Consider the following 61,355-nt stretch of genomic DNA (forward strand, 5'->3'; position numbering starts at 1 on the left):
ACCCAATTTTCTCGCTAACAAGGTTAACGAGTAGTGTTTTTAATTTGATTCAGGACTTGGATTGAATTGCCAATGTGTATTTTAAAAACAAAGATAATAGATATGAGTAAATTGAATAATCAATCTAGGTGGAAGGGCTTTGTGCAAGCCCGTCTGGTTAGGTACCACCCTCTCATCAGATATTCTACCACCAAACGGTTTAAAATACTTAGTATTGTTGCGTTCCGGTTTGAAGGATGAGTTAGCCAGTGTAACTACAGGCACAAAGGAAGGCGATGTAAGAAATAGTTAATATTTCTTACATCACCAACGTCTATGCGCGGTGGTGACCATTTAACATCAGATGTACGGCCCGTTTGCCCATCCTAAAAAAAACATATAATATAAATAAATTAAATTCAGTATATTTTTTAAAATTATTATTAAAATTTATGTGATGTATAATTTCACTGTATAGTCACATTATATTTATTTTGGGCACTAATTTTTTCCATTGGTTTCTTTGTATTTCACCATTAAAAATATATTACAATATTCAAAACGTGTGTTTATTTTTCATGCAAAAACTGTGGTCACTTTGTTATGTGATTCTTTATTACAGTACACATTAAGTTATTTTTAATAAAACTTAATATTACAGATATTTTGTAAATTTATATTCTTTAAAAAATATATTTTCCAGTAATATTTCTTTGGTAAATCTTACACTCATTTTCCTTGTATTTGCTTTTGTATTTCAAATAAAAGAAGACTCCGTTATGCAAGCTTTGTTTTCACAATAATTTACTGCGAAAATAAAAAAAAAACTTCATCTTTCTTTACCAACAGACTGTTTAATGTTTATTAACCCATTTTACTTTTATATGATTATTTTTTCTTCAACTTGTTACGAAGCGTTACTTTAATAAAAAAATGTAAACGTCTGGTAGATGTGAAACCTCGTAATTGATGATTTTTGAAATAATTAATAACTAAAAACAAACAGTAAATAAATATGTAGTAAAATAAATAAAAACAAGGTTTCGTGAAGAAAATAAATATATATTTTTTATTATCATAATAATATATAGCATCGAAGTTTAAAGTATACACTCTACGCAAACGCATGGAAGTAGAGAACGGCGGCGGAGATGCATGAGGGCATAAACAGAACACAGCCTACCAAAATATTATCTCGCAGTAGAATAACTAAAATTAAACTGGTCGGTTAACTAAATTTGTGGGTGTAATTAATTGTGAAGTTGGTGTAATATCTGCAAGGAGTGGCAATAATATGCAAGCCTTAGGCCCCTCAAATATTTTTATATAACTGAGACAGATATTTATATATTTCTGTTCTACCCATGTTGCCATACGTGTGGAAAAGGCAGTTTACTAGTATATTTACATTTCATTATTTATTATTTAAATCACTCAAGTGGACTTTGTGAACCACTTTTCCTAAAAGCATAAAGCCACTTTGAAGAGTATTTATATGTTCATACAAATATGTATTCATTTTTCACAAAGGTTTGATTATCAAAATATACAATATATGTTGATAGTCAAATTATGATTCAACATTATATACATTTCCGGCGCTACACTTACATTCCCAAGAATTACTTTTTCTACAAACGTTTTAGTAGACATGCTTATCCCAGATAAATTTATTATTTTAAAATAGGTCTAAATTATCTTTTAAGAATAAAACTAATGATCTCGTTGCAATGAAAGTCGTATTGTCATTCAGAGCTTCATCATTATGACATGCACGTTCGGCACCTCCACTGCGTTTTTGTCCCACGGCATCCAAACCTTTAAATCTGGCCCTGATGTGATATTCCAATTAACTCCAACCACATAGCACCCTCCGTTGAATGACTCTTAGTCTCCTGTTACGCCGGTATCATCGGGTTGAATAGCCGCAGACATAACACTGCCACTTTCTAGCTCAACTTATATATGTGAACTTGTATACAGATTTACAAACTAATGCAATGTGCATAAAATAACTTTAACCAATACTAAATAACGTTAAATGAAGTGAAACCTTTTTTTAATACGGTACATTATTTAAAGCATGTATTCCATATAAATAACAGGGTTAGTACTGTATATATACAATACTAACCCTGTTTTTAATATATATATATATATATATTTATTTATCTCATATCCTTGACACCCAAGGGTTATCTGGAAGAGATCGCTCTTTTAGCGATAAGACCGCCCTTTGAATATTAATAGTTTTCTTTTTTTATGTTTGTGTTTATAACTGTATGTTTCTGTAACTCTTTTGGTGTACAATAAAGCATATTATATTTTACTCTATTCTATATATATAACCGCAACATAACAATAGTTTCAAAATAAACATCATCACAAAGAGAATTTCTGCTTTTGCTTATTTACGAGATCGTGTTGTTTTTACCTCTAAATGGAATCACTCAAAACAATTGACATTATGGTAGCTTATTGTTTTAAATGTACGTTCAAACGTATATATGTATTACCGAGAATTCAAAAGTCAAAACAACATATGTTATTACTCCTTATTTATTTAAAGTTGACTATCGCACATTGATACCATCGAGAATATAAAACATGTCCGATCTCTAGATAAAAGTATTCAGCTTGCTTAAAATTTTTACGACGTGTTCACGGAGCTTAGAGAAAATTACAGTTCAAGCGCTAACCCGCGGTTATAGTGTTGAAAGGAAAATGTTAGTTGAACGATAAAAAATCAATTTGCTGCTTGAAAATTTAATGACATAGTTTTATGCTACAATAGAATTTTAGTATTCGCATAGACTTTGATGTAATTTTATGATAAAAAAAATTTGTTACATTTTTAAACATAGGTTTACGGTTATATACGAGTATGTTTTATCAATAAGTAACTATGTACATGTCATAAAATCATATTACATCCACTGCATGATTATCCTTTCATATTGAAAACAAGAGGAGTTTCAATTTACTAATTTAATCGAATTATTTCTACAAGTATTTAGTGCTCTTAGAATTCTACCTGCACGAATATTATAATAATGCTGCAGCATTCTCCTCTTGAGAAAATTGAATTCCTTCTTAAAAGCATTTAAAATACCGACTACTCGTTTGATATTTTTATGAAACCAAATCTATTATTATTTTGCTATAACTGTATAAATTCTGTAATAATGGCTACTAACAGAGCTGTGTTTTGAAATAGGTAGAAAACATTATTAACAATAAGATTTTTTTTAATATTTTTTATATAAAAACTAATTTCATAGCGTCTAAAATATGGGGAAAATCTTTCCATCTGTCAGAAAATTCTCAGTAGCAGCCCGGAGTCTGGAAGTTGGAAGTGTATACACTCCTGTGCCTCGAAAAGCACGTAAAGCCGTTGGTCCTGCGCCTGAACTCTTTCCGGTCGTGTCGGATTGCCGTCCCATCGGATTATGAGAGTTAGGGAATAGAGAGTGCACCTGTGTTTGCTCACACACTTGTGCACTACAATATCTCCTGCATAGTTGGCTAATCTCTCTTGAGATTGGCCGCCGTGGCCGAAATCGGTCTGGAGGACATTATTATTAATTTAATCGTAGTAATTGACTTTGATCTAAATTATTTGGATTTTAAATTTTCTTTTATACCATTTTTAACAGCAATAGCAAAACAAGTTGCTGGTATGCAATAGGTTTTATCAAGTACATCGTTTTTTTATAAGGATAATTATAATAAAAGTATCACGATGTTGAAATTCTACATATCTAGCAATCCTTGTCATTTAATTTAATTTAAAATTTATTAATCAGAAACGGGAAAAAAATGTTATATGAATGTAAGATTTAGATAGTAAACTTAAACATGGTTTTATGTGATATAAACTTTTTAGAAACTTGTCAAAAATATTTTTTAATAGATAGTACATTACAAACTTTCAACCATGTCAAATGACGTATGTTATGCATTGACTTAAAACGTACATTTATTTTTATATAATTGTATTAATAATAATAATGTGCCTATCCTAATTTCAGTCATTGTGATCAAATTCTAAAAATATAACTACGCAGGCATATTACAGCGCAAAAGACAAGGTGCGCAAACACAGGTACTCTTTTATTCCTTCACTCTGTACGGCACAAAACCAACGATTTTACGTTATTTTGGAGCGTCAGTGACAAAGTCCTAACTCCGAACAATTACTTCGAATTTCTTAAATGAAAAATTTGACTTTTTTATTGTATTGTATTTTGCAGCCCTAATAGGTAGCTACTAGAACAACGACACTATTAAAATAAAGCTTTTGCAATTCAACTCAATATTACGTCGATAATGTTTCTCAATAAGTTCCTTTTAAAATAGAATAAATATTAAAAATTAAGTGTAGTATATATTGTGGTATAATTACATTTTATGTTAACAAGTTATAAAGTCGAATGAAATAATCGAGAGCTATAAAGCTTCTGTAAAGCACAATCAAACCTTTCGAGGTTAAGCTATGCTTAAAATTTCAATGTTAGAAATAAAAATATTTCCTTACTTTTTTTTGTCTCCATTATAAAAATAAAGACTAATAAAGTATTCGTTTTTTGTTTCTTATAAGAAAATAAAAAAATATCTGAATTACTATCGGTCCATCACCACTAAATCTAATTACATATAATTAATTGCAAATCGAAACAGACATTGGTAGATCACATATGTCTTAATAACAGACTGTAAGGAGATAAGAGTTTGTGAATCAGCGGCGAATTATTTGGTTTTTCCATTAGAAATTGCGCATTATTATTATCATTATATACGGAACGTAGAATTTATTAGATTAAGAATGAATTTGAATTCAAGTATTCATACTAATTTTACCTAATTTAATTATATCGTAGCTTCAGTTACCACAGCACCAGTACAACCAGTCGGCATTTCCTCGTTTTATTTATTTATTTAACACTTGTTGCACAACATATACATAAGATGAGAGAAGTAGGAAACAAAGAAAAAGAAAATAAAAAATGGTGCGCAAAGGCGGTCTTATCTCATTTTATATAAATATTTTTTAATAATATAAATATAATACCTGCAAAATTATATTTTACATAATGGTATTGCGTTAGTGAGGTATCCTAAAAACTTTTTCGGGTTCAAGCTCCAACTTGCAAATAGAATTACGTGCTTAATAAGTTAGTGCCTACATTACAACATTATATCAAAGTTGTCACATTACACTGATATATAAACTAAAATTTAATACTACTCTTTACATTTTTTTTATAGCATAGGTAGGCGGACGAGCATATGGGCCACCTGATAATAAGTGATCACCAACACCCATAGACATTGGCATTGTAAGAAATGTTAACCATCGCTTACTTCGCCAATGCGATGCCCACCCAGACGAGCTTGCACAAAACCCTACCACCAGTAAAAATTTCAAAGGGAACTTAGCCGGTATAAATACATGCATGAAGAACATAACGACATTGATTAGCAGGCCATTATCAATGACATTATCAATGAGCTTAAATAATATAGAAAGTTGTACAGCCAATAAATATGTGGGAATGAATATGTGGGCCAATGACTTGTGGGATTTGGCATATCGGATATTTTGCTATTATAAAATTAAATCTTGGACGTGTACATTCGTGTATATACCACAAAATAGCTTTAAATATATAGATTTTCATATTATATCTGTACAAATAAATAAAAGTATATATCTTTGATTTCAACACGCATGTTTTTAAATTAATATGGCTATTTGCAAGTTACCAGCCCTTTTAATCATTTACATATTTTATGCGTATATTTCAAAAAAGCATGTAAGTTAAAATGGCTGATTTTGATGGGGTTTCGTTTTGCTAGTTATTAGATATAATTATTATCGTAGACGTATTACAGTCGACATACTTTATTTTTGAAAATATTATCTCTGTCTGAACAGCCGTCGCGCGCAAATCGGCTGGATTAATTATAATGAAATATGGCAGGTTGTTAGCTTATATCCTAAATCAACATAAAAAAGGTTTTAACAACCAAGATGTTTCTTTGTATAAAGATATATATATAGCAGCTGCGAGAATATTTAGTTACATAACACATAGTGATTTACATTAATATATATTATAATCGACAACGTGGCCAAGTGGCCAGAATAAGTGGATCTTAAAAATTCAAACACGGCTGAGCTTCCATGTGCTCAATTTGTGTTTTTAAATCACTACCGCGGTAGTATTTTCTAATAAAAACATCGTGGGGGACACCTGTATGTGTCGGACGAAAATCTTCCACGAGTGAATCCACCGAGCCGCATTAGGGCAGCTTATAGCTCCAAATTTCTCCTCAAAAACGGAGAAGAGACCTTAGTCCAGAAGTGATTCCAATCGACAGGCTGTTCTTGTTACTTTAATAAATTAATGATATTGCTAATTCATTAAAACCTAATTGATTTATGTTTTGCTATGTTAAGTTATTATAATAATTATAAAATGTGCGAAAAACTACAACCTTATAATGGCGACTTATAATAGGAATGACCTCATATTTCACTGGCTGGCCAACCTGCCTAGGATTCCAAAATCCCACACACCAATTATTACAGTAAGAAGACAACTGGCATAAGCAAAAATTGTAAACCTGAACTTTTGATTGATGATTATTGGATGCTGACAACAATACTGTTCAACTGTCAAAAATTTTAAAATAATTGACATTTTTAATTTATATAAAAAAATTTAAGATATTCTTTCAGAAATAAAAATAATGCACATTTACATATATTAAAGTTTGACTTATCGTTGGTCTAGTGGTTTGATGTAAGGCCGCAGACCCGAAAGTTCTGGGTTCAATTCCCAGGTCGGACCAATAAAAAGTTATTGGTTTTTTCTGTCAGAAAATTCTCAGTAGCCGCCCGTAGTCTGGAAGTTAGAAGTGTATACACTCCCGTGCCTCGGAAAGCACGTAAAGTTGTTGCTCCTGCGCCTAAACTCATTTCGGTTGTATCGGATTGCCGTCCCATCGAAGATTATAAGAGTTAGTATATAGAGAGTGCACCTGTGTTTGCGCACACACTTGTGCACTATAATATCTCCTGTGCAGTTGGCTAATCTCTCTTGAGATTGGCCGCCGTGGCCGAAATCGGAGGACATTATTATAATATATATACATTTTTTTTATGGAATAGGAAGACGGACTAGCATATGGGCCACCTGATGGTAAGTGATCACCAACGCTCATAGACATTGGCATCGTAAGAAATGTTAACCCTCGCTTACATCACCAATGCGCCACCAACCTTGAGAACTAAGATGTTATGTCCCTTGTGCCTGTAATTATACTGGCTCACTCACCCTTGAAACCGGAACACAACAATACCAAGTACTGCTGTTTTGCGGTAGATTATCTGATGAGTGGGAGGTACTTACCCTCTAAGGTAAGTAGGTAATTTCGTCTTGCACAAAGGTCTACCACTGGTAAAACCTGCAAAGTGATGAAGCAAAAAAACGTAATTATATAATTTCTAATTATGTTGAAATTATTCAAAAGAAAGTTAAACCAACATTTATCACGAAGTTAGAATGCGTATAACATAAAATCGTTTGCGACAGTTGTAACAGTAATTAACGAGGCAACTACTATGTATTTAATTCGCTTACGTGTCGAACATGTAGTTACGGTCGCTCACTTCAAAGTTGGAGCTTTCATGTTTCAAGTTCCAGAGATGTTAAATGAGACTCAATCAAAGTTTGTTCTCGTATGTAATAAAGAAAACTTTATTGTAAGGAGTTAGACAAACAAGCTTTAAAAATGCTATGTCTAATTTTTGTTGTTTATAAAACTTTACTTTTATGAAAAAGACAAAAAAATCATTTGTTCTTTACTTTTTTTTATAGAATAGGAAGGCGGACGAGCATATGGGCTACTTGATGGTAAGTAGTCACCAACGCCGTTAGACATTGGCAATGTAAGAATGTAAGAATGTGCTTACATAGCCAATGCGCCACCAACCTTGGGACCTAAGATTTTATGTCCCTTGTGCCTGTAATTACACTGGCTCACTCACCCTTCAAAACGAAACACAACAATGCCAAATACTGTTTTGCGGTAGAATATCTGATGAATGGGTGGTACCTACCCAGACGAGCTTGCACAAAGTCCTACCACCAGTTAAACTAGAAACTTTTATATACTTGTACTCTCTAAAAATTATTAATAAAATATTTTTAATTAATATTTCTCTATTAATAATTTTTAATCTAACATTAAAAATACCTATACTCATATATAATTAATAACTATCCAATAAAATATATAGTTAATTTGTAGATAAATTTTCGGAGATTTCCTTGAATATTAGTTTATACCAAAATTACTTCTTTAAAAGAGTCAGTGGTATTTTTGTAAAATTGGCAAATACGTACAAACGTAAATGAAATAATTTCCGACTGAAGAGGTACGAGTTCAGGCAGGATTATTTATATTGAGGGTGTCTTTGTTATATCAACGTAATTATTTTTAATTATTAATCACTTGCGATAAGATAAATTTAATATTGAATTATACAAAAAGGATGATAAACAATTTTTCAAAACATTAAACTTAAAATTTTACTGTGATCTAATGGTAATAATATAAGTAATGTAAATAGGCTATAACTTTTTAATATAGAAAATTCTAATCTTCAATAATCCAAAATCCAAAAAAAAATTATTTTCATTATAATCACCATTATTTACTAGGCTTTATCTGAATCATTTGGATTACATTAATAAAGTTGACTTACTAATAGACCTCTGCGAGCGAAGCTGGATGGCGGTCTACTCATTATTCATTCTAACACTAAACGATAGTAACTTTGAAACATCAACTAAAGTTAACAGTTAATGTAATGCAAGACAACACAACACATGTTATGATCTTGTGAAACAAATTCTCAAAGTTGGTGGCAGATTGGTGGTGTATGATTAAAATTTCTTATACTGTCAAAGTGAAATGAGTGGTGGCGACCACTTAATCAGATCCCAATTGCCAGTCATCTATAAGAAAAGAAGGAGATGATAATTATCAGTAGATAAAATGGTTTTCCTAAAAAATTCATCATATTCATGTGGAAGAGATTTATTTGTATATTATTTCGAAACAATGTTTGTTAATCTACCATGAGATTTGACAGAAAATAAACGTTTGTTTATTGAATTGTATTTGGATTGTTGATTGTAATTTAACCTCACAGATAATATCTGAATAAATAAAATATGCAAATAATATTTTTTGTATATAAATTTATATATTCTTTCTATGTTATTGACAAATATTATAAAGAAAATCAAAACTGACTACTTCACAAATAATTACATATTCATATATTATTTTTAAGTTTTTAGTTTATGTAATCAAATATTTGAATGTACATGCGTTAAGATATTTGAGGTCGGTTTTTTTAATCAGCGGGTTGTTGGCTATATGTTACTTTACTTTACTTTTACTTTGTATATATTATTTTTATTTTATACTAAAAGAACGTCATTGTAAATTAAATGTACATCGATCACGAAAACACACGATTAATCTTTGTTACGAAAGCTTCCGTATTCCAACCAAGAAGTGTCGAACATCCATCACGACAAAGCTATCTGTCCTTATGGTTGTATCTTTTGCCTTGAAAAATTGTCTAAGCTCTATGACCTTATCTCACGAGGACTGCTATAAACATGAGTAATGATGCCATGAAATATTCCTTCACTTTTGACAACCGGAGCAGGTACATTATTCACCTGGACAGTGAGCGATGACAGAATAAATAAGCTTAGGAAAGCATTAACGAGTAAGTTGTATCGAATAAATCTAAGTAATAATGATGCCGTAACAGGTTTCTATATAATATATTTCATGGATAATTTTCTATTATATGTAGCTGATTCCGAATGTAGTTTTTGATATGTTTATTAATATACTGTTTTATGAATTATAACAGTACAAGTCTTGCAAAGTCACTGCAATAGTTCCTTTATTTCTTTACTGTAATACACTCTGACACTCTGTAACAATCTTATTGGTCAAGTTACCTTGAACGGCTACAAATTCCTGAGGTCACGAATTTAAATCCCGTGTCAGACGAAATAATAAATTCTCAATATCAGCCAGAGTTATGAAGTTTATCCCTCCCTGTAAAGCCGGAGCGTGATCTCCCTGTTGTGTCGAATTCTCGTCCTATCGGAATATAAGAATACAGAGTGCACAGTGTTTGCGCATATGACTAGTCTTAAACATTAGCCACCGTGTCGGGAATTGGCTAGGAGAATATTATTTTTGTAATATACTTACTTAAAGTTGATTTTACAATTTATTATATGTTTTAAGACATTGCTTGATTTCTGTTAGAACATTATCAGTGTTGTCTTTTTTATTTTAATTTGCTACTGAACATAAGCTAGTAGTATGTACTAACAACAATAGCATAAAGGACTCAGATTGACCTACAACTATCAATCTACAGACTACCCGTATACAGCTGACCTATTGAAGCTAGTAAGCTAGGCAAACAATGGCATCTAGAATTTCAATCAAGCTATAGGTAAATTATTTATACAAAATTATTTATGTATTAAATTATACAGTTAATTAAAATTCTCACCTAACTAATTTTTTTTAATTGCAACATGTATTTATTTATTATATTTTTAAGGGAAACAAACAGGACATTAAACCTCAATAACCAACTGTATAGCTTAAACTTTAAACTAACTGACCCGTTAACCAATAAAGTTTATAAGGCAATAAAATAAAAAAAACAAACACACAACAGCAATAATCAATCAGCATGAGAATTGTATGCACCGAGTGTTAAGCCGTCTAACACTTTGAAATCTCTTTTGGTAACATAGAAAAATTAAGACACGACACGACAGGTCAAGCAATTTAAAAAGCGCTGTCTTTAACAAGTAAAATATAAAAATAAAAAACAAATGAATTAGTAACTCAGCTCCAACACCACAAATGGAATCATGAAAAGGTACAAACGACATAACCGTTGGCGTTTACGGTAGGAAACCGAGGATTTTGCGAGATTTATTTAAAATGCAAATGCTGAACTCCATTTAAAACAGCATAATTTAAATAACAACATCACAACACTACTGCCAACAAGGATAGATTGTTATTTTTTTAATTAGATGTTTAACTAGTTCAGCTTACATTTTTTGTATAAATTCTTTTATGCTTTATATAATATTGGTTGCTTAATTTAATAATAATAAAACATCCTAATATTGTAAAAAGGCAGGTATTTTTTTTTTGTTTTTGTCTAAATTTGGACAAAAACGACTAAAACTTTATATGAACCTCAATTGAAGATTTAAGAAGAAGATTTTAGAATATTTCTAACAATTTTCACATTGCTGTTATAGTTTATCTGTAGTATTTTAGTAATTTGTATATACTTTGAATCAATTTTGTTCTGAATATGTATTTTCCTGCTGAACGCTGCCAAAAAAGTGTTGCAAATATATCATAACTTCGCATGAAAGGTTTATATAATTAAATCTAGTAACATTGTCACAGACATTTGTTTAAAACTTTTTGAGAAGAATGAATCAGTCTTATATTATTTTTATGTAATTTGATATACTTTATTAGAGAACGTCATTGCAGCTAGTTAAGTATATCGTAATAGTGATAAAAGAGAAACTTTTTCAGTTTTAAATATTATACATAGAAATGTTGTGATCCAATTCAGTGTTGAAATGGTAATGTCATCGTGGAGTGGCACTTTAAATTTCCTCCATTACTCTTGTAATACTTTTGCCCACACCTTTTAAATAAAATGTTACAAGTTCAACTGGTGGTAGAGCTTTGTGCAAGCTCGTCTGGGTAGGTACCACCCACTCATCAGATATTCTACCGCAAAATAGCAGTACTTGTTATTGTTGTGTTCCGGTTTGAAGGGTGAGTGAGCCAGTGTAATTACAGGCACAAGGGATATAACATCTTAGTTCCCAAGGTTGGTGGCGCATTGGTGATGTAAGCGATGGTTAACATTTCTTACAATGCCAATGTCTAAGGGCGTTTGGTGACCACTTAGCATCAGGTGGCCCATATGCTCGTCCGCCTTCCTATTCTATAAAAAAAAAAAAGTGAACGTATGAAACAAACATTCACAAAAACTATACAGTTTGTTTTTATTTAAGGAATATTGAAATACCATCATCAGTCATTATATAAAATTACGTTTTATGAAAGGTAAAGTAAAAACTCTTTAAAATAAGACCGAACAGATATGTCGTCAAGAATGACGACTGACACACAACGTTCCAGGTCAATGAAGACACCGTCTACAGTCCAGTAAAATTTATATAGTCATAATAAAACTTAAAATGTTAATTATGATGTTACCTGGAAATAAGAAAAAATATCAAAAATGATATAAATATAAATAAATAAAAAATATTTTTCTTTTCAAGAAGCAAATAAACTATGCCTGTAACTAATATTGTTCCAAATTTAGCTCAAGTTTCAACACACCTGAACGAGACATAATTAGAGAAAACAAAAAAAAAACAATTAATTATGTTTATTATTACTGTTTGGATATTCGTATCTTTTTGATTAATTATAAAAAGTAATACATGTTATCTATACTAATATTATAAAGACGTAATTTTTGTATGTTGTTTGATGAATTAAAAACTACTAAACCGATTTTAAAAATTCTTAGACCTACATAAAGCTACATCATCAGCGAGTTATATAGGACCTATTTTATTTTTAAAAAATGAGCTTACGAAAATTGCAATAATGTAACCCAAGGTATCAATTTTTCCTCCAAAAGTCATTATTTGATATGCACTCTGATAACTATTGATGATACCTAAGATAATATATAAAATGTTTATAGTCTCTTCATTACCTATAATAGAGTATATATATCTAACTATTATAGTTATATCACAAAACCTGCTTATAGTTCAAATTAGTCAATAAAAACTCGGTGATCGAAAGATGATGACATATGATAGTAATTCTTACGCAATTAAATTGCTTCATAGTTAAGGTTGATTATGTTCATGTAAATTCCTCTTAAAAAAAAAAATTATTCAATTCAAAAATAAAAATTATTCAAATCGGACTTTTCTATTAGAAATTGAAACTGGTATAGTAATGAAAAAAATTTAAAAAATGCAGCGGTTTGAGCGAGCCACTGATATCGGCAGTGAATAGTACTGCGCTTAGTCTATTATTTACTTACACACATTTGGTTGTAAACTATTATTGAAACAGTTATAAAGTACGTTTGTATTTTTTTTATTATTACGAATTCTAATGCCAAACAGTAATAGAGCCAGTGTATAACAACAACAACAACAACAAGCGCATGTACAATGTACGATGAGAAGCTCAGACTAAATTATGGGAGTGTTTGTCGATGACTTTTGTCACCTTCCAGACCTGTCAGACACTTCCTGTACTGAGTTACCTATGCAATATCTCTGTAATCTGTATAATATCTGCCAGGATAGATAATAATTGTTCAACCCAGACAAAATCGGGGCGGGCTGCTATTTCATAATATAATCGACTTTAAATCGACTTTAAATTGTAAAATCCAAGAAGCAAGAAATAAAAGAGGAGAAGGTAAGTAAGTAAGCTCCAAACCTTCTCCTCAAAAAGAGGAGAGGAGGCCTTTAGCCCAGCAGTGGGACATTCACAGGCTGTTACGGTAAGAAATAAAATATTTTTTATAATAGTATCTTTAACTGACTGACTCGTTACTTTAGTGGCTAGTTAAGGCCGCAGACCCAGAGGTCCAATTCCCAGGAATTTAATAAATTTAATAAAATTCCTAATAAAAAGTGATTGGGATTTTCTGACAGAAAATTCTCAGTAGCAGCCCGGAGTCTGGAAGTTAGAAGTGTGTACGCTCCCGTGCCTCGGAAAACATGTTAAGCCGATGGAACTCTTTCCGGTCGAGTCGGATTGCCGTCCAATCGGATATGAGAGTTAGGGAATACAGAGTGCACCTGCGTTTGCGCACACACTTATGCACTATAATATGTCCTGCGCAGTTGGCTAATATCTCTTGAGATGGGCCACCATGGCCGAAATCGATCTGAAGGACGTTATTATTCTTATTATCTATAACTAAATGTTTAGTTACATTAACCGTTTTGTCGATCAAAATTTAATTTTAGGAACCTCATTATTATACTTATTTCAAACTGAAAAAAAAAACATTAAAACAAATAACGTTTATAAGGAGAGTGCCATAAGCATACTTTCTTAATTATTTTGTTAAAACGATAATTAAATAGTGCCAGCGCCCTGGGTACAATGCCACAGGACAATCTTTTAGACGGCGTGTTTTTTCTATAAATTTGTAATGTGTATTTTTTTTATTTTATTTTAGTTTCAGTTTACTCTTATAACATTTTTTATTAATTTAATTATGTTTGTTTAATTTTCTACATTTTTCTATTTATTTAAATAAATTAACATAATTATTTTTTTATAAAATAAAGCGTTTTAAATAAAAAATAAATTCATAAACCCTAACACATTTACAAATTTTTTTAAACTCTTTTATTTTTTAAATTGAAATACAAACAGATTTATGTGCCGTAACAGTATTGTTCATGTAATCCAGCTTGCAGCACCGAAACGAAACTTGATTAAAATTTTACATTGAATCGATAGTAAATAAATTAAATGATTCGCTTTTACACAACTGCGAAACGTGTAAAATTACTCTACCTACCTCTTATAGTGTGATATGTCATTCTTCAGAATCTTACAGATTTTTTTTTTATTTTCTGTGATTCGCCGAGATGGCCTAGTGGTAAGAACGCGTGAATCTTAACCGATGATCGTGGGTTCAAACCCGGGCAAGCACCACTGTATATTCATGTGCTTAATTTGTGTTTATAATTCATCTCGTGCTTGACGGTGAAGGAAAACATCGTAAGGAAACCTGCATGTGTCTAATTTTATTGAAATTCTGCCACATGTGTATTCTACCAACCCGCATTAGAGCAGCGTGGTGGAATAAGCTCCAAACCTTCTCAAAATGGAGAGGAGGCCTAAGCCCAGCAGTGGGACATTAACAGGCTATTACTACTACTGTACTTCTGTGATTTCTCAATAATCATTTTAAATACATGTCAAACCTAACTAATCAACCACTCAAACATTTTTTAGACCAGGCAGCTTGGAGTCTGGAAGTTGGAAGTGTATACATTCCCGTGAAGCACGGGAAAGTACGTAAAGCCATTGGTTCTGCGGCTGAACTCTTTCCGGTCGTTTCGGATTTGCCGAAATTACATAGTCAACTATACACGATTATTCCTAAATAGAAACTGACGAACAGAACTCCATTTTTATGAAATAACAGGTTTTACAATTACCATTTTTAACAGTTTTTTACACAGAAAATGTAAGCTTTTTCTAATATCTTAGAAAACTCTACTAATAAATACTCACCTGACAAAAATTTATATATCGCATTATATGTTTTGTTGTAAATCCTAAAATTGTATTTGTAAATGAAGATCAGACGTACAACAATGTAATGAATGATTGCTTTATACTTTTTAAAGTACTCACACAAATTAATTTAATAAATTAAGTGTTTGTACAATGAAACAGTAACAATAATTTATTATTCTACTATAATAACTGATCTTGGAAAATGTTATTAAATACATTAGATTAACTTTTTATTTATTACACTTATCTATAGTAATTGCCACTTATATTTTTATGATATTAGATACGTTATTTGGAAACACACTGTGCGGAAAATTATTTTCGGATATAATTTCCCATAAGGAGCAAATACGATTAATAAAGATTGCTGTTATTATACGAACGGTTAACGTCGGTATAAGATAACCAGATGAGTTTTGACATATCCAACACCTTTTTTTTACGCTGAAAAACTCATTACGCGTTTCCTCCACAGGAACAGTATGCGGTATGTGGGGCTAGCTGGTGTCCAAGGCACTTGTGCGCCCCGATCGTCGGATTACCCTATAAAAAAACCAGCGGTACCCTTTTCGTCTTAACGAGAAGTGCCACGAGATCGCTTGCGCATGTTACCGTGACACATATCCACACCTTTTTTCTTTTTTTATTGCTGGAAAAACGCGTTATGCGTTTCCCACGCGGGAATGTGAGGCTCGCCGGTTTCCAAGGCGCCGAGTGCTCCCCGAACATTGGAATACCCACTAAAAAACCAGCGGTACCCTTTCCGTCTTAACGAGGAACGCCACGGGATCGCTTTCGCATGCTACTGTGACGCTCTGACGACACATATCCGTTATTAACTAACTGGTTAAGGTGTGGATATGTGTCGTCAGAACATCATCGTCATCGTCGAAGATTTTAGGTTGGTGGCCAACCTAAAATCTTCAGGCTGAAATCGCCAAAGGCGCTACTACTTAATGAAAACACTTCTTTAATTTTCTTTAATAAAATCATGCAAAATGAATTAGTGACACTCCACGTGTATTGTGTATAATATATATTTCTTGGTGCTTAGGATTGTTTAATAGTTGTAATTCCGTCATCATTTGAAATCCTTTTAATTAAAATAACCGTTTGTGCAGATTGTTTTCAGAAACTAGACTAAGTTATAACAGTTATATGATTATTTTACTAAGATTATATAACATACAATATCTGTAGTCATCATTATATCGTATAAAATAAAAACAACTATTTTGTGGACTGATTGTCGAGTCATTTTATTTAAAAAAACACTAATCATTCAAAAATACAAAAATATATTTCTTCTTACTCTAATCTGTTTACAGGTGATCTGGTCGTATTTAAAATATCACTAAATATCATAATCACACAATACAATAACAGCTATCTAATGCAATTTCGTTTTCTTTTTATTATCTCTTATAATTAGACGCAATACTACAATATATTTTATTTCCTATAGTTATATATTTTTACATAATTATAAACATTTAATCCTAAGAAACGGTCTATTACTGTCTATACCTACTAAATATCGACAAAAAAGGCTTTCAAAAAATTTAATGTGGATCCCATTAACGTCCTCTTTGAGTAAAAGAGTCCGCACTGCACAAAAGATTTTCCTTACCCGTTACAAATTTGCCACTTAAGCACAATAATGAATCAGAGAACTGTCCTTTATCCATATCCTGTGCAATTCTTATTCAATTACCTGTTTTATTTTTTATCTATAAGCATTGACACATATAATTAACTGTATAATATTTAGATAAATAGATCTACCGGATTTTGACGAATATTTATCTTACGAGTAGCTTCACTCGACTCTAATAATAATGATCAGTTATAAAAAAATGCGTTGTTTTAGAAACAAGATTTTTCTGAAAAAACGCCTTCAGAAAAAAAATCATAGATCTATAGAATATATACAAGAATAGATCATTTAATATTATTAGATTAATGCTAGTATTCATTATGCGTGATTCCTAAATTTAACGAAAACGAGTATTGTGCATCAGTCCAATAGTTTTTAAGTTACAAATAACAACCTTTTAAAGTCGTTCCATAATTTGTTACAGCACATTCCATCGACCTCGAAACTTACGTTTTTTCTATTGACGCTTTTAAAATACAGGTCATAAATAATTCTACTATCCGTGAGAAATCTGAATCGTTTTTTAAATATATTAACCGGGCTTTACTCAAGTATGAAGTATAGCCGAGATGGCCTAGTGGTTAGAACGCGTGAATCTTAACCGATGATCGTGGGTTCAAACCCGGATAAGCACCACTGAATTTTCATGTGCTTAATTTGTGATTAAAATTCATCTCGTGCTTGACGGTGAAGGAAAACATCGTGAGGAAACCTGCATGTGTCTAATTTCATTGAAATTATGTGACATGTGTATTCTACCAACCCGCATTGGAGCAGCGTGGTGGAATAAGCTCTAAACCTTCTCCTCAAAAAGGGAGAGGAGGCCTTAGCCCAGCAGTGGCACATTAACAGGCTGTTACTGTTACCGTTACTCAAGTATGAATTCTCATTCATAGCAATGAGATCAAAAGTAAATTATACATAGGTACACGTCAAAAACTCATTACTTTCAAACGCTATTAACTACTAAATTGAACCGATAAATTTTAGTACCACATTTATTCGACATTAAATAAATTGAAATTCATCGATTTAACATCGACTCTGACCACCTACAATATTCAAGATTGCCTTGCAACGATTTATTGCCTTTCAACTAAACTTTGGCATAGAGACATACCAATTTCAAATGTTATATAAGTTATCTGTTGTGTTAAAAGTTTTTAGATATTCGATTTACTAAAAGAACACATATGTTCTGTATTATATAAGTAACAGCCTGACTACTGAGTCATGTCAGCACCTTATTATATACCTTGTTTGTGTTGTAGACAAGGTATTGTTTCGAAGTATTTATCCCTATTTCTAGACATATCCTTAATTCCTAAACCTAACCTTTAACCTTTATAACCTTCCTTGTCTTATTCCTAGCATTTTTCGGATTTTTTACAATTTTATTATATTAGTAGTATCATCAAATTCATTTACTTGGATCATTATAATAACCTATACATATATGTTATTTATACATTTAGACATAAACTCCCAGTTTTCGTCCGCAGCTTCGGCACGACGTGACAGGTAAATTACGTATCCTATGTCCTTCTCTTTACCCCAAGAAACTTGTATGCATAATTTCATGATGTTCGGTTAAATAGTTTAGACATCAAAACGCAACAAACAAACTAAGAAACTCACTTTCGTATTTACAATAATAATAAAGATAATGTCTACATAGTCGGAGATAAAATGGAAGTGGCAAGTATATTTCAAGCAAACTTTCATTATATGTTCTTGATAGCATCCCAAAAATGTTATATTGACTGTGGTTTTGGAACCTGGTCTTGGGAGTTACGGCCAGTCATACGACGCAGTTAAAATTCGTCCTGTAAGTATTGTAGTAATCAAAAATATCTACAGAAAAAAATAACTGATAATGATCTATCTGTCTTAAATACATCATAGTATCAAATAATATGTTTGAAAAAAGGGTAAGAAATAATTTTATTGGGCTTTGGTTCATGTTTCAAGCATTATTTACTTCGCACTTCATAACAGTCATATTATTTTTACAATGATCCATTAATAAAAAAAACCATTGAGAGAAATCTGCCTAAAAAAGAAATAGTACATAGTTTGCTTATCAGGTTTCGAATTTTTTGTGGTATTATTATTGTTCTATAATTTTACCGTTACAGGATACCGGAATGTACTTGAAAGCCGATTATGTTTATAGCATTCCGGGAGGGTGTGAGCGGAACCAATAACAATCTCGCAAATGTAATAATGCTATCATATTATTAAATTGCTTTGTTTCTACGAAAATATTTGTCAATATGTTCTCAATTACAGTGATTAAAACAATGTTTCACGATTTGTTTAGTAACGTAAAAGTAATGGTGGCTATATATTAAATGCAGCATCATTTAATATATAGCCACCATTACTTTATGTTTAAATAAAAGAAGCCGCTCAAATTATCAATGCAATAGAACCCAAAACAATGATTGTTAGAATGTTTGTCTGTTTGTTTATCTGTTTGTCTGTGCATTTGAGCACGCTAATCTTAGAAACAGCGTAACTGATGTGAGTGATTAAGTGCAGTTTTCACTAATGTATTGTGGCTTCACTTAAAATTTAGTGTTTGTTTTATTTCCATCGGCTTATAAATAAAAAAGTTATGTCAATTTAAATAATCACGTCGATCATTTATTCGATAAAAATGCTATAAAATAAATGAAAATTTATTTATAGCTGAAAATTTAGCTACCTATAAATGATAGTCTGTAAAATGATAATGATCAAAAGTTTAAAGAAACAAAACAAAGTTAAAAATGTACAATTTCAGAGGTTTACTAATTCAAATTAAGAATTCCAATGTAAGTTGATCTCAGATCTATACGATTAATTATTCGATCAATATATTAAATAGGGTTCAGCTTATGCTGGACATACGTCGTTTAAACGCGCCCACGCGTTTATGAAAGATACGCCGATTGCCACGCTGTTGCCTATATAGCATTGAACTATTTGCAGCGAACGCACGTATGTCGGAGAGGCACGGCGCTCCCTGGTAACAGGTATATGGTAAACCTCTGTCTGTATTCGTTTGTAATGTATTTTGTTAGGTTATGGTAGTAGCTTATTAAAAAAAACTACGCACGTACTACACACACATATATATTATACACATTTATTTTGTTTTTCGATACTACATTTTTAACTAGCTATTGCCCGCGGCTTCACTCGCGCGTAAGTATAGGTTTAAGTAAAGGATGAATGGTTGTATGTAAGTCTTTGATTTTAAAGTAAGAAGCTTAAATTGTCATTCTGGTTAAAAAAAATGTATATTACGGTATTTTTTCATCGTTGAACTTAAAGTAATGCCTGATTTTTGATATATTTTATAGTGACCTAAATGAGTTAAACGAAAATTTACTTTATACAAGTCTTCCGATCTACGATACTGTAACGCAGGTGCCCCCCTCATCCATTACGTTGTTAATGCTGTAAATGACCAAGAACACAAATATTTTTTCGTATTCAAAATATTCACATTAAACAATACTATTTAACACATTGAAAACTTTATGCATCTATAATTGTTTAGTTGAACGCGCTGGAACTGCTGGTTCGCACTGAAAAAATATTTTAGTGTTGGATAGCCCATTTACGAGGAAAGCTTATTATTTTTTAGATCATCCGTTTTATGCGCTGGGTAAACGGTTAAAGTTACACAACAACTATATCATGTATGTATGGAATCGTCCCTCTTGAAAAGTTCTAAAAAACGTCCGTAAGTCAACCTTAATAGATAGACATAGCATTAACCCCTGTAGTTCAGGTCTGCGTTGATGAAACAGTCAAGACACGTTACATGAATAGACTAAATGCTGTCAGTAAACTTTAAGATGCGAAGTAATCTTTCATATAAAAGTCAAACAAGTGCTTAAAATTTTATGCTTACAAAACAACTAACTACAAAGGGCATAAAATTAATATTAAAATGTATTTAATAATGTGTAAGCATAATACCAACATAATTAACATCAAATTTTTAATTTAAAATTTCCCAAACATTTACTAATATTTTATTTTAAAAATATTTTACCGACTTATTTTAGAAAATTTAGGCAATTATTATACAAAAAAAATAATCACTTAATGAGCTCTGAAATATCAAGAAAGTTTTGAGGACGGCGTGCAAAGTCGGTCATTAAAATATGTTTTTTCCAAACTCTCGATTGAAAAATTTAAATCATTCGGCCCCACTTGAAATTAATTACCAACTCAGGTCTAAATTGTCGTATATATCGTATCCCATAAATGTACCGTCTATCTTCACATATATGTTGGTCTACCTTTTGACCGATTAAATTTAAAGATGCTATTGTGAAAATGTGCAATTTTCAATTATTATTTATTGCGATTAGCAAATAATTAAAAGTTAAGTGATAATTTTATATAACTTTGATTATCACATTAGTCTCCATTAAACAACAACTAAGATGTATCCACATTCACTTAAAGGAACACGTAATTTCAAGCTAGCAATAAATTTGAGCCCATATTCACAAACACATCTCGATTCAATCTCTTACGCAGCGCATGAATTCTAATAAAATTGCTAAATTAATATCGAATTACACTCGTCGAACGCACTTGAATTCTGTCTTTATATATTTGTTAATTAAAAATGGCCGCGCACAAGCGCTCCATTGAAATGTAATTTGAGTCGATGTCTAAAGTGTTAACCTTAAAACAAACATAATAACTTTGAATAGTTAACTAAGTAATATTGATAATTTTCATATATATATATATATAGGCAAATTATTGATTGTTAAAATGTTTGTTTCCACTGGATTTTTTTTTATTTAATAGGAAGGCATATGGGCCACCTGATGGTAAGTGGTCACCAAACGCCCTTAGACATTGGCAAAATATAATTCTTAATTATTTATTAAGAATACAATCTTAGCTAAATTTTTTTAACTTAATATTAATCATGCATGTTTTACGTAATTATCTATTCCTATTTATATTTTCAGGTACTTTTAGACATACTCATAAATACTTTTTATTATTATAAATTAGAATTTCTTATTTCAAATATACAAGAAAATTTAAACATAATAATTTGGATTACGAAATTAGAGATGGTTGGGTGGGTATAGAATGACAGGACGTTTTGAATTTAATTAAATATTTGTGAACACATAAAAAAAGCAAAACCAAAAAGAGAAAATTATATCCTTATAAAGTCAGAAAGGATTGCTAGTTAAAAGTGAAGTAATTAATCATCATCTACCTATATATTAAGCCGCGAGGGTTATGCTAATGGATGAGTTTTTAAAATGTAATAATTTAAACATTAGTATAACAAAAGGTTCTCAGTACTAATCGTGTAGCTGTGACTCCAACAATGTCACCACCCGCGACACGTGTCAATACTTACATGAATGTTGCTAAAACACCAATAATAGACGTGTTTAGCAAAATTTTTATCATTATCGAGCTTACTCTCGGTACAAATCGATTACTTATTATGGGTATTAAAAAAAAAGTATATGTCTTACTAATATTAGCCTACTCTCTCAGTATACACATCATACTTTTATACTTTATAGTGCACAAATACAATTCATATATATTTCAATTGATCGTGGTAGCAGATTTTATTCAATACCTATTGTGCAACATTCTAGCTTTTATTCTCCAAGAGAAATTATTAAATTTTTACAATGAATTAAATAAATTTGACGAGGACATCGGATTTATAGTAACAAAAGCAGGAAATCGTAGAAGTCTACAAAATTATTTGCAAATTTTTGTTACAGTTATAATTAGTTTCACTTTCTATAGTGTTAGTAATAAGTTTAACATAAATAACATGTCGTTACTCATTTTGTTACCAATGAAGTTTTTACACTGTTTTGAGTTGCATTATTATGGCCACTTATTTATTCTAATTATTCCAAGGATTAAGTTAATCACTAATTATATAAGATTTTCATATCCAAATGAAAAAAATTGCGAAAAAGAAGTGACTAGTCGCAGAGATGAGAAATTTAATATTTTTAAAAAACAGATTAAAAAATATTCGAAAATAGAAATGAAGAGATTGATTATCTTTTACAATAGAATTATAATTATATTTGACTATTTATATGAATCCATTAAGTGGCAGGTATTTATCTTACTTTACATAAACTACTAATGTGTTCTGTTATACATACATTATAATAATAAGTTTTTTATTTTTCAGATGTTAATACTTATCGTCATAACTTTAATTATTGCATTAGATTTGGCTTTTAACATCGCAAAGAGCATTATTGTCGGTAAAGTGAGTACTACTATAAGGCACAAAATAAATATTTAATTATAAGTATATATAGTGGTATTTAAAAATATTATTTATTAAACAAAAATAATATTTGTTATTCTGATTATTTGTGGAGATGAAATAAGAACAGCCTTTGACAGAGTTTTGACTACAGAATTAGTGTCTTAATACCATTTTTTTATTTAATAGTATTAAAATCAAGCGTGTCGGGGTTTTCCGCGATGACGTCTCTAGAGCTGCTTAGTAGTTTTTTTACTTGTTGCAAAGTAAAATTAATTCAATTATTTTTTCACCTTAAAATACATAATCATTATTTGATCAAGATTAGTTATTTTTGAAATAAACCACTTTTTTGACTTGACTAAGTAACCCTTGAAGAGATCACAATTGATATTAGCCTTAACCTTTGTCAATTTTTTATAATGTCTTGACTAGAGACCGGATCACATGCATACACATATTTGCATATGAATTTGCATTTTTACCCCATTTTCAGCGGTCGCTGCATATTTAATTTATACTATCTTAGATCTAGTGATGACGCATCTCGCTATGTTTACTGCTTTCTTTTGTTTTGGTATGATAATTAATAACAGCTCAGATTTGCACTCTTTTTTCCCGTTTAGAATGTGCTAAATATGCAAATGCATATTCAAATAGGCAAATGCATATAAACCGGCCTCTATTTATAACCACGCTCGATTGAATTAAACTGTAATATATACGCGGCAAGTACGTGGCTCTAGCTTATTATCTTCGGTCATGGTTAAACTGCCGGCCTGTGATATTTAGCATACTTGAAATATGTGTTTATGACATATATATTTTTTTTAAATACATTTTAACATCTGTACAAGTCTATATATTAATCATTTATTTTCAGTACACGTTTTCATATTTCTCGGTGAATCTCTCGTTTTCACTGATTGAACTGTTGCCGTTATTAGTTCCTTGCATTTATGCTGAACAAGTCTGTGGCGAAGTGCGGATTCTCAAAGATCTTCTTTCTAGCAGACTATATGAGAATACGTTAGGTATGCATAAGTTTGCATTGTTGTTTATATAAGAGTATGTATTATACTATAGTCATATACACATAACTATGTGATAAGACTACTTCGTATAATCACATAATATACGTGGTCATAGTTACATATGTCTGTGATCAATAGTTACGCTAACAGTAACAGTAACAGCCTGTTAATGTCCCACTGCTGGGCTAAGGCCTCTTCAACACGCTGCTCCAACGCGGGTTGGTAGAATACACATGTGGCATATTTTCAATAAAATTAGACACATGCAGGTTTCGTCACGACGTTTTCCTTCACCGTCAAGCACGAGATGAATTATAAACACAAATTAAGCACATGAAAATTCAGTGGTGCTTGCTCGGGTTTGAACCCATGAACATCGGTTAAGATTCACGCGTTCTAACCACTTGGCGTAGGTACTAGGTTACGTTAAAAGATAATTCAAATTTAGAATCTCTAAGAAAGAAATGAAAACAATATTTTTTACACTTATTTCTTTTATTTGTGCCAAATTGTCAACTATGATTTTCTGAAACTTTAAGTTTAGTTCTACTAACATATTTTTACTTTAGGTTCTACTTATGATACTCATTTACAGGAAAATGAAGCTCCACTTCTGGAAATTAAATTTTGGAAATAGCGTCATTTAAATGCGTTATACCACAGAAAGGCAATTTTCTTTTACTAGTTAATACTTAATTCTAAACACCTGAATGAAATGTTACATGTCGCAAAGTACATTATCAAGATTGTAAAAGCATTCAACAAGTTTTGGCCGTCGTGGTGCAATATGCGTGATGCTCTATTAATAATAATAATAATGTCCTCCACAGAACTTAGCCAATTACGCAGGAGGTATTATAATACCTGCAGAAGTGTGTGCACACAGATACACACAATGCACACAGGTGCACTCTCTAGTCCCTAAATCTCATAATCCGATGGGATGGCAATCCGACACGACCGGAAAGACTTCAGGCGCAGAACCAACGGCTTTACGTGCTTTCCGAGGCACGGGAGTGTACACACTTCCAACTTCCAGACTCCGGGCTGCTACAGACAGAAAGACCAATAAGTTTTTATTGGCCCGACCTGGGAATTGAACCCAGGACCTCCGGGTGTACGGCCTTACATCAAGTCACTAGACCAACGAGGTAGTCAATGCTCTATTCCTCTATTATCGCCATAATTTATAGATACTACTTGTATCTTGTATAATTGATATTTTTAATATATATATTTTTCTGTATTTTAGACAAATCAAGCCGTAGTTCTGCTCGTTCGCTGCTAACTCTGATAGAAACTCGCAATCTGACATTTTCTCTCTTTCACATGTTTGATATTGACATCGCGCTACCCTTCAAGCTTCTGGGATTACTGCTTACATATTTGATTATAATGCTGCAGTTCGACAAAGTCATTAATCCGAACTGATCGACTAATGTATTCAATCATATATATTATAGTTTTATTGAGTAAATAAAAATGTATTATAACATTAAACGTTGATTATTCATACGCCAATTAATTTTTATTAGACGAATAAAATATACGATTTGTAATTTTCCATACAAAATCCGCAAATTAACAAAATACTTTTTTTAATAAAACTTAATTGGTGATTGAAAATTCGTTAAACTGTAAGTTAAATAAGTGCATTATTGTAAAATAAAATTGATTAAAAATGGCTATCATTTGTTTCCCTTGTTTTTATACACTGCATTTAGTGCTATATTGATAATTATGTAAAAACATATAAGAATCTTAATTATAACGAAATTTTCTCTATATGATTTTAAATCAATACTTCATATACTTTCCTTCACGTTCCTTAGTTAATATACAAATATCAAAAAGTTGTTAAAAAACAAGCATATTTTGACATTTCTAAATTAAGGATTTGGAACCTCGCCCTAAATGCGGTTTCTCTGTCATATCACTGCTTGACAAAGCATTGGCCGCCCACATAAAGCTCTCGTGGACTTGATCATATATTACATAATAAAACGTTTTTATTTGACCTAACAAACCTACTCTAGACAATTATATATTTGTTTTTGTTTTATGTTTATGTTTAAATATTTTCGGGTTAAAGAAACTTTATATCTCAGTAAGAATAATATTCACTTTCATGAGAACATAAGATAATATTTTACTCATAACCAATGAATTAAAAACACTGCTTCAATTTTATTCATATAAGTGTAGTGTAATAAAATAAGTGTAACACATATATAGAAATATTAAACAAAATGCCCTGTAGTAATAACATTAATGAAAACAATATAAACTTTTTAATCAAAATACAATAAATAACTGGAGACTACTAAATTAAACATTCCAGAATGTACGTTTAACGTTTACTTAAAGTTATCTCACAAGCAATTATCGAAAGCATAAAATATTCACATTTAATCACATTCCGGGTCAATGAGCTTTTTTTTACGATACGCGCACGAATGTGTAGATTTATTAAGGGAGTAAATCGTTAAAAGGTTTATGGTAATGTCTGATTTGATAAGTGCTTACTTCATTGCGTGTGTAGCCTTCATTCGAAAGAACTTCTAGTGCTCCTAAACTTCAGAAATAAATATTTTAGTCTTTAGACAACCTTTTATTATAAAAATAATATCAATTATATTATTATAAAATTATTATAGGCGTTAAAAATGTGTCTAATTTATTTTTAATATGGCGAAACGATTGATTTACAATCAAACGCCTACGACACATTCTGGACATATGAATTGCACATCCTATTATCGCACAACCATCATAATAGTGTATCGTAAGAAAATTTAAACATAAACGTAAATTAAGAAGTAGTATACTGTCCGTTAAGCCGTTCTAAGTTCATATATCACGTGACATATGTGGAAGGATCATTACACTCCCCCTTAAAGTTTCCAAAAAACTTGCTTAGCGGTTACTTACTTTATAAAATAAACTTATTTTCCAAATATCAGCTTTCTATACTTTAGTTCTAGCATTTCTAGTTTTGGCTATGCGTTGATAGTCAGTAAAGTCAAAAAATAAAAGTATAAAAGATTAACTCTTAAGCAATATTTATTTTAGAATAATTGTAAAAGTTCATTTTAAATTCTTTTATTACTTTAAATAAACAACAAGAATATTTTATTTATTCCGCAATATCAAATAATTACTAAATAGAAGTAACAAACATTAAATGATGGTTTTATTGATGTATTAAACGCTATGCCTCACACTTTTCATTTTTTAGAGTGCCTATGGTAACTTTTACGCTAATACAGCTTAAGCAATATTTTATGTGACTATACTAATCAGTCTGAGTTTATAAATGGAACGGAGGACCGTAATCCTTATCTCTAAGCTTGGAGCGCACATATTCGCCTACATAATTAGGAAATATCTATACATTTCAACATCGAACTAATAAATTTTTTAGTGTTATATACAAAAAAGGGAGCAATAAAATCATATCATATAGCAGGTACTGCGTCTGAAATGTGTACAGAAATAGATTAGACCCAAAAAATAATTTGATACCGTAAATAGTAGGCCCTCGCTAGCCGCGGACATAAGGCGAGATGCGATGCAGGAAACTGCACCTACGTATGCGCAGGCCACCCGCCCGGTTCCACCGAAAAATGCTGCAGTGGTACCCAAGCGCGTTCATCCGCTCCACTCCATCCAAGCCAGCTGCCTCAGTCGCACCGGCAACACCGATAGCTGGCTTATCGAATATCCCAACCGCGCCAGAGTTTCAACCACGGGAGGCCCAAGAGACGTCTTGGTCTACCGTGGTCAAGAGAGGAAAGAAGGGGAAGAAAGCTTCTCCGCCAGCCGAAATCTCCGCTCCAGTTATCTCAGCGGTGACAAAGACACAAGCGGCCAAGCCAAAGCTGACCGCCCCTCGAACCGCTGCAGTTATTGTCACTTGTCATTGAGAAATGGAGATGGCCTCGATCGATTGAGGGCCAGAACCACAGCGCCGGGTCTGGACGGGGTTCCAGGGCGTGTTCTGCGTGACGCCCTGGAACATCTAGGTGGGAGGCTTCGGGAACTGTTTGATGAATGTCTTTCCAGTGGGCAGTTTCCGAAGCTGTGGAAGGAGGGAAAGTTGGTTGCCGAAGGAGGGGCGTCCACTCGATTCTCCTTCGGCATATAGGCCAATTGTGCTGCTGAATGAGACGGGCAAGCTCTTTGAGAAGATCCTCGCTGCCCGTCTTATTCAGCACCTCAACGAGGTGGGGCCGGGTCTTTCAGAGGCTCAGTACGGGTTCAGGGAGGGTCGATCAACCATTGACGCCCTGGACGCCCTAAAGACCTGGACCACCGAGGCGGTGGCCCGAGGAGACGTAGTCCTGGCGGTATCGTTGGACGTAGCGAACGCCTTTAACAGACTATAAGGGAGTCACTCCGATACCACAGGGTGCCTTCCTACCTCAGAAGGCTGTTGGGGGCATACCTCCGGGACCGAGTGGTCCTCTGGGAGGGGGGCGATGGGTGACTTGTCCGGCGTTGGGTAGGCTGCGGCGTTCCACAGGGGTCGGTACTCGGCCCAATCCTGTGGAACGGCGGATTTGATTGGCTCCTTAGGGCCCCCATCCTTCCCGGAATGAGGGTGTTGTGCTATGCGGATGACACCCTCATCACGGCGACGGGGCAGACCTTTCAGTAGGCGGCCCGCCTGGCCGAGGTCGGAGTATCGCTCACGATGGACCGGATTGGGATGCTGGGCTTGAGGGTCTCTGTCCCAAAAATAGAGGCCCTCCTATTCCACAGTCCACGTCGGGGTCCCCCTCGAGGGGCGTCTATCACCGTCCAGGGGACGGTGATTAAGGTGCAAGTCCAGATGAGGTATCTGGGCCTGATCCTGGACGGAAGATGGAGCTTCAAGCAGCATTTTGTCCAACTCGGCCCGAAGCTCATAAGCGCTGCTGCTGCCCTGGGCCGCCTCCTACCCAATGTAGGAGGGCCGGAAACACCATGTCGGCGCTTATACGCTGGCGTGGTACGCTTCATAGCGTTGTACGGTGCACCCAATTGGGTGGATGCTCTCACCACTCGTAACAGAGCTTTTCTGCAGAGGCCGCAAAGAGTCATAGCGTTGAGAGCGATACGTGGGTACCGTACGGTGTCATGGACGACAGCGACACTTCTCGCGAGCGATCCGCCCTGGGAACTCCAGGCAGAGGTGCTTGCGGAAGTTCCGGGTGGAAACGAGGTCAAGCGGCGTCCGTCTAGGATCGGCGGAGATTGAGCGAGTCAGGGCCCTAGCCCAGCGAGCCTTGATTCGTAGGTGGGAGGAGGACCTGAGGTCCTCCTCGGCAGGCCTAGTGACAGTGGAGGCGGTCCGCCCCCACTTGAGTCGCTGGGTGGAACGGAGTCACGGCACACTCATATTCAGGCTCACGCAGGTACTTACCGGACACGGTTGTTTCGGAACTTACCGGACACGGTTGTTTCGGTAAGTACCTGCACCGGATAGCGAGGCGGGAGGTGACACCCTCCTGCCATGAGTGTGGTGCGCCTTCGGACACAGCGTGCCACACTCTGATGGAGTGTGCCGCTTGGGGACCTCAGCGCCTGTCCCTGGCGGCCTTAGTCGGTGAAGACCTCTCACTGCCGAGTGTGATAAATGCCATGCTTGGTAGCGAGAGGTGCTGGTTGGAGACGGTCTCCTTCTGCGAAAATGTCATGTCGCAGAAGGAGGCAGCGGAGCGGGAGCGTGAGGAGAGGGCCGACCGAAAGACCGGGGGAAGGCGTCGGCGCTATGCGCATCTTCTCCTCCCGCCCTAAGTGTTGCCGGGATTAGGGGGTCTTTGTACCCTGAGAACCCCCTAGGATTTGGAGGCCTGCAAAGGCAGGCCAACCGTCGGGGCGTCACGGTAGTATGCGCAAGCAATCCCGTGACGTCCCTCGAAAAGGCGGTGTGGGTTTTTTAGTGGGTATTCCGGCGCATACTCGGCGCCGGTGAGTCCCACATACCACCCCACTTCAAGTGAAAAAAAAAAGGCTGTTAAGTTATCAATTTAAATTTTATTCACAAAATAAAAGTATTTGTACCCAAGAAGACCAGAAACCAAATGAATAGACTTACACTTTTATAAGTCTTTGTAAATACTAATAAATTAAACTGATTTATGGATAAATAAGATTCATTGACTCGTTACTCTAAAATAAATAAAGAAGCCCTTTATTTAAAATGATTTAAAATTCGTACGAAACATCAAAATTTTAAATATAATACAACAGAATTCAATCCAATTGAGCAATTAGTTGAGCGAAACGCGTTACAACTAAATTAACAATGCGACCACAAACGCACTACTAGGCAAGAATCTCATTTCAGTAATGTTAAACGCAGTATTCGGTAACAATCGATCTCATTACTCTATTAACAATGCTTTTGTCGATAACGGTCGTAAACTGTCATAAATATAAAAATATTATATTGAAGAGATATTTATCAACCACAATTCGGGTAAATTTCAATACATTTTACACTTTATTAGGCAGACAGATATGGGTATAGAATTATTATTTTTAATTATTATTTTATTGAAATACTTGTATTTATTATATATAACTCTAATTATCGACCTAATACGACATACGACCTAATACGACGAAAATGGTTAAAGTTAATATAATTTTTTATTTATTTTTTATTTGCTCCCTTACAAATAGCACATAAGGTAATGTCTAACAACAAAAGCAATAGCTTTGTTATGTATATCACAAGTATTTAGGAGGTTGGTTAACTAACAAGTCTATTTACTGCCTTCTTTTCTTCTTACCAACCTAATTTATGTTTAACACGAACATCGATACTAAGATATAGTTTCATAAAGGTTACTATTATTACTTTTATAAAGTGCGAACTTCAGTTAACGAATACTATACTAGACAAATTAACTTCAACCTTTACAATTTTCAATGTAAGCAATATTCAACGAAATATTGACGAAGGACTGAGGTTTGTCCGTGACACTAACGAGCTCTATAAACAAAATATTGGCTTCAAGCGAGAGCAGTTTACAGCTGTACTATTTGTTTTTCACTTTGCATGTCACGTCAAATTTATTGGTCCCAAATTATTTATAGTCAATACGCAAAATTATACTTTTATAATTATGCCAGCAATGGTTAAAAACTAATAAATATTCACTTATTTATTGTTTATACTTTTGCTAATTTTAATATTGATTTATTTATGTCGTTAGAACGGAATAAATGTAAGTCAAGTACTTGTTCATTCATATTCAGCCTGTATATTTGTTATAGGTTTGTATGAGGTTTTATTTAAACGAACTACAAGAAACATGACGCGGTATCCTAAGGTGTGTTCTATAAAGTGCATATTGCAAACTTAGTTGTCACGAGCCTAGTGAATAGTTTTCTGAGATATTTATTACTAAACCTAATTAATGTCAGTGGCGCCTAGATTTTTATTTTTATAATAAAATCTATAAATTCGACGAAACTGAGTCTAACCGGTATAATTTTTGTAACTGATTGATTCAGATAATCAAAACTAAATTAATTATTATTTGGAATGATATATCTAGTTTCTGTAAAATCATTTTTATATACTAATAAAGGCATTAAGAGGAAGATTTAGAGAGGTTTTTATTTAATTACTAATTTAATTAGTAGCTTAGGTTGTGACGCATGCTCTCAAGGCTAGAAGTACCACACATAGTTGCTGAGTTCATATATGCTTATCAACGATATACACTATCAAACAGCGAATAAACTGTGATTCTAGAAGATTCAACTTATAAAAGGTATGTATCAGATTTCAGCAACGGTATGTAGTGGATGACAGAAATAGGCTTTAACCGATTTAGATTAAACAGCTATTCCAAAGCGATTAGAGTTTTTTAAATACACATTTGTATTTAAAAAAATTTTAGGTACACGTAAGTAAAAAAACATTTGAAAATATTTGCAAGCATTTTGCATAAATGAACATTTATTGATTGTTAATATTGATAAAGGTATTTGCGGCATTTAATTTCTTCCCTACAAACATAATTACCTTCTGTAGCTATACAATTTAGCGAAGGCTGTAACCTATGTGTCTTAAAATGTACCCTGAACCCTTATCCCGTTACTAAACATCGTTAAGTTACAAAATAAGCTGCGATAACCAATCTGGTTTTAATTGGGGAATGTGTAATTACAAAGATTGGGTTTATCTACATTCTGTTATATTTTAGGTGAAAAATAGAACAGAATATAAATAAAATCAATCATGTATACTTGATTCGTTTAAACGGATGTGCCAGTAGCGTCAGAATGTCAGAGACCTCCCCAGGTCTCCTAATGTGAAAGAAATATGGGAAAGATAAAAGTGAACAAATACACTAACTTGGTTGTAATAGTTCTGAAAAAAGTGGATTGCATCCAAAAAATAATACTATGTATATATTATGTCATCATGGATGATGACATAAATTATTTTGGTCAGGGGACCATTATTCGTTGGGCTAATTGTCAGGACAAACAGTTTAATTACGTTCCAAAGTACGATATATACACTTCTTAACAATTGTATTATAATTTATAATTAAATATAATTCCAAATCAGATTTAAAAAACGCCTAGGTTTAAGGTAAGGTAATTTATATTAAGGCAGTTAAACATTAATAACATTTTATTAATTTCTAATTACATTTTTGCTTTACTGGTGATAGAGCTTTGTGCAAGCTCGTCTGGGTTACCTACCCACCTACTCATCAGATATTCTACCGCAAAACAGTGAGTGAGCCACAAGGGACATAACATCTTAGTTCCCAAGGTTGGGGGCGCATTGGTGATGTAAGCGATGGTTAACATTTCTTACAATGCCAATGTCTATAGGCGTTGGTGACCACTTACCATCAGGTGACCCATATGCTCGTCCGCCTTCCTATTCTATAAAAAAATAGCTTACTTGAATAGTTCTATGTGAGCAATCTAGAGTAATAACAACTTAAATGTCAAACTTTGCTAGTAACTGGTAATAAGAAATCTGTTTAAGTTAGCACTTAATTATTCTCCAAAACTTTCTTATCGAGCGTAACAAACAGTTCCTACTTTGCTGTTAACTGTAAAATATAAAAGCTATATTCTAAAGTGGCACTTCGAATATATTTAATGTAACTATTTTCCTTCTAAAAAAATCTACTGGACGGAGAGCAATTTTATTTGTAATGGGAAACATTCAGTTTCCTTTTTTGTATTCGGTAAAACATTTCGGGAAATTCCTCCTTCAGGATTTTTCCTCGCATATTGGATAACAATAAAGAAATGGTCTCGATAGATATTCGGGTAATGTACGCTATTAAAATTTTCATTGTGCGTGATTCATGAATTGTAAACAAGATTTATGGATGCTCTTGTATTAAATATATTTTTAAGAGTATTACAAAATATATAATATTTTTAACTTGTTCAGAAATTTATTGAGCTCAATTGTAAAAAAAACTAGGCCTTTCATGAAAAAATATACGAAACAAAAAATTAATTGGATATACTTATATTTACCGAAATAAATAATACCATAATATTTTTATTTAGTTCCTTAAATTGTATGAAAAACTAATTTGTTTTCCTTTAATGGATATTAAATGTTTATTAAATTATAGTTTGTTTAATTTTCAACGGCGATGCCGATGATGGAGGGGTGATTGTTTACTCTCTGAATATTTATCGATATCGACTAGTGCCAACTGTCCACTACGAGATTGTCAACTGTCCTGTTAAATAAACGCCCGTATTGGGTATAGTATTCATTTCACACTTCACACGAAGCGTATATTCTACCGCAAAACAGCAGTACAGATGGTTAACATTTCTTACAATGCCAATGTCTATGGGCGTTGGTGACCCCTTACCATCAGGTGGCCCATATTGTCGTTCGCCTTCCTATACTATAACAAAAAAAGTGCTCGTGTGCCTTCCTATTCTATAAAAATAAAAAAATACGTTTAATTACATAACGTTTAATAAACGAATAGTTCAACTAATTCTGCTTTTATATTTATTATAACATATAAGAAACTAAATTGATTCTAAATTCTTTCCTTACGCAGGATGTACGATTGTATTTATATTAATCTGGTAACAAAAGACAGAGAAAATTACTTTCCAATTTTAATGTTAGCCTAATTTGGTAGTTTATAAAATTGTAAATGTGATTACTTTAAAATCTCTCATATTTAAATCAAAGTTAGAATTAAAATCAATTAAATAACTACTTTACTTTATCAATTTATGCACGTTCGTTTTCTTGACAGTAATAGTAGAGACAGTAATCAAAACTTACTATATTACATACATATTAACTTATATATATATATATATATATATATATATATATATATATATATATATATATATATATATTATACTTAAAGGCGGACGTAAATGCTTTACATTAATTTATCGATGAACCCTCATTCTAAATTTTTGTTTCTCTATTTGTTTTTGACTTGTCCGTCATGAAACTAGGACAATAATAAAATTGATTACAGTTGAGTATACCCAAAATTACATTTCTTATTTATCAATGCGTTGAACATTGTGCATATTTCTTTCATGAGATATAATTTAATTAAAAAAAGTTCAAATAAAGAGTTTTTTTAAAGTATGAAAAAAATACGAGTAAAATATTGTTAATAAATAAATAGTGAAGTTCCTGCTTTATAACTCAAATTCGCATCGTCTTGAAACTTAAAAAGTTCTTCATCAAAACTCTATCAGTCAAAATTAGTCGTATGATAATGCAAAAATCTTAATTTTAAAAGAATACTCTACATATTTAATTATCTGTTCTATAAGAATGCGTTTTGTACAAAAAACAAACATTTAAACAAAAATAATACGTTTTATAAGAAGGAAATGGGCAGGCCATTTTTACGGGCCAGATATATGCATTATTGTTTTCTGGTACAAAACGAAACCCAAGTGACATATTAAATCTGGACAATGGTACGTTGTACCCTTAAATTAAGTTCATTTATAGAGGGAACATAACGGAACTGGGAACATTAAATAAACCTTTCAAGATTTAAGAGTAGCCCTTCCCTCATTAAGTAGTTCCAACAAACAACCGCTTAAAACTCGTTTGATGCATATAATAACAAACCAAAAATCCAAACAAAATTCCTACTTGCAATTTATTCAATCAATAAATCAAAGAAAATTAAATTAGATATTTTATACATGATTATTTATCTTATCATTCAATAAACGTCATGTAATCTTTAACAAAACATCGTATCTCAAACTAGTATAACGTCAGAGGGTGTGCATGGGCGTTTTTGCCCTTGGGCTACAGTGGAAATAGCCCGGGGTGGCATTTTGTTAATGAATTCATGTAGATGAAATAAAGTCCTTATAAGCGAAATAGTTTATTGATTTTTAATATAGAAGCTGTTTTATTAAAATCCATTAACTTGCCAACCAATATACGTTAGTACCATTTTTTTTATTATTTATTAAATGGTATTTGTTCTTTAGTAGAAGTAACATATACCTATTATATATTCATTCGATATATTATAGTATACACATATTATATATTCAATAAAAAATTAGTAACTAATCTGAATTTAACAAAATTATAGTCGGATTTAATTTATGAAAATTAATGTATTGTATTTTCTTAATCCTAAGTGAGAATTTAATTTTTAATTTTAAAATACCCATAGATTTCACGTTTTTTTAACGAACTTATAAAACCAATTCACTTTACATTACTTTATTGATAATCCAGTATCCACACCGTGTACATTTTCCCCCAATCCTCTTTGCCTTTGAGGCGTTTGTTCCAAGCCAGTGCCCTGTTTTAACAATCAAGCCAGCAAAAAACAAATGGCCACGCATCTAAGTGTAAATTGAAAATTTTCTTCGGACAAACGCTAATAGCAGTAATGTTATTCTTGCTTTTCGTATCTAACAATAAAATTGTATCGCTTTAAAACCGTTTGACTGAAGACTATTTAAAATAATTAATTCATTTAAATTAATTATTTCTATTATTTAAAAAAAGACCACATTGACTAAGAAATATAATTTCTTGTTATTTTATTTATTTTATGGTATTAAGTAAACAAAAACCATAATTTTGCTAATATTATATAATTAATATCAATGTAATCAATGTCAGTAGTAAATTACATTTCAAAATATAATTTATTTTTCTTGAATATGTTATATATATTGTTACCATTTAACTTTATGTTGCATTACGATATATATTAAAACTTCACCAGAAAATAACAACTCATCTTTATAAATTCAATTCGATTAAATAAATATGAACTTTAAACGTAGACAATATTACGTATCAAATCTGGGCACAAAAGTAATGCTTTTTCGAACAAAGAGGTAGTTGTTTACAAGACAAATAACTTAAGTTTGTGAAGTTAGTGTGACACTTCCAGCAACGCATACACGGTTGTTCACTTTGTTGTGGACACTGTTTAAAACTGCACGAAGCAATTTGTGATGCACTCAATGACTGCTTACACAAACAAAGGACAATATTTTATTGTTAAGCTATTGTTTAATAAAGTAGAGAGTTCATTAATCTACACACAAATCAGTTTAGAGGTCGTTTATCCTAGTAAGATGCTTTCTGTATAATATTTCATTTTAAACTATTTTTATGAATCAAGGTGGACATAGGTTTTTGAAAGAGATAAATAAAAACAACTATACAATAATAAAGTAAACGTATATCGAGACGTTCAATTAAGACACAAAAATAGAACAAAGGAATCAAGACTGAGCAACTGAAGTATTATTTATGAGATATCCGCCACAACCGAGAGTCCAAGCTGAAGTGCTGTGACGCCAGACTGGCAGGCCGATGAGCTCGGCCAGTTCCAGATGACTTAGAAAGTTCAAATTTGGCATCCAGATAGGTAGTTGGGTGAATACAAAATAATAAAACAGAAACTAGTAAATTTTTATCATTTCATTATAATTCATATCATAATAATATCATAATATTAAACTTGGCTCTCATTTCACATTTATGTTTTTGATAGGTAATAGTTGTAACAACATTTCCTTATAATTATTATAATTTCATGTTTATCTTACACATTCGTTTAAGGATATTAAGAATGATTTTATATATATATATGTCGTGGAAAAACAATATTTTTAATTAAAAGTAGCTGAATTGACTATAGTAATAACGGGTAAACGCGGTGACTTCTTTCGTTGTTGAAGTCACGTGGACAGAGTTGTGTTGGGGAGTGGGGTGACTGTTTATAAAAACACTTGTATTCGAGAAATGGGGACTTGCGTTTGAGAAACCGACCAGTCTACACCTCCAAGGCGAAACTGTCGGTTTACCTATTTAGTACCTAATTATACTTGTGTATTCTGATCTGTAACAATAAATCCTTGTTATACCTACATTAAGTTATTATTGATACAATATCGTGATGGACCCCGTACCACCAAATTTAGAAGAAGACAGCTCTATCGCTCAGCTGTCGCTGCCGCCGACATCAGAAGTGGGATCTGAATTCCACTGGCGCACAATGTTCGCGATTCAGCAGAGAAATAGAGCAACCAGATGCTGATCCACGTGCTTGGTGTGCTACGATTGATATTTGCGTTAATGAACGTCCACTGGAAGGTGTATCGCTCATCATAGCTCTCAGTAAGGCACTGAAGGGCAGTGTCTTGTCGTGGCTGTCACAAATCTCCCATGCGGCATATGCAAGCCGTGTGATGCCGTCACTGTTGACTAGATGGAAGGATTATGTCACGAAGAAATCGCTATGTCATATGTGCTGGCCCATATTGCCCAGTTCGATTCGCGTCTGTATCGCTTAGCATTTACAAGACAAATGACAAATGGCAAACGACATATAAGAAATGACGACAAGAAGTGATGATGATTTGTGGTAACGTATTATACGATGAAAAAGATCTGGTGAGTACGTTCCAATTTGTTTAAAATCGATAGACTGTGTCTACCATGTATTGTACTTTATAAGTTTCTTAGTAACTTTAAAATTTAGCTTGTGCCTACGTTGCTATAATATCTTTATTTAGCTACTCTGCTTTAGATATTTAATTAACATTGATCTTACGCAATAATAGCTAACTATGTGTCGTACTTTATAAGTTTATTAGTAACTTTACAATTTAGCTTGTACCTTCTTCATTTACCTACCCTGCTTTGGATTAGTATTAATTAACAGTGATCTTGTGCAATGATAACTAAGAAAATTGCCTAATAACGGTCTCATGACCATGCCTCATGTTCCAGAAATCGATTAACGTCGTTGAAAGAATAAACCGTTCACCTCCACGAGGGAAGCTGCCGCAGACCGCGGTTTGTGATCGTGACTTTGGTGGAGCATCGGGACTCTACGGCATTATCTTCACCAAGGCGTTTCGTGAGTGCCGCCACGAACCACGGTGCTGATGCGACCGATCGTATCATTAATGCGATACAACCTATCAATACTACGGTGAGATCCAACCAATTTTCCAATACCAATTTCGATCCTAGCGTTAATATTTGATGCGAGGAGGTAGGTTGACTCTCCTGAAGGAACATTGAAACAAAGAAACATTAGAAGATCGTTCACGAAAGATTCCTCATACTGATATACCGGCTGAGTTAGATTTGTTTAATGTGGATGATGGTGATGCGGGAACCGCCACCAGTAAATAGAGCACATACCATGGCTATTTGGTCGCACTGCACGCACTAGTCTGTAGTCGTAACTGCAAGTCGCTCGGGTTGTTCAGGGCGCGATGGGCAGCTAGTGGTGTGGCGGGGACCCGGGTCTCGTAGGAGACTATTGTTGTGTCGGTCATGTATTGACCTGGGACTCGTAGTCTAGATGAAGAGTTGGTCGTATCACATGAGGTGATGACGATATGGGTGGCAATAGTAGTTGCCACTAGCTGCTGAGTCAGCCGGGCCATGAGCGTTGTATGTGATCTTACTGTATCAATAAAACTTTTTTTTTTTTTTTAATGACAGCTAGAGGAACCTTTCGTTGGTAGTTTTTTTTTTTTTGTGGTGAATAAACAATGTAATTTCACGTTACGGTCAGGTTGGCCGAGATTTTAAAAATGCTTCAAACTTGATTGTCTTATATAATATTGGTTAACATTTCTTACGATGCCAATGTCTATGGGCGTTGGTAATCACTTACCATCAGGTGGCCCATTTGCCCAAAAATTATTTGATACAGAATAAAACAATGCTAAACTAAATTTAATATTCACTTTAAAATACACAATATTCAGAAATGTATCATAAAAGAGTTACTGTTTTATTTTTTTTAAGTATTTGATATACATGATTCAACTTTTTCAATAGAAAATAAAATATAATTCGTCCGCCTAACTATTCTATAAAAAAAAAGTTTGTAACGAAAAAAATTAGGACGATAAGTAGGAGTACATTAATACATGACATTTATTTAAGTGTTTTCAAAAACAACAAAAAAATGTCGTGCGACATACGTTTTGGCATTAACTATATTAGTTTTTTGAAAGCTGGCGAACAATTATGTAAAGGGACTATAAACGCTTGCTTCTTTAGAAATTAAATTCTTTTAGTGAACACATAAAATGCGAACGACTCGTTTGATAACTTTACATTGAAATAATTTCTTACATAAAAGTCTGTAAGAATATTATAACCCATAAACGACTTCAAAGCTAAAACAGTTCTTAAAAAATATTAAAAACTTTTAATGGCTTGGTAATGAGAAAGAAAATAAATATCTTTGGTAGGTAGGTTAGGTACGCCTAAGAAAATAAGAATGTTATCCGTAACTTATTTGGAAATAATTTTTTTATGTAAATCACAGAAATAAAATTTGAGTTTAAGACTAATATCATATTTTAATAGAACGGATAATCGCGGTTAACAGACGTAACAAATCGTCACACTTTCAATAAAACAATAAAAATTTACAAACTTTAAATAAAACATAAATAAATTAAAACAATCTTGTCCAAAACTTGACAGTATTATGTTCAATTTGTTAATGAAAAAAATGTGGATATTAAACAAATTTAAATAATAAATTTATAAATATGTGTAATTTAACTTTCGCGTAAACTAAAAATATTTATTACTGCTGCATTACTATATATAATTTCGCAACTATCTTACAGAATGCGACAATTATTTTCCACTTCAGCTTCGGCCTTTAACGTTGTTTTCCTGATGTGAGAGAAAGTCAATGTAGGGGTCCATAATGTGAGCAGTGTCAGTTCATCAGGCTTGTCTTTTTTATATCAATTCAAATTTCTTTATTCAATATGTAAGTATTACACTTATTCTTAATTTACTAAGAGAATTTAAATAAGAGATGAGTACAAGAAAATATATATACGAATATATGTATATATTACTGTTTTTTACAGAAAGAATGAGAATCATTTTTTAAACTCATTTCTTATAAAACCACTTAAATAAACTCAACTCTTTTTTCAGGAATTAAGTGAAAAGGTATTCAATAAATCAAGATGACTTATTGTTAGATTATAGTGAAACAGATACCTTATGTTTATTAATAACATTCAATTAATTTAAATAAATATATTTGCATTGTAATTACTATGAAGTCAAAAATAATATTTATACGTTTATGAAATAAAATAAACTAAAGTGGTTTTAAATGTAATTCACGGAAAATTGAGAGAAAACACTATGTGGATACAGCATCCCATTTCGCTGTATCATGTAAAGATAGTGCCGCGTGGCATTTAATATGTCACGTAGTTATATAAGGGTATCATTGAACTATTTGTTGCTTCATATCATACATACGACTATGAGTACATAATTTTATCCTAATTTACAAATCAAATCAAACAAATATCAACAAATTTGTTATGTAAGTGTAGCTTCTTTAATATTTATGTATGTATAAAATATGTACCTTTAGGTGTCAATTTCTAAAACAAAACGACCTTACCTTTGTCGCGTGTATTAAATTGCAATTTTATTTCGTCGTCACTAAAACGAAAACTGAATAAAAAAATAAAAACTGTAACCAGCCTTAGAAAATACGTAAAAATGGAATATGTTTATATCACATTTTATCTAACACAGGAAAACTGTAAACGATTTGTTTAAGGGTTACAGATTGTTGCAATATAATATTTCAATTTAGATATATAGTTTGTGGAAATATTATACACAGTAGATTTGTATGTTATGTATCATAATAAAACAAATCGTCCAGCTCGTCCCCTGCGGCCCGTCAATGCTGCTGCCGCTCTCTTTTGTTCTCGTTCGCATGGAGCATGAGGGATATGACTCACTGACACCGAAAATACCAGAATACCACTAAAAACCAACGCAAGCTAGAGGATCGCCTGCGTATGATATCGTGATGCCCCCACCCGCGACACCCGTCTGGGTAGTTACCACCGAATCATCAGATATTTTATCGCCAAACAGCAATACTTAATACTGTTGTTTTTCGGTCCTACCCCCAAGTTGTACTATAACAGATAGACTAAAATTACGTAACCAGAGTCTTGTTGTATATAGTGTGACTGACAAATTATAAATTAAATTAAAACTAAAAAGTATGTTTTAAAGCTGGAGAGTTGGTATGGTATATCTTATCGCTAACCCATGAGCCACCAGTTCGACTAAAATAATTCTAATTGCGTTAAGTATTTTATTTATTATGGCAGATCATAGATAGAAATACGCTATGCAACAACCTTTAGAAGATGATCAGTAACTATGAACGTCCACCAATATTTTAATATATTATAAAACAGTAAAACCGCGGTACAATGTCAATAGTAAATAAAACATCACATGTAAAAAGTGCCGCCATTAGATTACCAATAAACAAAGATTGAATGAAAACATCATGTGTTATTTACGTAAATTGTTTATAATAAGAACTCATTGTTTTTATCATATACATTATTTATAGAGAGGCAATGATTACGTTCACATACCCTTTACTAATATTTCCAAGAATATAAGTTTGTTCGCAGGAGGTCGAGCGTGCTATGGTGCTAATGCCGTGGAGGTACCACCACACACTGGCGGACGAACTCCTCAACGGTGGGAGTCCTGGTATCTCGAAGGATTACATCGTTTCTCACGTACCTCGGGGCTCCTACCATCATTCGCAGACATCGATTTTTTCTGAATTTGAATCCTCCGCTTCTGGTACGCTGAAGACGTAGTCACCATAAATCCACACTTTGGTCTTCAGTGGTAGGCGGGATATGAAGTGGGTGTGCAGCTTAGACTGGGTGGCCGCGGCATGACTCACCACCTTATTAATGGTGGGTATCCTGCGTTCCAAGTGATACCCCAAGTACTGGCTAAGTGGCTGAAAACTCTCGCCAGCTGGAGCGTCGTTGAGTGTTGTTGTTGCGGAACCCGAATTGCTCCTATAGCACATGACAAGATGTTGGTATTAGTTTCGATTTTATTCCGATTTCGATTTTATTTTAAAATATATATGTCGGACTATTTATTATTTTAAAATTACTTATCCACGTAGGAAGTTCATATACTATTTGCTTATCTAAATATAAAACCTTTTTACATCTATGGTTTAAAAAAAAAGTTGATTTCTGTCTATAAAAAAAATTGTTGCTAAATAGGTGCGCAGAGATAATATTAAACTACAGTTTAAGAAATGAGTGATGCAATTAAAGACGACACAACTGATATCAAGCAAATGTCAAAGCATTCCAATGAGTCCACAAATCCAAGCAAAGCAAGTTGGAAAGATAGAAAGTCTGCTCATATTTCGGCTAACACATTAAGGATTTTACGTTTTGGTAGCATCCTGCAAACATGGACAGAAGTGTCCAATATTAATTACATGTCTGCTCTGACACTGGATGAAGACCCTAAAGGTATACAATTAGTTCTAAGAAATAATGCATTTATTTATTAAACTAATGAATTCCATAATAAAAATATTTGAAAATCGATTAATAACATAGAAATAATATATTATATTTCGAAAAAAAACGGATTGTAAGAAAATATATATTTTTTTAAAAGTGCTAAATATTTATTGCCACAGACCTTAAAAGTCGTTCACTAAACATTTAACCAACACTTTACAGAGCAGCGGTTTCGAAGCATAAGTTTTCTTCCAAGATACCGTATAAGTCCTTTATTCGAGACTCTGATAACGCTAACGGAAAATGGTAACAGAGATAGTATTATTGCCGAACAAGTACGTAGTTCTTTAACTATTTTTAAAAAAGGTCATAATTGACCTTCAAACCTTAGATGTGATAGCATGCGTCGCTTACACATGAGTTCCTGGTGTATGGAAGTATTTCATCTGACACATGCAAGGTTCCTCACGGTGTTTTTTTAAACCGCCGAGCACGAATAAACACAAATAAAGCACATAAAAATTCATTGGTGCTTGCCCGGTTCAAATTCACTCGTTCTAGCCATCTCTGCTCATCTTCAAACATGAAATGGATTATTATTAAAAAAAAAATACTATGATTACAATGAAATAAAATAGATGGCATTGAAAACCGTTTTAGGTAGTTAGTTACTTGTTGGAATATAAATTACCCACCGCTCTGTTCCTAATTGCTTGAGAAGCTCTAGATTGTATAACGAGCTTAACAGCTTTTTTATTGTGAGAGATAAATATATAAATACATAAATATATATTGTAAGCTATGTCAACATATATATGTCAATTTTCAGTTTCCTGCAAATGTAACATCGCTTTTGAACGAGGACCAATTGTGGGGTTGTTTTTATAACTTCCCGGAATTATACGATGATATTTATTCTCCGGTCGTTCCTATAAGAAATATTGAGGATATTCCGGAGATCAAGAACGGAGTACTTACGAGGGATGTGGTGACTGCGTGTCTTAGTTATTTAAAACGAACGCCTATTATGCAAGACTATGTGTACATTAAATTAAATTTATCCTCTAAAGTAAGCAATTTGCAACATAAAATCATACAATTTATAATATTAAAAATTAAGAAAATTCTATGATAATTGCGTTAATTGTTTTTAGTATCTCATTAACATCGATGCACTTAAACATTATAAATACCTCGTTTATCTTGATTTATCATCTAATTTATTAACTGACTTAAAAGTTCTCTCAAACCTTCTCTATCTACAATATCTCTCTGTGGATTTCAACAAGTTAAAAGCTGTTTTGGATTATGAAACACGTGAGTTATTAACTAATTTATCAGAGATCCGTGCCTAATGTTTACGTTCAGAAATTTTCCCTTGTTGTTACTGTCTCTGTGTAACAAACCTTTTTCAATTAATACAAACAAATAACAATTGACAATATGTATGTAAGGGAAAGTTAAAAATTAAAAACAGTATTTGTTTGTTCATATTGTTTTCTTTTTTTGAAAGTTTATACCTACTAAATTATTACTCAGAACAGAACAAAATATATTATATGTGTTATAATTGTACGGATTTCATGGAATACAGATTAATTCTCTACTTATCATATCATATCATATATCATATCTTTACCTTTAGCCATTATTCATATCGGTACTACGGTGTTTACAGCTCAATGGTTTTTAACCGAAGTGCATTATAAGTACAATTCCGTAATGAATATTCGTGAGTTAAAAAGTTTTTGGTCTATCACAATATTGGATTTATCACATAATAATATTAAATATATAGAAGGACTTCAAAACTTACGGTAAGACATTCTGTGTTATTACTCATATTAGGTTACATAAAAATTATTTATAGTATTAAGGCTTTGGCTTCACAAAGTTAGCTTTAGGTATCTTCCGCCTAAAAAGTTTAGGCCTCAGAAGGCCTTCTCTTTGGAAAAAGGTTCGTCTAAAACACTTGTATTTAGTTTAAGGAACAATCTTATAAAATGCTGCATCAAAAATATTACTGTCACTATTAGAAATTCAAGATATTTAAATATTGATATATGGTTATAATATATATAATTAAATAAAATGATACAGTCAGTGACTGTATCATTTTATTTAATTACAATTTTTTAATACAAATAAAGTTTTGAGTAAACCGAGGCCCTATTTACCCGTATTGGGCCTTTGGCACCGGTTGCATTCAATGTTTTTGTAATTTATTGAACGCAAAATTACTGGTTATTGGGTGTGTGAGTGGGTAGGTGTGCAATTTTAATGATTCTTTGTATACGTACGTAGTCGAGTTTGCCCGTTGTCACAATTAGTATATAAATAGCAAGATTATTAATACTAGAAACAATAGTGATCTGGTTACGATAACTACACCAATTGGAGTAGCAATGGTTTTGCACTACTTATTTACTCAATATGTTTGCTAGATGGAAGGGTCAGGGTAGATGCCACCCACTCATCAAATATTCTACCGCCAAACATCGATAGTTAGTATTGTTACGTTCCGCATTGAAGGATGACTGAGCCAGTGTAACTACAGGCACAAGAGTCATAACTTCTTCGTTAAGGGAGGTGACGCATTGGTGATGTAAGGAATGGTCAATACTTCTTACATCGCCAATGTCCACTTAACATCATGTCACCCGTCCGCCTACCTATAACATAAAAAAAACTATATGGTACGGAAAAAAACAATGCTAAGCTATTTTTTTTTAATATTCCCTTTAAAATACACAATAATCAGAAATGGATCATAAAAGTATTACTGGATTATTTTTTTCAAGTATTTGATATACATGATCCGAATTTTTCAATAAAAAAAAAATATAATTTTAGGTATTTGCGACGTCTTGACCTCTCGTTCAATCACATACAACGTCTGGAAAATTTAAATCATCTGCGTCTCACATGGCTGGACGTTTCTTATAATAACATATCGAGTTTCGAATATGGATCCGATTCAGGACTCTGGACCTTATTGCATTTGGAGAGCCTTAACATAAGCGAGAACAAATTAACGTCACTGAAACTGTTATCAGGTTGCACAAGGTATTTAAGATAAACTATAAACGTAACATAAGTCTACTGTTTGTTACATATGTATTTACTTTGATATTTAAGTATATTCTTAGTGAACACTACTTAAATGTTTTTATCAAAAAACAATTTTGTTTAAAATGTTTAACATTAACTTCAAAGAAAAATATAATAAAAACTACTGAAATATGATTGTAACTAAAGAAATAGAAATTATGAAAGCATAGATATATTATAAACATATCCGTTATAATGAGTAATGGTGAGTATTTAAGTAACCTTCATTGTTATTACATATTTTTCAATCTAGAATAGCATTGAAACATAATTATATCTTTATATTTTCACGCTTTGGCTTTCGTTGAATAATTTTAACTTTAGTAATTTGGATTAAAAAGTATGAAATAATTTTACCCATTAAATAGATTAAGAGAACTTCGTGCCCGCAATAACTGTTTTAACGTGTTATTGGAGCTCGCAATATATATGAGTAATTTGAGAAGCCTGATCCTCCTCGACCTATCCTCTAACCCTATCTGCAACGTTCTCGGTTACAAGGATGTAGTCTATAATAAATTTCCTAAACTATTAGAGTTGGATGATATAGAAGTAGATCCAGTGGAACAGGTATGTGTAACCTTAGGAATATACATAACTTTATTTTTTTTGACTGGTTAACATAAACGGAATTGCCAAGAGTTTACGTCATCGTCCTCGAACTGCATTCTATCTTTATATTTATATACTTGTAACTATACTAGGATGATGTAGATGTAAATCCATATATATCAAAGGACATTTATATCACAGATATAAGCAACTTTAGGAATATAAGTAGAATTTTAAGTAGACTTGTTTCCTAACATTTTTCTTTATGTTATCAAACTGCGCTGTAGCTCTATCTGCTATATCTTTGACAGTGACTAGAGAGACATATAAAATAGAAAAGAAATTTGCTAGACTTGCTTATTTAATTTTATAACAAATTGTAACTTCTGTACATGTTTGTTTTAATTGAAATGAGCAGCTATGTCCTAAAATAACAAAGTGACAGAATAAAATTTACTCGTAATCGGTAATGCATGTGTAAATTGTGGGTATATATTTATTTTGCTCATTAACGTTCTTACTGACCATTTATAACAAACTTTTCTAAGTGCTTTGACTAAAAGTTTATTTACAAAATAAAAAATGACCCTGTCATACAGAGTCCTGTAGTAGTAGTTTTACTGGTGGTAGGGCTTTGCGCAAGCTCGTCTGGGTAGGTACCACCCACTCATCAGATATTCTACCGCAAAACAGCAATACTTGATATTGTTGTGTTCCGGTTTGAAGGGTGAGTGAGCCAGTGTAATTACAGGCACAAGGGACATAAAATCTTAGTTCCCAAGGTTGGTGGCGCATTGGATATGTAAGCGATGGTTGACATGTCTTACAATGCCAATGTCTAAGAGCGTTGGTGACCACTTACCATCAGGTGGCCCATATGCTCGTCCACCTTCCTATTCTATAAAAAAAAAAACAAACCCTGTCATCATATTTCATAGCAAACAGCAAACGAAATTTTATTTAATACTCTTCTAGAGAGCGGCTATAATGGACATGTCACCAGATATTATAACATTTGCAACGCGTCGTCTTCTTCGTTTATTGTACATACAACAGCTGTCCAGAGCTCGCGTCTCCCCCTTCACTCCTCCAGCAGATACAACAGATATTCCTATAGTCGTTATAGTCGGCTACGAAGCTGTTGGAAAAGGTCAGACAATAATCAACCACTAAATCTATACTGAAAATTAGTAGTAATTCCGTTTAGTTATGATTTATTTACGGATTTTAATACATAGCCAGTACTGTATATTATATATTGAGATAGACGCTTACATAAAAGCTTCGTTTCATTTTACTTAAGCATACATTAGTATAGTATTAATACATCATAATCTTACATTAAAATATGAGATTAAAATTAAAGTAAATATTTAATTAATAGGTATATTAATTTAGTTTTATATTGAGAATAAAAAGACACTATAAAAATAATAAAATATTACTCATTACTTTATTAAATACGATGCAATAATAATTTAAATCAATTAAACCACCCTACATAACGTCCATTATCTAAAAGCCAAGATGGTTTTAAGAGCCAAGAGCCATTAGTAGCACGCTATAACATTGGAACAGAACAATTTCATGCATAAAAAGACTAGTTTCGGCTGTTGTTTGGCCGAACGCCGAATCGTGGCTAGAACTCGTCATATATTGCTTGTTGAAGTAAACATTTTGGTCACTGAGCCGATATATGCATGGAGCGTTTTGCTCTGTAACATTACTGCTTGTTTTCTCTCGGTAAATATAAACATAAATCTTCGTCAGCAGAAATTAATTTTGACTTTGACAATGTTCAATTAACCATTGATTTCATTTATGTTGTAAGAAATAATACTAATATTAAAATATAGAGAAAGATACATAGTTTTTAGTTTACTTTTTTTTTCATTTAGGCTCTTTGGCCCGTCGCCTAGCAGCAGAATGCGCCTCAAATATAGAGTTGGCATTGCAACACACCACCGCCTGCCACTTCTTAGACCACTACAAAGTTATAACGAGACGGAAGTTCGACGATATGCTTCTCGCTGGTGATCTGTTAACTTATAGTGAAATGGACGGGGAATCATACGGACTAAGTTAGACTAATAAGTAACAGCCTGTGAATGTCCCACTGCTAGGCTAAGGCCTCCTCTCTTTTTTTTAAGGAAAAGGTTTGGAGCTTATTCCACCACGCTGCTCCCATGCGGTTTGGTGGAATACAAATGAGGCAAAATTTCAGTGAAATTAGACACAAGCAGGTTTCCTCACGATGTCTTGCTTCACTATCAAGCACGAGATAAATTATTATGAAACCAAATTAAGCACATGAAAATTCAGTGTTGCTTGCCCGGGTTTGAACCACGATTATCGGTTAAGATTCACGCGTTCTAACCACTGGGTTGAATATTTACAGTTTGCAATAGACTAAATAATCTCATTTTCCGAGGATAGTTTGTAATAAACACAATAAGGAAATAACGTCTTTGGACTAGGTCTACTCTTTAGGTTTGTCTATTTGGTAAAAATGTACTGCACAAATGACATCTTAACATTGACCGTGCTGAAATATATTTTTTTGTATATTTGTAATTTATACAATATTATTTTAATAAAATACAGGTCGCGAAGAAGCATTTGTGAAAGACGGAAAAGTAAAAGTTGTTACAATGGACTTAATAGGCGCCCTTATGTTAAGACTGCGGGGATATAGACCATATTTGATATTAGCTTCCTGCTCTGACAAACAGAGTTTATCTCGCAAACAGCAAGAACGGAGGGAGTAAATATAATTTTTTATTTTATTTTGTATTTCGGTACTATACTTAATCTTAATTTTTTGAGTTCGTCTCTAATAATAATGTATATCCAAATACCAAATAGGTATTAAATGATTGTACATAGACAAATGCAAAATATGGAGGAGCCCTTATGCGAAAAACATAAATAACCGGACATTTTGACATCAAAATGACGTTATTGTCAAAGAAATTAAATTTCTTTGACAATAACGTAGGTATCAAAAATTTAAACAAAGATATTAAATTGTGCTAAATAGTTACTAAATCCAGATAATATTTAAACGTTTACCTGTCACTTTATACAGTAATTCTGATGCACACATTTATCACGGTTACAGAGCAAGAAATTTAATATATGAAAAAAAAATGTTTATGGAAGAACCCGTGGAGATTTCGACATTACAAATTTTAATGTCTGGTCGATTAATAATAAATGGTATACTTAATGAGTTAATACAGGTAATTTAGTGACATAGATATCATTCTATAGTTACTCTATTTTAAAAGGAAGTACCTAAGACCTTTTTTTGTAGACGTTATCAGACGAAAATGACCATATTGACTTTATAATAGATTCGGAATGTTCTCTAAAGTTAGATAGCGAAGACAGAAAGAGATATGAGATCAAAGCTGTAGACAGAATTGCAATGACCTTTTCTGTAAGTGTACTATATTTTATTCTTTCGGTCATCTATGAAAGCCTAGACATCTAGTACCGATTTTAGTAAGTTCTTAAACTGATCGTCATGTATAATTAATAATAAGGAACGGACACGTTTATAAAAATAATTATTTTAAATAAAGTAAAAAATACGAACATGTATAATTATCATACACAAACTAAAACATAAATTTATTTCACTTAAGGAACTCATATCAAACTAAGCTTACTTACCAACTGCTAATGCAAAGTTCACTACCAACGAATCCGTCCACATTACTTAACCAATTAAAATTATATTGTATTTTATAGAGCACCTTATCTCTTATTAGTAAAAATAATAATGATAAAAGTAGTCTCGTTGATTCCGGTATGTATTCCCTTTATAAAGAGCAACCTGGTATGGATGAATATACAAGCAATGTCTACGGCCTGGAATCCTACCAAGATAAAAACCAGCAGAAAAGGTAGCAATTAAAATGTGCTGATTTACGTTTATAACCTACAATTAATGACTTACTTAAATTAATATCTACATAATATTAATAAATAATTTCTCTAAAAAAATAAACTCCTTATGTATTAAAGTCAATGTTGATACATATTATTTAGATATATTGCATTGTGATACGATAAGACAATATCAATAATAATATGAGCCACTTTTAGATCAAACGCTTTTCATCATTTATCAAATAAACAGGATCAAATCAATTTAAACCGGAAAAGTATAGAAGATAAAAATACATCGTCTACATGGAGAGGTAAAAAACCAATTAAGTTAAAAAGTAATTACAATTTTGGTAAGTATCGTGAGATAAGGTAAGGTAAGGATAAAACATCTAAATTTCCTTTACCTACTTTATATGTATTTTAATCAGATAATATGTACTTTCTCATTAAGCATTTACGTTATGTACGTAGGTTTACCGAGTAGCAGGAAATCCTCCAAATCCGTTGCCTTCACGTCTCCTGAGAACACAAACTTGATTGATAAAGAAATTGATTCTTCTGAATTATTGTTCGATCCGCAGACCAAAAAAGACAGTAAATATTATTGTGCAATATTTATATTTTATTAAGACCTCCAACAAGGAGATGTTAAATGTATTAAACATATTTAAAACAAATTATTATACGTAGTATATTGGTAGTTAGTATAGTTGGTGGTAAACACTGGGCTATCTCGGCCACCACATTTTAATAATATTGAAAATAAAAAACCTTACAACAAAACAAGACTTATTATTTGTTAATTCACTTGTTGCAGTGGATAATTTGTTAATGAAATCAATTAGTGCAAAGGTAGCGTGGCCACAGGCAGATGGCATAAAACCACAGGACGACCTCTGGCTTGCATTCCTGTTGGGAAACGGCTTATTGCACACAAGCAGCGCGAGCACGCAATCATGTACGTTAATAACTTAATAAATAACAGTTAAGCTATTCAATTGTTATTGTTAATTCATTATCGTTAAAAATATGAAAGTCGGCATAGTTTCATTTTGTTATTCTATTTTTCATTATAAATATTATCTTTGACTTGTTGTGTACATTTTTTTTTATATTGTATTGTATGGTTGAGTTGATTATAATACGTAAAGTGATTGTCCCACTGATGGGCTAAAGGCCTCCTCTCCTCTTTTTAAGGAGAAGGTTTGGAGCTTATTCCACCACGCTGCTCCAATGCGGGTTTGCGGAATACACATGTGGCTGAATTTCAGTGAAATTAGACACATGCAGGTTTCCTCACGATGTTTTCCTTCACCGTAAAGCACGAGATGAATTATAATTATAAATTAAGCACATGAAAATTCAGTGGTGCTTGCCCTAGTTTGAACCCACGATCATCGATTAAGATTCACGCGTTCTTACCACTGGGCCATCTCGGCTCATATGTAGTTTTTTTTTACAATTATTTTAATTATTATAACTTTTTATATAATTGCATGATAAATATTACTCAAATTATACACTGAATTTATGTATATATAACGTTTTCAAATATCAACTCATCTTCTTTTTTGCCATAAAATGTAAAAAAATATTGAGTAAATTCAATAAGCCCTTATACAAAAACATTTTTCACAGTTAATCAACTTCACTGGGAAACTCAAGTGGACGGCCCAGATTTTATTGTTAATCAACCGGGGCACGCCCAAACGGTAAATACAAAACCGACTAAATAAAAAAAAAATACAAAATCTTTCGTGCAGTAACTTTGTACACTTGAAAATTGTGGGTAAAGAAAGATTTTGCATGTTCTTGTGAATATTTTTAGGTTCAGTTATAATATATAATATGAGTAAGTCCATAAAAACATCAAATTAATTTAAAAAAATCTCAATCAAAACATACTATAAAAACATTATTTTTGCTATTTTTTAAGCAAATATAGAAAATGAATTTTATAATCATGTAAATATTGTGACCATGATAAGTTTTTAAAAGCCTTGCTTGATTAACGACTTTTCACGTTCATTACAAATCACGCAATACCACGAAATCAGAGTTATCATTAAACGGCCGATCTTACTTTATCGCGTGAACTTCGCTATTTAGTTTCTAGGTGGAATAGTATACCAGCCGCAGGTGACATTTATTATATTATTATTTTGCCCACTAGGAAAAGTATCGACTTTCATGAAGTGAGGATGAATGCTAGCCGTTGTCTATTTTTTTATATCATTGTTTATGCTGGCCAGTTTGCACAGTGGCGGCGTTCAGACAAGGGGATGATTCTATTTCGTGTTATTCGTTGATTTAAGTGCTTGAAGTTTTTTTTTAATATGAGTGGCCAACCAGAGCCCTTGAAAGGACTCAATGCAATGCTGTATGCATGCATACTTGCATGCAAAAAATGTCTAAACATATAGAGGTGGAAGAGTTACAGGATACAACAAATTTTTGCAAGTAGTGACTTGATTACATAAGTTATGAATTTGATGATAGTGAAAGTGACTCAAAATCGAAAAAAAATAGATTGTAAATGAAAAATAAATATTTTTTAATCAGATTCCAGTTCTTTCCGTATTTTCATCTAGTTCTGCGACGCCATGTGTTAAGAAAAAGATTTAAAATAATTCCAAAATGCCTTTATTTCACAAATGAATAAAATAATGCCAATCGCATTGATAAAAGCAAATTAGAAATAGACAATTTCAATTACTTTATGAAGTGTATTTATTACCCCGGTAAAAATTGTCTTTAGACGAATCGATCATTCTATGGAGACTTATTTCCGCCACTACATCAAGGGAAAAAGGCATGTTTTGGCTAGTACAGTCAATAGGCATGATGACTGATTTTGAAATAACCTTTTATAATGTGGGTACACGTCTACTATTACTGAAAATAATTTTATTTCAGTAATAAACTAACTGTTTACGCATACAATTGCATTTTCATTTACCTATTTTGAATTTCGCTCTAAAACACCCGCAGGTGTCATAGCGCCTGCACGTGACGTCACGCCTCAATAAACGACAGTAAATGTTGTATTATGTCTCTACTCAACGAAAAAAGGCAGAAAATATTGCGTATTTCCTAAGGTTAAAAATGAATTCCAAAGTTTACAAGTGGCGTGCGGTCCCTTTGTGTAAAAATACATTCGAATGCCAACCAGATCGAAGAACAATCTACAGAAGCAGAACGACCATATATAATAAGTAAGCAACAAAAGATGGTGGGTCTTGAAGAATGTGAAAAGCGATTAAAAAAAAGTATGGTTACATAACATTTTGAAGAAATTGCAAATTGAGACAGAGATTCATAAAGATTTATTATGTATTTATGATGTATTTAGATTTATAAAAGTATTCGTAAATATTTAAATTCACAAATTCAGTACTAGTGGAGCTAAATGAAATATTGTCTTAAAAGTTCTTACTGGTAAAAATATTAGGGCTGTTCATATGCGAGTAATACTATATAGCTAACAGAAAAAAAAACCTTTGATAACACTAAAAATAAATAAAAATGTACTTGCAAGGAAGTTTTCACATTTCGAAATTCAGATGAGCAAAAGTCTTTATTTGATGAAAGAAAATCTCCTAACATCGACAAATCCTGGGCAAATTAAAGGGGAGGAGATTTGCCTAAACAAAACCTTGTTCCATTATTGATAGATCTTGGATGTTTTATTTTCTTCACAAAAAACGGGAATAATCAACGACTCAACTAATTAAATGATGCAAAATAATTTTGAAACGCGTAAACACAACTGTTCAAGAGAAACGGTTATAGATTCAGAGGCGTGACGTCATTCGATTGCAATATTTTATACTTTTATTTTATAAAAAATCTTGTTAATCTCAATGTGTATATTAAAATGGAATCATTTTTTAGAATCCTTTTAAAATATTTTCTTGTCTAAAACCATTTATTTTTTAATTCTTTAATACTGTCATCATGCCTATTGCACTTCACTGCTAAATAATTTTATATTTTGTACCCCTGTTTATTTTTTGAATATGTAAGTACACTTTTGAGTAAGCGGTTATATTATGTACAATTACAAAACCAATTGTTAGTACAACGTAACCAAAGTTTCACATAAATGTTGATGATTTAAAAATACTTTTTTTTCTTATTGAAAGATACTTTTAAAATTCTATGTGTTTATAAAAGACTGATAATAATTAAATATTTATTTAAATATTTTTTTATTTCTGATCCCAAACTAAGCAGAACTTGTACTCTGGAAACCAGACAACTGGTATACTACATATACTAATTTTCTTTTGTAAATACATACTTATATAGATAATTACACCCAGACTCAGGACGAACAGACATGTTCATGCACACAAATGTCTGTCCTGGGTGGAAATCGAACACATAACTTTCGGCGTAAAGGCAAGTATCTTCCAACCACGCCAACCAGCCCGTCATTATTATATTAAAATGTTTTTATTTGTAAAATATATGTTATTTGACCAAATTAACGCGTAATTATGTATGACCAATCACGCTGTCACGTGATATATGTTTATAGTAAATAAATCCTATGAACATGATAAAATATGAACTTATTAGGTAAAAAAATGGCTACTACACAAAGCCATTCAGATTCCATTTTTCAGATTGGCAATGAACATGTTAAAAAGATATTATTGTTTGCTCGACAATGCAAGATCCTAATTTACGTATATTTGAACGTAATAAATGTTGTTTTTTTTTTTATATATAGAATAGGAAGGTGGACGAGCATATGGGCCACCTGATGGTAAGTGGTCACCAAACGCCCTTAGACATTGGCATTGTAAGAAATGTCAACCATCACTTATAGCCAATGCGCCACCAACCTTGGGAACTAATTTACCTTACAAAATTTTAACTGTTTAATGTACCTTACAAAATTTTTAGTGTAATTTCAAATCTTAGTATATTTTAATGTAATCTTTCCACATACATGAACATATTATCAAAATATATTAATTTGCTATTTTTTTTTCCTAGCTGACAGCAGAATGCTTCACAACAATCATAAGGGATGACTATGAAGAAATACATAGGAAATGTCCTGGCTTATTTTGGGATACTGTAACTATTATCCTATAATTACTATATAATGTTATATTTGTAAATAATCCAATGTATACAAATGTAATATAATTTATGTTTAGGTAAATTTGGACAACCCTGATGCTGCATTTAAAAAAATGAAAACAATCATTAAAAACATTGTCAACTCTCAAAGAAATCTGAAGCCAATGTTCGACATAAACTTTACAAATTTAAACTACCCCGTACTTGAGAAAAAGCTAATGAGCATTTACAAAGAAATTGCTCCACAGAGACTGTTTTACTAAAATAAACAAAATAATATTAAAATTGTTATTTAATTTTAAGCTACCTAGTTTAAAAAACATTGAATCAACATAATCACTAGGTTACAATGAGAAATGTGAGAGTCAAATCATATAAAGTAAGTTTTATTTAACCTTAACATTTAAGAATATCTTTCACAATCATTTAAACACCATGGTATCAAGCATAGCTCCCAGAGATTGTACAATGTTGTTGGCCATCAGTATATCAACTTTCTCTTCTAAATGCCTTTTAGGATCTTGTTTACCAACATTCTTGATTGCAAGCTGTTCTGGTGTCATCTTTTCTTCATCTTCGAGAGCTTTATTGTAATTTTTAGCCAATTCAAGCATGTCTGTTACTGTAGTTTCGTTGATCGAACAATGCTCTTTATAGTCAGCTAGGGTAAGTCCGTCCATCCAAGACTTCTTGTGAAGATTGAGTAACATTTTCTGCTCTAACTCATTCTTTCTGTAGTTTATACTAATGGAGTAGTAGTGACGATTTAGACCATGAATCAGAGCTTGCACTGAAGGTTTTTGCAAGTGGCCTAAGTTTGAGGTTGTTTGCCGAGGCTCTTGTCCTAGAACCATCATATTGGGATTGATAAGACGGAAAGCATCAATGACAACTTTTCCTTTAACTGATTGGATGGGATCAACTACAACAGCTACAGCTCTCTCAGATAAGGCTTCAAATGACTGCTGAGTATTTATATCGACACCCGATAACCAACATCCAAATCCAGGATGTGAGTGATACCTAAATTAAAAGTAATTTTAATTAGTATTTTTCAGCTGACTTGTTTCCTTACTTAATAATATAGAATATATTATAAACGAAATATACTATAGACATTAGACATATTAAATATGTAAAACAAATACTGAACCAACTAAAATATGCTTACCAGCCCACAACCATTTCGGGGCGTCCAGTCTGTTTTAACATATCCAACATTTTTGCTTGGAAAACGGGATCGACAGCTTCTACGGATACACCAGTACCAGTTTGTGGCATTGCAAATACATCGATGACGCGAACAGTGTAGTCATCAACAAATTCTCCTACAAGAAATAAAATTATAAATTGAATAAAATTGAACCGACCAAATAAATATATCATGTTGTAAAAACATTTACCTAACATTAGACCCATCACTTCCATTGGTACACCAGCACGGCCGTGTTTTAACATTTTCAAAAGAGCAAGTGATGAGATATAAACTTGCTCAGCAGTGTCCACGACTGGAGCGTCTGTGGGTGGTGGCGCTTGAGACAAACCGGCCATGCCTCCTCCAAGACGAAGAAGACGATCCATTGTTTAATGCTGATATATAAGCTGTAAGCAACAAGACGATGATGCGGTGTACTCATGTTAAGAATGAAAGTGTATATAAACTTTCTAATTAAACAAACACTAAGAAAAATATTAATGTACAAACCAAAGGTTTTATATTAAAATAAACTTTTATAAGGTACAGCTATAATATAATATACTTTAAGTGAAGAGAATATCAATGTTTTATTGACGACATGAAGAACACAATTTTGATTTTGACAACCAAGCTGTCGAATATGCAAGCTCATGAACCTTTCAGTATTACCATGATGTTATAATTTTAACGTTTAATATACCTTTTAAATTAAGGAACTTCGTTTCAATCTTTTTCATTTTAAGTTTAAGTATATTTATCAAAATACAATACAATTAAACCATCATTTATATAACTATATGTAATAGTACCATCAATTTGAAATGTAAATATTACAAAAAAATATTTGTCACGAATGAAATACAATTAAATTATAATAAATTCTTGAATAAATCAATTTTAATATATATCCATTTAATCCATGACATTTTGTCACAGTTTACATAAATTTTTCAAATGAAATGTATTAAAAGTACTATAGCTTTAAATAAGCGTTCAAATGAAAAACATCCATACGTTTATTATATTTGACTCACAAGTAGATAAGGCTATTTTGTCTTTTAAAATAACTATAGAAATATTTTTTATATACAAGGCTGTATAGTGGAACGCATTTGAGATTTCCGACGTGGTAAAAATAAAAAAAATGTAAATAATTGTCAATGTCAACATATTATACAAAAAAAAATTAGGAACGATCGTTATTTCTTAGTGATTTTTATTATAGATGATTATTATTGTAAATATAAAATAATTAAAGATGCCTGAATCTTCAGTGTTACCCAAAAAATTCTCAGATGGTCCACATGGCTTAGGTAAATATTTTGCATAGTAAAATATTTTAGTCAATTCTTTCGTAAATATATGTGATTATACATTCTCCAGGAGATCCGGATGATAGAAGCCTTAGAAAAGTCGAAACTGAAGTAGTAATACCTAAACTTATTAGGGAAAAAGCCAAAACTGAAAAATGTATCCCTGAAGTTGAAGATTTTTCTAAATGTTGTAAAGATTCATCGGTTTTTATGGTTATCAAATGTAGAAACGAAAACTCGGCATTGAAATCGTGTTTGTCGAAGTGGTATCATAATGAAGAATTTAAAAAATTATGTACTGAAGAATATTTAAAAGAAAGAAGTGAATATAGAAGAACAGGCATTAAAAAGCCAATGAAAAGAGCATAAACTGTAGTAGTGTTATTTATGTATAAGGTATCAAACAAATAAAAGTATGTTTTAGTCAAACTCACTGTCATCATTTATTATATTAGCAACATTTCTAGTTATTAACAATTCTCTTACACTAAATTCACTAAGATCTTGTGGCAAGTTTAAATTATCTTTACTGGATTTCAGCACTTCCACTATTATAACTTCCTGAAATAAATATAATACCTGTACCATATTTTATATAAAATATAATTGACTATAGAAGTCATAAATGTAAGTCAAATACCTTGACAGTTGTTGTAGCCATTCGAATTTGTCCAAATAAAGATATCCAATCAGAAATGTTATTCCCATAATTAATAACAATTATATAATCAGCATGATTTATTTCTGGACCTTCTCTGTACAGTACTGAAAAAAATAGAAATTAGATAAGATAAGATAAAATATAAAATAAGATAAAAATATTCTCACCATAGTCACCACCAAATTTAATTCCAGGTTTAACAATATACCCTTTAGACCTAAAATAATGATATACAACATATTTCTCAATAAAATATCTATCACTTTCACTAAATAGTTTCCAACATTCTTCTATATTTAGTATTTGGTTTTCATTATTTATTACTTGTAAGCATCCAAGTCCATATAACAAAAAAAAAGCTTCCTCTAAAGAGAGCATTAGCTTTTCTTGCAACACAATCTTATCTACACAACATTGAGGTTTAAAATCTGCAAAATAATTATCATCCTCAGAATCACTATTTGGTACTATAACAACTAGGTTTTGTTTATCAGGTATGTCAAATTCAGTTTGGTTATTCAAACTTTCTGTTTCTTGTACCATCTCTTCGTCACTTGAAACCAAATCAATAACATCCTTTCCCAATTTTTTTCTAGTGTCATGAACAATCTTTGAAACCAGGTCATTCACTTCTTTGAAAAAAGTATCTGAATCAATAGATTTTTGCGATGTACCAAACTTCTTATGCCAATAATTACGCTTTAAGAATTGCCTTTTCCGCATAATAGTTGGACTGCCATCATTGTGTACTATTTGAGGCTTAGATCTAGATGCAGTCCCTTTACCAAAACATCCCATATGGTGTAACAATGCCATCTCATCCAAGGACCTAACCTCAACACCAATCCCATTGTAATGTCCAGTAAACAGTATACACATAGAACTATCTAGTGGTAGACTCAATGATGATTCAGCATCTATAGGAAATTCGCTATTTGGGTCATTAGTCTGACATTCCTCTTCCGATTTCAAACTGGCCATGACAAAAGAACTGGCCACTTCCCAAAAAGTATTTTTAGCAAGAAAGTGTGACAAATTCTAGCTTAAATTATTAATCTGTAACACAAAAAGTCAACTTCTGGTAAAAAATATCCTATTATGACTTACAAAACAAAATTTTAGCATTTATAAACTACTTATTAATTTTAATATTCAAAAAAATGGAAGCAAAAATAAAACGAGAACTTGACACTGAAAGATACAACCGTAAGTAAGCATTATTATGTTTAGCTAATTTCTTATTAAAACTAACCTAAAATGAAAAGTTGTACTTAAACACGAAATCTAGTTTATTATTTTAATTAAGTCGTTTGCTTGTTTCGTGACTCTCGCAAATTTCTTGCATTTCCTTCTTAATGTTGTTTTACATTATTTTGGAATAGACAATCAATTCGATATTATTTAATAAAAATGTAAAGAATATTTCTTCATGGGTAGTTTCCAATCAATATCACGAAGTTACTTTATTATTTTACGATATTCACGATTACCTACTAGCGTGGACTCTCTGAGTAGAAGTGTTCTGTGAGCGTAGAGCACCTACCTACCTGAGAAATTGTGATAATATATTAAATTTGTATTGCGTTATCTTTACTTTAGTTTGCTACTGTATGATTATATCTTTAAAGTCTAAATTAAAAAAAGTACTTATGTACCTAATGACATTTCATTTTTGAGTAGGATTAATAATAATGACACATGGTTAAAGTGCTGCCAGAACACAGTAAAGTATTGATTGCCTGATCCATAACACTAAAGCAAGGTAACACTTTCAATTAGTACAACATAAACAATAAAAAAAAATTATATTGTGTACATAGCTCTAAGACATGCTTAAGGTTAGCATTAAATTTTGCTTACTATAAAGCTAAAGTTGTACACTGGATTTCAATTGTTGATAATAAGTCAAAAAATAAAATACCTGCGAAAACATTTCACATTAGTAAGTGTTAAATATTATTAATATAAATGGACAACACATCTGCGTTTTACCAACGACATTGTCATCATGGCAGAGACTGCAGGATTTGGAAGAGATTCTAAACAGCCTGAGCGAATCGCTCAAGTACAACAAGTACGATAAGTAGATCTCGGGATGATTATGGAAAAGATCAAAATTATGGTCAACCAACATATATCCCCGACACCAGTGGTCGTAAATACCTCCACTGGAAGTTATGCTGTTATTGTTTTATATTTATATTCGAGAATTTAATGTGTGACATATTA

At 32.3% G+C, this 61,355-nt stretch overlaps 5 protein-coding genes and 1 long non-coding RNA gene across 9 annotated transcripts; 4 read left to right on the forward strand and 2 right to left on the reverse strand.

Annotated features, from left to right (window-relative positions):
* Positions 1–13,235: 13,235 nt before the first annotated feature.
* LOC126771549 (uncharacterized) lies at positions 13,236–16,699 on the forward strand. Of its 3 annotated transcripts, none has more exons than XR_007669549.1 (3): positions 13,236–13,687; positions 15,163–15,355; positions 15,926–16,699. It is a non-coding gene; the product is annotated as an uncharacterized LOC126771549 (long non-coding RNA). The 3 variants fall into 3 exon arrangements; XR_007669550.1 differs by lacking the exon at positions 13,236–13,687 and adding an exon at positions 14,642–14,703; XR_007669548.1 differs by lacking the exon at positions 13,236–13,687 and adding an exon at positions 14,669–14,803.
* A 1,466-nt stretch (positions 16,700–18,165) lies between these two features.
* On the forward strand, positions 18,166–25,980 carry LOC126771545 (uncharacterized). Its single transcript, XM_050491454.1, has 6 exons — positions 18,166–18,935; positions 19,246–19,327; positions 20,084–20,134; positions 23,316–23,396; positions 24,280–24,430; positions 25,683–25,980. The coding sequence occupies exons 2-6, from the start codon at positions 19,274–19,276 to the stop codon at positions 25,859–25,861; spliced, it is 516 nt and encodes a 171-aa protein (XP_050347411.1). The 5' UTR covers positions 18,166–18,935; positions 19,246–19,273; the 3' UTR covers positions 25,862–25,980.
* A 17,100-nt stretch (positions 25,981–43,080) lies between these two features.
* Positions 43,081–56,217, forward strand: LOC126772039 (uncharacterized). Its single transcript, XM_050492218.1, has 19 exons — positions 43,081–43,303; positions 43,520–43,632; positions 44,127–44,366; positions 44,452–44,614; positions 44,976–45,114; positions 46,151–46,363; positions 46,777–46,978; positions 47,936–48,110; positions 48,859–49,041; positions 49,565–49,724; positions 50,082–50,202; positions 50,277–50,402; positions 50,717–50,871; positions 51,074–51,207; positions 51,329–51,451; positions 51,675–51,815; positions 52,496–52,569; positions 55,865–55,948; positions 56,032–56,217. The coding sequence occupies exons 1-19, from the start codon at positions 43,081–43,083 to the stop codon at positions 56,215–56,217; spliced, it is 2,955 nt and encodes a 984-aa protein (XP_050348175.1).
* A 102-nt stretch (positions 56,218–56,319) lies between these two features.
* LOC126771541 (26S proteasome non-ATPase regulatory subunit 14) lies at positions 56,320–57,806 on the reverse strand. The gene is made up of 4 exons (XM_050491451.1): positions 57,660–57,806; positions 57,358–57,556; positions 57,126–57,282; positions 56,320–56,977 (listed from the first exon to the last, which is right to left on the reverse strand). Exons 2-4 carry the CDS (start codon positions 57,533–57,535, stop codon positions 56,377–56,379), a joined length of 936 nt encoding a protein of 311 aa, XP_050347408.1. The 5' UTR covers positions 57,536–57,556; positions 57,660–57,806; the 3' UTR covers positions 56,320–56,376.
* A 513-nt stretch (positions 57,807–58,319) lies between these two features.
* Positions 58,320–58,894, forward strand: LOC126771546 (COX assembly mitochondrial protein homolog). Its single transcript, XM_050491456.1, has 2 exons — positions 58,320–58,465; positions 58,536–58,894. Exons 1-2 carry the CDS (start codon positions 58,411–58,413, stop codon positions 58,832–58,834), a joined length of 354 nt encoding a protein of 117 aa, XP_050347413.1. The 5' UTR covers positions 58,320–58,410; the 3' UTR covers positions 58,835–58,894.
* On the reverse strand, positions 58,884–60,690 carry LOC126771538 (tRNA-splicing endonuclease subunit Sen2). Of its 2 annotated transcripts, none has more exons than XM_050491444.1 (4): positions 60,617–60,690; positions 59,294–60,182; positions 59,106–59,230; positions 58,884–59,044 (listed from the first exon to the last, which is right to left on the reverse strand). In XM_050491444.1, exons 2-4 carry the CDS (start codon positions 60,105–60,107, stop codon positions 58,886–58,888), a joined length of 1,098 nt encoding a protein of 365 aa, XP_050347401.1. In that variant the 5' UTR covers positions 60,108–60,182; positions 60,617–60,690; the 3' UTR covers positions 58,884–58,885. The 2 variants fall into 2 exon arrangements, with proteins under 2 accessions (XP_050347401.1, XP_050347402.1); XM_050491445.1 differs by having other exon boundaries at positions 58,884–59,026; positions 60,379–60,640.
* Between the last annotated feature and the right edge of the window lie 665 nt (positions 60,691–61,355).

Source organism: Nymphalis io, chromosome 11 (genome assembly GCF_905147045.1).
Source record: "Nymphalis io chromosome 11, ilAglIoxx1.1, whole genome shotgun sequence".
NCBI classification, from domain to species: domain Eukaryota; kingdom Metazoa; phylum Arthropoda; class Insecta; order Lepidoptera; family Nymphalidae; genus Nymphalis; species Nymphalis io.

Coding starts and splice junctions, on each gene's coding strand:
- LOC126771545 (XM_050491454.1), top strand. CDS start 19,274: ATGTTTATAGCATTCCGGGAGGGTGTGAGCGGAACCAATAACAATCTC. Junction 19,328..20,083: donor CCAATAACAATCTCGCAAAT/GTAATAATGCTA, acceptor AACTATTTGCAG/CGAACGCACGTATGTCGGAG. Junction 23,397..24,279: donor AGAGCATTATTGTCGGTAAA/GTGAGTACTACT, acceptor ATTTATTTTCAG/TACACGTTTTCATATTTCTC.
- LOC126771546 (XM_050491456.1), top strand. CDS start 58,411: ATGCCTGAATCTTCAGTGTTACCCAAAAAATTCTCAGATGGTCCACAT. Junction 58,466..58,535: donor AGATGGTCCACATGGCTTAG/GTAAATATTTTG, acceptor TACATTCTCCAG/GAGATCCGGATGATAGAAGC.
- LOC126771541 (XM_050491451.1), bottom strand. CDS start 57,535: ATGGATCGTCTTCTTCGTCTTGGAGGAGGCATGGCCGGTTTGTCTCAA. Junction 57,283..57,357: donor AGTGATGGGTCTAATGTTAG/GTAAATGTTTTT, acceptor TATTTCTTGTAG/GAGAATTTGTTGATGACTAC. Junction 56,978..57,125: donor CCCGAAATGGTTGTGGGCTG/GTAAGCATATTT, acceptor CTTTTAATTTAG/GTATCACTCACATCCTGGAT.
- LOC126771538 (XM_050491444.1), bottom strand. CDS start 60,107: ATGGCCAGTTTGAAATCGGAAGAGGAATGTCAGACTAATGACCCAAAT. Junction 59,231..59,293: donor TAAATTTGGTGGTGACTATG/GTGAGAATATTT, acceptor TATTTTTTTCAG/TACTGTACAGAGAAGGTCCA. Junction 59,045..59,105: donor TGGCTACAACAACTGTCAAG/GTATTTGACTTA, acceptor AATATGGTACAG/GTATTATATTTATTTCAGGA.
- LOC126772039 (XM_050492218.1), top strand. CDS start 43,081: ATGAGTGATGCAATTAAAGACGACACAACTGATATCAAGCAAATGTCA. Junction 51,816..52,495: donor CAGCGCGAGCACGCAATCAT/GTACGTTAATAA, acceptor CATTTTTCACAG/TTAATCAACTTCACTGGGAA. Junction 55,949..56,031: donor CTGGCTTATTTTGGGATACT/GTAACTATTATC, acceptor ATTTATGTTTAG/GTAAATTTGGACAACCCTGA.